Below are 72089 nucleotides of genomic sequence, written 5' to 3'. Positions count from 1 at the left end.
TATAAATATAATAAACAGAATCAACAAAAAAATTTCTTTTTTAACTGCCTCAAATTCTTCCTCGAAATTATACTAAGCTATCATCATCATCAGCCGGAAGAAGTACAGGTCCACTGCTGGACAAAGGTCTTCCCCAAAGATCTCCACGGTGATCGGTTAAAACGCGCTGCCCTCATCCAACGTATTCCGGCGATCTTGACCAGATCGTCGGTCTACGTTACACCAAATAAAATATATTTACATAATACACAACTTCATATTTTAGCTGTGTGGGTTTCTTTTTCCGTTTTCTAATACATCTTAGATTTATTTTTACTGAAAATAAAAAAAAGCAGTAAAAGATATATTATACATACAATCTTAACGTTAAATTTTGATTTTTTCAGACATCTTTGGAAATGGCGCAGAAGAAGAGGAAGTTGAAGAAGAAGACGAAGAAAATGATATAGATGAAGAAGGAGACTCAGAAAAGTCAAAACTCAAGCGCAAAAGGAAGAGGAAAGGAAATCAAAATAAAGGAATTAGGCCCTACTCGAAATACATGATGCCTCTATTGCTGGCGTACAAAATGAAATATTTTGCATTGGTTCCCGTTTTACTTGGAGGTCTTTTACTATTAGTAGGATCGACAGGAATTGCTGGATTCTTTTTTGCATTATTTGCAGCAAGTATGGCCTTACAGAAAGGAGCGTTTTAAATGTAAAAGTCGACGATATCAAAGATGCCATCAGTTAAAATTAATTTTCCTGTCAACGTAGCACTGTTTCTGTGATGTTTTTGCTCGTCTTTTGTATAATTTTTATTTCTTTTGTTGTGTATATTTCCAAAACTGTTCTTTTTTAATTTTTATGAATAGTTGTTAATTTTTGTATTTTTTTATCATCTATGGCAGCAGGCGCTACGTTGTTAAGTTTAAATCTATGTACATTGTTATTGTAAGTTATTTTACTGATATCAGTGATTTTAATGATTCCACTATTGTAAATATTTTGAGTCTGCTCAAGCGTTTAATAGATTATAAGTAATTTATATAATTTATTATTGTTTAGTATTCCATTAGTTTATTTATATAGTTACCATTAAATATTTTTTATGGTTTTCAATTTATTAATTCTTGAGTTAATAAGAAATTTAAAATGCTAGATCTAATCTTATATCTTTAAACGAGCAATTCTTTTAATATCTGAATCTCGGAAACGTCTCCAACGATTTTAATGAAATTTAGTGTACATGTAGTTTTGGGGGCGAGAAATCGATCGAGGTTTCAATTTTAATAAATGTAGTTTTAACAGTGTTTTAATGACAAACTGCTACAATAACATTACAATACAAAGGTAAATTTCGCCACTATATACAAGACTCTAATAACTCAGATGGGACATTAGGTGATCTGGAGTGTAGCAGACCCCGGTTCGAATTCAGATGTCCTATTAGTTTTTTTTCTACAAGTTTTATACCTTCTTAAAAATGTGAGCAAGGCTCGATCGTCCAGGTACTTAAGTACGTTAAAACTGGGCAAAAGTATTTTATAACGCTTTCCGTTACACATGACATTACGTCAAATATACAAATATCACTTTATATAAAACTAGCTAATATACACTGTTCTGTCAATAGAAGTTAAATAAGATGTAGTAAGTATTCGAGACTAATGTACTCTACAGCCATCGTAGTACCAACCATCTGGTAAACTAATTAATCTTATTTAATTAGTTTACCTGTGGGAGGCTCATTTGCACCGGATGCCGTCTAGATTATAGGTACCACAACGGCGCCTACTTCCGCCGTGAAACAGTAATGTGTAAGCATTACTGTGTTTCGGTTTGAAGGGTGCCGTAGCTAGTGAAATTATTGGGCAAATGAGAGTTGACATCGTATGTCTCAAGGTGACGAGCGCAGTTGTAGTGCCGCTCAGAATTTTTGGGATTTTCAATAATTTTGAGCGGCACTGCACTGTAATGGGCAGGGCGTATCAATTACCATCAGCTGAACGTCCTGCTCGTCTCGTCCCTTATTTTCATAAAGAAAAGTTAAAAATGTAACAAAACCGTAATTTATTTGAAATAGTTATTGACAAATTCATAGGATTATCATGATTTCTATTCACTTCGACATATTCAGTCGAGTTAGCTAGCTTACTATGACCTTTTCTGCTATAATATATTATATAATTAGAATGTAGAGTTATATATACAAAATCAAATAAGAAATATTTTATTTCGTAGGTAAATTGCATTACACTTTATATGTCATATAATTCTGATACAGTTCATTCGGAAGACAGATTTCCTCAGAGAAGAACGAGCAAGAAACTCTAAGGTTGCTCTTTTCCAAACAGTGTGATATTACAAGTTCTTATTTTCAAGCATAATTCAAATCATTTCAATTACAATATATGCAAAGTGATGCAACAAAAATACTCAAACGTCAATTACTAAATGCCTTATAAGAGAAAGTAAAAAAAATGTAAATTTATAAGTAAAAACATAGTTATAGTTATTGAGTACATACTTAAAGTAAAATACAGTAGATGTATGAATCCACACATACCGTCAATAAAATAAAGGCATTATGCAATATTTTTATTAGCTATTATAAAAAAATATATAATAACTTTAATCATGATCATCCACGAACCGTTTGGCAGGATAACTTAAGAAACTTTAACAAACGAACTGCGACTTCCGGTTCTATTTGATTTAAATATTATTTCGACTTAGAAATACGTGAACACCGTAAATACTAATACATATGGTATACCAAAGTTTTAAGGTCTATGTTGCTGTGTGATTTGTAGCATATTTTAGGCTAGAGGACATGGATAAATCGTTTCAAGAGTAATTTTGTTTGTCTCATCTTAATAAAATTCAAATAGATTCAATCAAACAAAGAAACAGACTCTTCAAATTCAAATTCAAATCTGTTTATTGCAATTTGATTTCAAGGAAATGCTTTTGCACGTCATACTCCTTTTTTAAAGAAAACTACCTAAATCAAGCATTACAAATATAAAATGTAGGTTATCGTTAGCCTGTTCAAATATTTTTATCATTAAAACAATAACTCTAACGAAAACTCTGCTTTTTGAGCGTGATTACCAGCCTAGCGACACTCTCTAAGAAAAAAGTAATTCACTCGATTGTATGAAACGTGCAGTCATTGATAGATTGACAGATGACGGCTATAATCTTGTAAAAAACGGAGATAGATTCCGGCACTCTAATTCCAAAGGCGTAGTCCCTGACTCATGAAAGTCAGCGCTTGTCCATCCGATCCAAAAAAAAGGAGACAGTTCGAATCCGGCAAACAACAGGCCTATTGCTATTACCTGCCTGCTCTCCAAAATCATGGAAAGCATAATTAGCCGCCAGCTCTTGGTATACCTAGAGGGTCACCAGTTGATCAACGACCGACAATACGGCTTTCACCGTGGTCGGTCGGCAGGTGATCTTCTGGTATACCTAACACATAGATGGGCATCGGCTATGAAAAGCAAGGGGGAAGGCCTGGCAGTTAGCCTGGATATAGCGTAGGCCTTTGATCGTGTATGGCACAAGGCGCTCCTCTCAAAACTTCCATCATTTGGGCTTTCCGAGAGCTTGTGCAAGTAGACCTCCAGCTTCCTCACTGGGCGCAGCGTACAGGTCGTTGTCGACGGATATTGCTCGTACCCGAAGTCCGTGAATGCTGGAGTGCCCCAAGGCTGTGTGCTATCTCCCACGCAGTTTCTTCTGCATATCAATGATATGTTCGACACCTCCAACATACATTGCTATGCAGACGACAGCACTGGTGATGCCGTATACACAGGCCATGCAGGTCTCTCTCAGGAAATCGTTGACCAGTGCCGAGAGAAACTAGTGTCTTCTATCGAGTTCTCTCTTGAGAAGGTCTCGGAATGGGATAAATTTAACCTTGTCCGATTTAACCCCCAGAAGACTCAAGTTTGCGCGTTTACCACTAAAAAAACCCCATTTGTCGTATCACCGCTCTTCGACATCACTTCTCTTAAAGCCTCGCCTAGTATCGGTCTCAAAATCTCAAGCGATTCCCAATTTCATGGTCATCTGGAGCACAAAGCCAAATTGGCTTCGAAGAAACTGGGCGTCATTAATAGAGCACGACAATATTTCAAGCCAGCCCACATACTAGCGCTCTACAAAGCGCAGGTACGGCCACATATGGAGTATTACTGTCATCTCTGGTCTGGCGTACCCCAGTATCAGCTCCATTCATTTGACCGCGGGCAACGTAGAGCAGCTCGAATTGTCGGGGACCTAGTGCTCTGTGAATGGCTGGATCACTTGGCGTTGCGTAGAGATGTTGCATCATTGTGTGTCTTCTACCTCATTTATCACGGGGAGTGTTCCGAAGAGCTGTTTAACCTGATTCCTGCAGCTGAATTCCACCTTCGCACGACACGCCACAAGTTAGGATATCATCCCCACCAACTGGATGTGTGGCAGTCCTTCACAGTGCGGTTTTCAAGGAGGTTTCTTCCACGTACTACAAAGCTGTGGAATGAACTTCCTTGTGCGGTGTTTCCGGGACGATACGACATGGGTACCTTCAAAAAAGCGCGTACACCTTCCTTAAAGGCCGGCAACGCTCCTGTGATTCCTTTGGTGTTGCAAGAGATTGTGGGCGGCGGTGATCACTTAACACCAGGTGACACGTACGCTCGTTTGTCCTCCTAATCCATAAAAAAAGATACCCGAAATCCACTACGCAATAAGCAACTGTTCACTTTCAAACTTAGCCAGATTGTACATCGTGGCCATTCGCAATACTGTAATGACTACTATTTCAAACTTTAGTCAAATCACTGCACATACTAAACTTAATTTCAATTTTTACTTTAAGGAAGTCCCGACTCTTATTACTTAGTACTTACATCCTATTTGGACACAACAATAAGTATATTATACATACTATCGAGCGTTTGGAGATGATGTACGGATAATTATGAAGATATATTCATATTTTGTTGCAGAAGAGGGCTATTCGCGCTATTTATAACCTTGGGTCCTAAAGAGAAAAATTTAAAGAAATAAACATTTTGACCGTTGCATCTCAATATATTCTTGATAATGTTATACATATATATGCACATTGAGGAATTTCACTAGAAACTGTGACAATCATAATGTTAACACGAGGAACAAATATAAACTTGTTATGCCTACTACTCAGTTAAGTCGAGTTAGTAAATCTTTTATTAGGTGATGTATATGCTTCTACAATATGATCCCAGAAAATGTACAAAACAAATGTGTTACGAAATTTAAAAGAATTGTTAAAAAGCGTTTGTGTGGGAAAGGTTACTATAGCATAAACGATTTCCCTAATGATACCACAGACTGGGAATGAAGCGAAAACCCTCAGGCTCTTTAATTATAAATGTTTATAGTATGATATTACTTTGTAATCCATATTTTTATAAAAAAAAGCCCGCTGAGTTTCTTGCACCTGTTCTTCTCAGGTCTCAGGCACTCTATCTTGAATGGGTGATTGTGAGGGAGTGATTTTGAATAAAAAAAATTGAGTTTGATGCTTCGCCCGAGAGACGTATAGAACTGGTTTTGGCAAGGTTTCACATTAACAACCAACCCGGATGTTCAGCCAAGAGTTCAACGGGAGCCAACTCTTCGGCGGAGGATGTGTTAAACTATTTACCGTACTTTGTCTATCCTGCAAGTAGAGTTACAGAACTTAACGGAATTAACACTATCGATATGAATTACTAACATTTAAAATCTCTACTTATAAGAGATACAGTACATTACTATTCGTAACAAAACAAAAGCCAATGATGTGAAAGAGCGTATACTGAGACTGAAGTGGAGATGGGCTGGTGACGTAAAGAGACTTAAAACAAATCCGTGGTCTCAAGTAGTCACAAATTGGGTTCCTCGTGATACAACTGGAAGGGGAGGCCATTTTAGAGATGGGAAGACGACGTGGTAAACGTTGCGAGGAGACATTGGCAGAGAGAAGCCAGGGATAGATACCAATGTAGAAACTTGGAGGAGGCTTTTACCGCCATAGGCGAGTCCTTATACCTAACTTTTTTATAAGTAACTCTGTTCATTGTTTTGCCATATAAATTATTTGTAGAGTTAGACCGTTGTTTGGACATTGCAACATTACTTTATTTTTCTAAAATAAAGATTTTTTCGTAATTAAACGTCAGCTACCTGCCAATTAAAGTCCCGTCAAAATAAGTGCAGCCATTTTAGAGATTAGCCGGAACAAACAAACAGACAGAGAGACAAAATTTTTTGTATCGTTCTAACTTTCTCAGGAGGTAAAAAATAAACAATTATTTATATATACAACAATACAAAGAATAGTTAAAAAAATACTAAAAAGAGCTACCTCATGTGCTACCCGCAATGATGACCAGAGAGAGACAGATCAAGAAAATTGTCGTATTGCTATGTCAGAATTGCGTTCTTATTGAGTGACAATGAAGTACATAGGCTTAGAATGCAACGAGTTCGTGCACATCAAACAGCCATAATATTTACAGTCATTCGAGCTGATAAAACATCTGCCGGTGAACACACAAGGAGGTTTAATTCACCCACCATTGACGAAGTGGCAGTTGTCATTGTGGGAGAAAATTTTGCAAAACGGACATATTTTCTATGAGAGAATCTATTCACGCACAGTTTGACAGTTCTGCTTCTATAAAACACTTTCATTTTAACAACAGGGAGCATATCTTACGTAATAATTTTTGATGTTATGATATATTATCGACAAAATCGAAAAGGATATTATTTTATTTATTATATACAGAACAACGTCTGTCGGGTCAGCTAGTATATAATATAGATAAGGATGTCTCCTTCAAAAGTTTCACTGATGCAATGCAGTTGTAGACGTTGTTACAATTGAGAAGAAATTTGGTGATTTCCAACATACTATGTGCTTAGATTTGTTTTATTTTGAATTTGTAGTTTTTGGAGGAACACGAAAAGATAAGATTCGCCAATGGGAGGCTCCTTTGCACTGGATGCCGGCTAGATAATGGGTATCACAACGACGCCTATTTCTGTCGTGAAGCAGTAATGTGTAAGCATTATCGTGTTTCGGTCTGAATGGTGCCGTAGCTAGTGAAATTACTGGGAAAATAAGACGTAACATGTTATGTCTCAAGGTGACGAGCGCAATTGTAGTGCCGCTTAGAATTTTTAAAAAATCATGAGCGGCACTGCATTGTAATGGGCAGGACTTAAGTATCAATTACCATCAGCTGAACGTCCTGCTCGTCTCGTCCCTTTTTGTATTAACAAAAAAAGATATCTGCATCATTAAATCTTGAGTTTTAGAGAGCAAACATTCTATGCAACATTTGTGCATTGAATATTTAAAAAAGAACTATTTATACGTAATACTTACCTAAACTTTTTAGTAATAGCAATAAGTTTTTTTGAATTGTTGTCGCTGTGTCTCTTTCAAGTATAGTCGGAAATGTAATTCGAGATCAAAAATGTAAACAAAGAACTGTCACTGTCAAAATGACAATTCAGACATTATCAACATTTTTCTAGGTAGTTTAAAAATAAACTTAATTTTAATAATACATAATACACAATTATATATCTATCTATGTATATAAAAATGAATTGCTGTTCGTTATTCTCGCTAAAACTCGAGAACGGCTGGACCGATTTGGCTAATTTTGGTCTTGAATTATTTGTGGAAGTCCAGGGAAGGTTTAAGAGTTGAATAAATATGAAAATGCTGCGAATTAAATAAAACCAACAATTATGTTTTTCCTTCGATGTGTCCCCGTCGTTCAGAAATCAAATTGAAAGATTAGTTTAAAATGAATAACTAATTAGAATTTTTATATATTTGTAACTTTCTCAGGAGGTAAAAAATAAACATAATTTTAGCTTACTATAGATGATGGATTAACTACAGTTGTTAACTATCTATCAGATTATGTTTATGTAGATTGATATATCTTAAGTTTTGTCACAAATTAAATTGCTGAACGCAAACAATACTATTTGACGTACATTCAAAAGTTTAGGTATTTTATTTATCGATTGAGGCAGTACGAAGTCTGCCGGGTCAGCTAGTATAATATATATATATTTTAAACACATATTTTTTTACAAAAGTTTTTATTTGATCTCTCTGATTCGGGGTCTGAAGAGCTTGATATTGACGAATCGGAATTGGTAACTTTTATAATAATTTTTTTTTCTCAGCCAACTTATCCCGAGCAAAAGTTTGATAATAAAAATTTTCTCTTTTTACGATTTCTACTTAATTGGTTTTTAGCTTTGGCAGTATGCCCTTTAACCACTTTTCGGAATGAGCGAATTTTCAGTGTTTTTTTTTGGATTCGAACATAAATAATGCTCCATCTACAAGACTTTCCTCGCTGCCTATATGAGATATAATTTCACCTAAGACGCCTTCCTTTTCTGGTTCTAGCTTTAAAGCCTGTGATAAGGCACTCTAAGAAGGCTTATTTAGGAGTTTTAATTTGAGTATCAAACCAATTGTTTGCACAATAAATTTTCATTTAAATTTTGAATGTATTCTATGCTATATTAGAAAGAGAAAACGTTATGCAATATTTATTAATATTTATATAGACTACACTTATAATTTTAAAATGAAATCTTAGTATATTTCAACACGCACATTGAAAAAGGTATTATTTGCTGGCAGCACCATTGTTTACATTTTTGATCGCGAATTATATTTCCGACGTATAATATCGAAAATTTGATTTTAAATAATACGTAAGTATACATCCCTACTCTGTGATTTAAAAAATAATAATTAATTTAAATCAATATTTGTATACGCTGTCAAGACATTCATCTGATTGTCATTATTTCGCACATGAATATTATAGAAGTTTCTATTATATCCCAATTGCCAATAGATGGCGCTGAAATAAAAAAAAAAGCCTAACATTATTATTAAAAGAATTGGCCACGGGGAGACTTTTACCTATATAAAGTTAATAATAATAATTTAAACAAACAACTTAAGATTGCGATGTGCTCCAGTTGATTCGTTCATTATTTTCTGCGGTTAGATTTTATTGTAGACTTCGCAAAAAAGCAAAAATACTCAGATAGTCATAACTCATAAGGACTCCTGACAGAAGTAAAGACTCAAAACAACAGAAATAACTATGTTGCAATTAAATACCAGTGTTGGAAATATTCGACAGAAAATAATATTTGTATTATAATGTAGTGATAAACGTATAAATATATCAATTAGGTACTTTCTGTTATAACCACAATAATAAAGATGAAATTATAAAAAAAAATATTGTAAAGTGATAACCCTCGCCTATGGGATTAATTATAAAAATTAAATTTGTATCAAAAATTTATGAAAAATGCGGGACTCGAACCCGCGACCTCTCGTGTTCCGTTCGAGCGCTCTTTCCAACTGAGCCAACCGTCGAGTTGGATCGTAAATTTTGGTTCTTCTCTTGTAAGTCTTGTTCAACTCTTGATTGAGCAGGTAATATAGGTATAATAACAATTGTAAAAGTAGATCCTGTAGATGGAGCACATCTGAAAGAGCGCTCCGAAGGAACATGAGAGGTTCGAGTCCCGCATCGTTCATAAGTTTTGGTTACAAATAAAATTTAAGAATGATGCATGCAATTAAATTGGTAAAAATACAGTTTTTGGAGGTACCTACGGGTTACTCTTTTTGTTTGCAATTTTACAACGCAGTGAAGAACAGAATTCTTGAAAGCCTAATTACATACTATTTAGCCTTGAACTTGTCACTCAGAATAATTTCCTGAATTGAGTCCCGAAAATTCAGTTTAGCTATTACCATTTTTCTCTAAATTAATATAACTAGCTGTTTCTACTAAAGTTGCGATATCGTGTTATTTTTTTAATTCTAATAATGACTCCAAGTCCAGCAGGATCCATTTTTTATACACACTGCCAGCCCAGAGCCCACACACACACACACAGCCCAGGTTTGATACGCTAACACATCAAACCAGGGCTATCATCTAGCACCAATCGGTGTTATAGAGCTTGGTATGAAAATAGCTATACCCTGTATTGTCATGTTGGCCATTTCACGAACTACTTTGCGCGGTGTTTCCAGGATGATACATTTTTATACAAGAGATGGTAAGGCTACAGGCTCACGTTATGCAACTTGGTGAGGCAACTGCCCGTATCTGTTCGAGAATATGGTAGTTAGTCATTGATACCACACACTGACAATACTATAATTGTTCCGGGAGAAATTTCTTGCGAATTGATAATCCGACACTGATAATATTCTGGGGTTATATTAAGTTATGGGTTTGAATTTCTGTGAGCAGACTAAATTGTTAGATCAACTTGATTCCTTCACGAGGTCCTGAACGAGACCCTCGACAGACACGCAAATTGACATTAGAGTATCATATAATGGTTACTATTTACTTTTAGAGGTGCGAAATCCTAAAAATAATGGTTTACGTCCAATGATTGACTAATAGTAATGATAAATTGCATTTTATTTCGTTGTGTAATTTTGGGACTGTTTTCATCTCTAACGATTCCAACGATGGTAGAGTGTAAATTGGCTTTGGGGCTAAAACCCAAAGGGTTAAAGGAGTCGGAGAATATCATCCTCACTATCTGGTTTTGAATTGTTCCAGTTTTCAAGCGCAGTGTTTGAAGGATGTAACGATGTGGTTACCATGGTTAACTGGTCACTCCTACCTTAACAAGGTAAAGATAAAACTTGCAGATTTTGCCTAGAGGTTGATGAAACGCCTCTTCATCGCATTTGCGGTTGCGGCCCACTAATGCATAAGCGTAACACCGTAATCCTTGGTGACTATACCCTTCTCCCAGATGCTGTTTGTAGTACAGGCGTCAAGTAGATACTGCGGTTCGTAAATGCGGCAGGGCTTGACGACGAGCTATAACTATGAGTGGCGAACACAATAGTTCAATTCTCGATGCGGTGTTACTAGGAATCACCAGGACTAGTCAAATAGCCACCCTCTTGAAATAAATAAAACACCTATCTAAGAGGCTAGCAACGCTTCTAATTCCTAGGCTGTTGCAATAGTGAACGCTCCTTTGCCCTCCTCTTCCATAAAAGCAGCATATTCGTAAAATATTATATTAGCCATTCATATTGAGTTGTGAAGGACGAGACATGTGAATAAGGGTGTCCCTAAAATTTGTAGCTTCTAGCATTTGCTGGAAAATGTAACAGTAGGTGATCTTAAATATTTTGCAGCATTTTTGGCATTTTTTTAGATGCTGTATAAATTCAAACAAAACTACAAAAAAATCAGGCTTATTTTTAAATCATATATATTACAAATTGTACAGGGTTTAACATATTAAGAGGAGTTTAAATTGGAAATAACTGTTACTTATTATATGGACACAAGTCAAAACATAAATACTTTCCATCATTGTATGATGCATCTGTCTTCGTAGAACTGGGCACTGAATGGATTATCAAGAGCCAAAGTGCTTACAGCAATTTTATCTCGTACTTTATCAGAAACATTGTATATTCCACCGACAAATTTTCTGACTCCTTTCTCTATTGCGAATCGAGGATTGTGACGAATGAAGAATGCTTTCATTTTTCTTTGCCTAAGCATCATCTTTCGCTTAATTGGATGTGGTCTTCTGAATACCGATTTCTTCTTTTTTGGAAAAATTCTTCTTTTCCTTTTTCCCATATTGTATTTTATTGGAATCTCTTAAGAACTATGGATTTTTGCATTTTTTGTAGTTTTGAAATATATATTCTGAAACTGGGTTGTATTATTCTGTTGTATAAATTTACATTTTGCTGTATTTCGTCGTTTTCTGACAGATTTCTACTGACAGAGTTAGGAACGCCATTAGTTTTTATTCTTTTATTTGTTTTTGGTCAGTGTTAATGGCATATACCAACTCTTTGCTTCTTTTACATTGATTTTTAATTTAAGGCAATAAACTCAATACCAGTGGGAGGCTCCTTTGCACAGGATGCCGGCTAGATTATGGGTACCACAATGGCGCCTATTTCTGCCGTGAAGTACTAATGAGTAAGCATTACTGTGTTTCGGTCTGAAGGGCGCCGTAGCTAGTCAAATTACTGGGAAAATGAGACTTAACATGTTATGTCTCAAGGTGACGAGCGCAGTTGTAGTGTCGCTCAGAATTTTTGGGGTTTTTTAAGAATCCTGAGCGGCACTGCATTGTGATGGGCAGGGCGTATCAATTACCATCAGCGGAACATCCTGCTCGTCTCGTCCCTTATTTTCATAAAATAATCATATCATATTGCATAAAAATATTTTAATTTGAATTTTAAACGGAATGAACTGGTAGTGTAGGAGTTAGAGCATACAATTAATAATATATTTCACGTAATATTCGTCAAACAAAACTAATTTATTATTTACCATTTTTAGTTTTAGTAGTTACATATCAAACAACAATCATTTTTATTATACAGTCTGTCAGTTTTCAAGGCTTCACGGGTACTTCAAATAGAAAGTAAAGAAAAGTTCACTGACATGACCTTGAGTCCGGGCATTGATAATGACGTAATAGTAACATTGGTTTACATGACGCCTATTTAGGTAAAACACATTACTGTCCAACAATATTAATATTTCATGTCATTTCTTTGGTATAAGATTTTGTATATTTTGCTGTACATAAATTAACCACATAATCGTAGATTAACGATGAATAAGAAAAGTTAATAAAATATCATAATTAAGATTTTTGCGATTACGTTTCTTATATTATACAAACTCCTTCAAAGTCAAAGTCAAATAAACTTTATTCAATTAAGCTTAAATTAAGCGCTTTTGAATCGTCACTATAAATATTTCATTTAAATTACTGAATCTACCATATTATGTTCGAAAAACAGTTGAGCTCGTTAGAAGAAAGTACAAGAAACTCAACGGTAACTCCTTTCAATCAAATAGAGTCTTTTGCAATGGCTGTAATATACACAACAAATTTGGTTGTAAGGTTGTCATACTATATATTACTCCAACATTTCATTCAACCCCATCAAAGAAAAGATTATAACGTTATTTTTAAATAATAAACGTCGCCATGTAATCCCAACATTATTCAAACGTGTAACAACATCCTTGGCCTATTTTATGCCAGCATATGGTCTACGTCTTTCTAAAATTGCTTTCTTTATTTTAATGGTCTAAATCTCGTCCAGTTCTCCTTATCTTTCTTATATATCTCCCAGTAAAGTTCATGTAACCTTGTAAACGTTCTCTCAAATAAAATGTGTTAAATATTTCATAATATGAACTCTTTTTAAAGTTTAGTTTGTTAAAGTTAAAGTTCTTTATTTGCCAGAAACATTCACAAGTAAAGTTGTTACAAATTTCAAAGTAGGCAGATGTTTCGTCTTGACAGACATGCTAATATTTTGGTGTTTTCGTTTTTTAATATTATAACCTAACACAATGAATAATTTCTTACTGCTACGATTAATTTGACCAAAGTAAAGTAATACCTCAAAGACCCTACAATATACAATTACAGTGATTAATGAAATTTTAAGAGATAATGTGGTAATAATAATCACAAAAAGTTATAATATTAACAATAGTATTGGTACCACTTCGTTTGATAATATTCGTTTATTGAGTAAAAACAATATATTATTAATAGTGTTAATAATTTAAATTTAAATCTATTTAACACTGTTCCCTATCTTATTTATGTTGGTAATTTATTAAATATTTTTACACACATAGCATGACAGTTTTTTTGGTACAAAGTGGTTCTAATGTTGGGTACTCGAAGTCTAGTAGGATCACGCGATGGAAACAAAGAACAGTCGCCCAGCCGAGTGATTAATGGTAATTTTGAAGGTACCCATGTCGTTTCGTCCCGGAAACACCGCACAAGGAAGCTCAATCCACAGCTTTGTAGTACGTGGAAGAAAGCTCTTTGAAAACCGCACTGTGGAGGACCGCCACACATCCAGATTCAGACTCTTCGGAACACTCCCCGTGATAAATGCGGTACATATAGAAGACATACAATGAAGCGACGTCTCTACGCAACGCCAAGTGATTCAGCCGTTCCAGATTTTATTTCTTGCTATTTTCTTTTCTTTCTTTCTTCATCTTATATTGCAGTATTTTTAGCAAATATTTATTAACAGAATTCTTATTTACCTACGTGGTTTAGTTACTGTACCTCTACTCAGCCGCAGGACTGACTTTGATGAAATGTTTGTGTTTTGGGTGGGTCTATGGACTCTGGTTGGCTTAGATGTTTTTTTTTATTCGAAAATTGTTGAAATGAAGACTTCTTTAGCCGCGTTGGGCACTTTTTGGTAGGGAAAAATCTGATGACTTAGCGAGACCGACATGCTCATGATGGGTGCACGCGATAAATAAATAGTAAAAAGAAAAATATAAATATATAGTTAGATACTTTTTTGGTCGGTGAAATCTAGTTAGCTCGCGTCACCAAAATACTTATAGCAGTGTATCTGTAGCTATACAGCGGACGTATTGTGCAACATTAGTGCTGTGTATATCTTAGTATTAATTACTCAAATTAAAATTGGAAAACCAAATTAATGAACGATGCGGGACTCGAACCCGCGACCTCTCGCGTTCTGTGCGAGCGCTCTTCAAACTAAGCCACCGTTCGAGTGACGTATCGTTGATAAATCTTGTATGTCTTGTTCAACTCATCAAGCAAAACTTAAATATTAGCGGTTTTCATGACCTTTATAGGCGATGCGACATGGGACCTTCATAAAAAGAGCGTACACCGTCCTAGGCCACCGGCAACGCTTCCATTATTGCGAGATGATCACCTAACACCAGGTGACCAGTACTCTCGTGAGTCCTACTCTTCCATAAATAAAAAAATGCGTGCGTGTAATCTTTACGTGCGATTGAATTAAAACTTAATAATATTTAACTTTAGGAATAATTTTGCTCGGCGACCATCTTGGATTTCAAAATTAATCCCAAATTCATTCTCTGCGCCCTCGAGAACCTCGGATACGATATTGTTGAAATCATAATTTTGAGCGGCGGCCAAAATAATAGTCTTATAAATAATAGCTGGCAACGGCGCCTTATCGCTTTTTCGTTTCATCTAGTTTCAAATCACAACGATCCTAAAGAAGTTTCACCTTAAAAAATATTCATTTTATATTTTTTATTTGGATGCCAACCACGTACAGGAGGATAAGATGTAGTGTTGGTAGGCCCCCACGAGGTGAACAGATGATCTGGTCAACATTTCAAACCTTATCATTAAAATCCCGCCGTTTATACTTAGATATGATTTTTCTGTACAAAATAATAAACAGTTAAATTGAGTGTCCTGCTCTATTGAGTTTGTTTGACATCAATATTCCCCTTCGACCTCCTCGTAAGGCAACTGCATTGTTTAAAATCCCACTCCGCAGAACGAGGCGTGGAGCCAATTCAACTTTAGTAAGGCTTTCGCGGTCATACAATTATCTATCTTCAAGGATTGAGGGTTTAGACGTTAACCATAATTCTGAAAATGAATTTAAGCGTAGGCTTTGAAATTTTTAAAATAATAATTTAGTTTAAATTTGTTCTTTATGTGTACTTTTCTTTTTATTTGTGAAGAAATAGTTGCAGAATATGTTTTAGATTTATAATATCCGGACGACCGAGCCTTGCTCGGATTTTTAAGAATGTACAAAACTTGAACAAAAAAAAAACTAATAGGACATCTGGATTCGAACCGGGGTCTTCTGCTTTCCGGATCACCCAATGTCCCATCTGAGCTATAATAGTCTTGTATATGGTGGCGAAATTTACCTTTGTATTCTGTTATTGTAGCTGTTTCTCATTCAAACATGGATAAAACCATTTTTTTTTATTTTAAACCTAGCTAGATCGATTTATCACCCCCGAAATCCCCTGCATACTTAATTTTATGAAAATCGTTGGAGCCGTTTCCGAGATTCAGATTATATATATATACAAGAATTGCTCGTTGAAAGATATAAGATAATATGTTATTAGTATCTAGCCGACAATCAACGTCAATAAAATATGTCTTTTTTAATTAGTAATTTAATTTAAATTTGTTCTTATATATTTTTCTTCTTATATGTGTAGAAGTAGTTGTAAAATATTTGTTAGATTTATATAATTCGTTATTATTTTGTAGCCGACAAACAATCGTCATAAAATTATGTTTCATGCATGTCTGATGGCCTGTAAGTAGAATCGCAATTATCATTTTTTTTAAGTATGTTGTAATTTTAGTGGAATGTATGTTGTAGTTTCTGTAGGTATATTGTATGTATAGGCCATATAAATTAATAAAAACAACTGCAATACAAAATACCAAACATATATCATATTAAATTTCATAAAAATCGATCAAGCTGTTTCGGAGGAGTATGTACAACAAACACTGCGACACGAGAATTTTATTTTTTGATATATTATAGATAATGTACCTAAATTTGATTACTTTGTCAATTAATAATAAAAATATTTGTTTTTCGTATTATAAATCTCGCTTTGGTAAAGTTTTCACTTCTGTCTTGTGGTCTTAAGCACACACTGTTGTCTATTTTTATTTTTCGTGGGAAAACAGTAGAGTCATTTAAAAGTTTTGGTTTTAAATATTTGGCTAAGATTGCAACTACCACTACTTTATTTTATAAGAAATATGTTTGGTTATACTTGTGTTCTTAAAAAAAATGTGTGTGTTCTTATGTATGCACGCAACAAGTTATACTTCTTTGGCCTAACGAAGCAAAAATCATTAAAATGGTTTATTCCTCGTGCTAATCTACGTTTTTAGAAAGAACAATTTTTCTTAAAATCTTGCAAAGATGGCTTTGACAATTAATTATTAAATAATGAATACGGCTTGATCCCTTTGCATGTCCTAAGAATGGACGAAGAAACTAAAAAAAAAATGCAATGTCGCAAACGTCAAAAAATTTTAGGAACCAACAATAATTTTAGTTACAGTGATGCGCGCGCATCTTAAAATTTCACTAATATTTTTCATAACGCGCCTAAAGAAGTATAACTTCAAAAATTAATTTACTTTTATATTTTAGTACCCCGTACCGCCTTTTTATAGTATAGAGAGATGTGTATTATCATGTGTGAATGAGCGACTTAGCATTATAGCGCGATTAAACTTCAATGCTACTTTAAATTCCATCAACTTTGTTTCTCATGTGATATTCGAAGTGTTTGATAGGTAAAGTTGCTATTGCCTGAAGGAAAGTGATCACCGCCACCCAGATAAGCGTCGGCATAATAATTGTTTACAATTCGTTTATAAATTTTTCGCTCAATATTCAATATACTTAAAAGTTTTTTAGTATTTTTTCATTAAGAATGTTTATTTTATTTATTTTATTTTAGATGTTCTCATTTGTACATTTTGAGTGTATCTGTAACACTTTGTTAATCGTAGTAACAAATAAAGATCATAATTATCTCTTTATTTATTCTATTTAAGATTACTTCATGTCAAATATCGCATTTTGTTTAAAATACCATGTAGCGCAAATTCAGTTAATTATGTTTAAAAATAAAGGATACTATAGGTTTTTAAGTAATGTTTCATATGAATTGTAAAGAGTTTTATATATATTATATAACTATGTCTATAACTGTTTGTTGTATAACACCTAGGCTACTATACGTAATGTCGTAACTTGAAATGAAGTCCTTTAAGTATCAACAATAGCCGCACGCGCTACACTCGCATCACAAAGATTACCAAACCCTGCGCTGTCGTGTGTATATATAATAGAGACTCATCCTGTTGCTATCATTTCGCCCTCGATCGTCTCCGAAGCCAAGCATAATGAAAGTGTATCTAGTGTTGTTCGTGCTGGGGGTTGCATGTGCGGCGCCAGGCACGAAAGAGGAAAGACTCGAACTGTTTAATGGCGTAGCTATTGAAAAGTGAGTATTTTATTTGCATATTAGCAACTGCCCGTGTTTTTGTACACGTAAAATTAATTAACGGCCACTTTCTATGTTTGAACGTAATGTAAGATTATATAATAGTTAAAAAAAAACTAAAAACACGCTAAAAACACAAAACTCTTTTGGTATTCGAAAATTTCCTAATATTAGATAAATCGGTTAAAAATAATGGTTGAAATGTAATCTTAACATCATTTCCTGACGATAGGTGAAAATTATACAAACTAACAAAAATCATATTTTGCAAATTAAAAAATGTAATAATTTTATCAAATTAATGTATTGTCATCGGTCCTCGATAAATCTAGGAAGTTTTAATGAAATCTGGCTGTTTAAAGTGGGTCAAAATCGGGCCCAAATGAGTCGGTTACAAACAAAAATACATACAGGTGAAGCTAATAAAACGCGTGTAATAAAACACAGGCTTTCATTATGTCATATCTATGGCTATTCTTTATATGCTTTTAATATATTGAAATATTAATAGTTTCCTCCATCTATAGAGAAAAGAAAACGCTTATGCAATTTCCAATTGAAATATTTTATTATATCACTTATTGAAAGTCAAAATGTAAGACAGACCTGAGGAAAAGGGGCGCAAGTATCCCAGCGAGTTTTTTTTTATTATTAAAAATTATGGTTACAATGTATTATTGTACAATAAAACTAATTAATTAGCCTGAGGGTGTTCGCTCCATTCCCAATCTATGGTATCATTAAGAAAGTCATTTATGTTATAGTAACCTTTACCACACAAACGTTTTTTAAAAATTCTTTTGTTTTTCGTAATATATTTGTTTTGAATATTATCTGGGAAAATTTATTGATTTAGGCGTTACTTTGCGGAAATCCATAATTATACAAATGTTTTCTTCAGTAGTAATTCCGCCAATATTTGTTTTTAAAACAATTCGACACGTGTTTCGCCTCTACACGAGGCATCCTCAGGACGTGTTGTCTCGCCAAAATCTGGCACTATTATCTGGGATCTTGTTGTAAAACTATACATCGCCCTACAAAACGCTTACTAACTCAACTTAGCCGAATAATAGGCATTATAAGTTTATGTTTGTTCGGTTTTAACATTAAGGTTATGAAAGTTCTAGCAAATTCACTTATTGTTATATTCGCCTATGTATCTCTCACATTCATACAAACAACAAGAAACAAATACCAATACATTCTCTAAATCGGATTGCCTAAATTGAAATGCCAATTAATGTAGAAAATAAGTTAAAATCTCAGTATCTGTGCACCAATCTACAATTACAATTGAATATAGAAATCGGCTTTTAGACGATCGTGTTTATGGATTTTAGCGCGCTCTAATTCTCTTGAAAAGATGTTATTCCTTGTAATAATCTAATAATCACGAGCTATCGGCCAGTGAAAGTCCCGTCAAATTTGATTCAGCCCGTTTGGAATTTACCCGGAACAAGCAAACAAAGATTTATAAATTTGATTTTCTGGTACAACTATCGTCTAAAGTCTAAACATTCATATATTTTTTTTTAATGAAAGTAAGGGACGAGACGAGCAGGACGTTCAGCTGATGGTAATTGATACGCCCTACCCATTACAATGCAGTGCCATTCAGGATTCTTGTAAAACCCAAAATTCTGAGCGGCACTACAATTGCGCTCGTCACCTTGAGACATAAGATGTTAAGTCTCATTTGCCCAGTAATTTCACTAGCTAAGGCGCCCTTCAAACTGAAATACAGTAATGTTTACATATTACTGATTCACGACAGAAATAGGCGCCGTTGTGGTACCCATAATCTAGCCGGCTTCCTGTGCAAAGGACCCTCCCACTGGTATATGAAATAATATGTTGACATTTTAAGCAGACCCAACTTCTATATTCAAATAGGTAAAGATTTATTTTATATATATATAATTGACTAGCATTGACCCACGACGTCGTCCGCGTAGACGCGTAAAGCAGCTAAAATAATACTTATCACTAATATTAACTGTCTCGACCTCCTGGTAATATTAATGCTAAATTCGAACTAATCTATTTGGTTGTCTGGCAATTTGTCCGGACATACAAACAGACAAACTGACATACAGACCAATAGACAAGAATCTATAAAATACTTTTTTATCTTCGATAGAAGGGCGCCGTTGCTGACGAGCGCAATTGTAGTGCCGCTCAGAATTTTTGGGTTTTTCAAGAATCCTGAGGAGCACTGCTTGTAATGGGCATGGAGTAACAATAACCATCAGTCTAACGTCCTGCTCGTCTCGTCTGTTATCTTCATAAAACAAAATATACACTAACTAAGCAACCTTGTACTTTTTACAAATATACGGAACCAAGTCAAGAATTTATTAGTTATGGTGCATTGTTCCGCAAGTAACTACAAAACAAACAACACATTATAATGTCATATCACCAAATAATACGCTTGTAAGCTTTCACAAAATTATCAGTCCTTGAAAACTTTACACAAATGATATATAATTGCCTAATTTTCTTTGATATGAAAATTGGCATAACTATTTTCATCACTACATATCATAAAACAAAGTGCTCCGCCGCGTCTGTCTGTCTGTCTGTTCGCGATAAACTCAAAAACTACTACACCGATTTTCATGCTGTTTTCTCCAATGGATAGCGTGGTTGTTAAGGAAGGTTTACGTGTATAATTTGTTAAGTTTGTGTATACATTTTTGTATAAATTGACGATATTTTGTTGGAGATGTCGGAAAAAGATTAGCCGTCTGGGAGCTTTTAACGAGAACACTGTCTAAACCCTTTGAGATATAACAAAATAATGTACTGTGGTATTGTGTATTTTATATAGATCCAGAGAATAGTATGCAATGGCATATGTCTATCTCTTAAGGATAACATACTATTCCCATATACTTAAATCATTTTTTTTTTATGGACAGAACATTGTCTGTCTGGTCTAACTTACCAGTTAATGATAATTGTTGTACATGTTCAATGTAATATATGAATACATAGATTTTCTTTATATTTTCCAGAGACGAAACGGGGGTGGATAAATTGAAAGTAAACTTTGCACCCGGAGAACTAAGAGATGCTGCTAGAACATTTGAAGAAGGTAAGAATGGGATTATTATCATTAATTGTCTTATACATAAAAAAGTGTGTGTTATACATTGGCGTAACAAAGCAAAAATCATTAAAATTATTTATTCCTCGTGCTATTCTACGTTTTATAGAAAGAACAATATTGTAAAAATCTTGCAACGATGGCTTTGACAATTAATTATTAAATAACGAATACGGCTGTACTGGCTTGAACCCTTTGCCTATGGACGAAGAAAACATAAAAAAAATAACGAATGTCGCAAACGTCAGAAAATTTTAGGAACCAACTTCACCCTGTTACTTTTGTGTTACAGTGATGCGCGCGCATCTTAAAATTTCACCCTCATATTTTTTTCATAACGCGCCTTAAGAATTTATAACTTCAAAAAAAAACAAATTTAATCAGTATATTTACAATACTATGATTACATTCAATTAAAACTATCATTACGGGGAATTGTACCAAGAATAACAAATACCGATAGCTGTTCCACGTTGGATAGGTAGGCTGATCCGTTGACCGAAATAGATGCCAGCACTTGGGTTTCCAGTAGTCCGTGTACATTCTCTGCGCCTCTTGGCCCCACTTTGACATATTTGTGACGCCTGCTATCATCGGCAGTCGAAGCAGCAGCCCCAGCACGATATAAATAAAAACGATGCGGGACTCGAACCCGCGACCTCTCGCATTCCGTGCGAACGCTCTGCCAACTTAGACAATCGTTCGAGTGACGTATTGTTGATAAATCTTGTATGCTTTGTTCAACTCTCAGGTTGTGACTGCAAGAGCGACATCTCAAATCAATTTCCTAATATGCAAATATTGGGGTTGAGCAGGTTATCAACTGTAAAATAGATCCTGTAGATGAAGCCACAACCTGAGAGTTGAACTAAGCATACATGATTTTATGACAATACGTCACTCGAACGGTTAGCTCAGTTGGTTAGAGCACCGGCACGGAACGCCGGAGGTCGGGGGTTCGAGTCCCGCATCGTTCATAAAATTTTGTTTTTCAAATTTTATTTGTGTATTAATCCTAGAAGTGAGGGTTATCACTTTAAAAACATAACAAATCACTTCGCTAGTTTATGGTAAAGAAGGTAGACAGCGATTTTCTTCCGATTTACATTAGAAATATTTAGCAAAGACGAAGTCTTATGCGACTAAGAGCCTATAATCTATAACAGCTCGTTATTAATTTATATTTATTCAAATCCTATAAATAGATCAAACAAACAAATAAACCAAGAATAATTTCTTTATAATATTAGTAAAGTTGCATTATGTCCTATTCATATCTTTCTGAAAATCCATTCAACGCAACATTATTTTACGATTGCTAATATATGGTTGAATGTTCAAATATACTTTCATCTGCAAATGTAATTAATAATTCATTAGTATGAAATAATTATAAAAGTGAAAAATGAATTTTCTAACGAGACATGCGACGTTATGCACATAATATTGAATGAGATATTTAATAATTTCTTTAAGACCATGCGAGAGATGCATGACTAGATGCTAACAATTTCTATAGGGCTGCCACCCCATTAATAAATTTTAAATATTAAAATATTTTAAATATCTATTACTCTTTTACTGATAATTCCACAAATTAACCATCTTTACGTAGTCTGCCAATTTGGATAATAGATTTAGCTTCTTCTACTCATTTGTATTGTATCATATTTCATGGCCATATGAAAGAACTACAACATTTCTTTTTAAATAAATAAAAATATTAAAAATCACTTATTTAGTTATAAGAACCTTTATATCTTGTCAGAGTACATCATATATATTATAAGCATTATATTTGTATCTCCAAAAATTGACGACCATTTCTCACTGGCCCAAATAAATAAATACCAAATTAAATACATGTCATTTTAATTAAACAAATTAATCTCAGAAGTGAGGGTTATTACTTTAAAAAAAAAAACAATTAATTTAATATTACTTAAATAAAAAAATATCCTGGGTAATTTCAGGGTCTCTTTTGAACACAAGATAAAGTTAGCTCAAATTGATCAAGGAAAAAATTCTTAGTTATGTCACAATTAAATAATGAGTAACTAATTATGTGTTAATATAAATAATTCCTAAGTGTCAGCCCTAGGTAAGATGAAAGCTTGAGTCAATGGTAACTGGTTACGAAGGCGTTACGCGCGAGAACGTAACGCAATGTCAAGGTCATTGCAATACTTACGCACTTTACTCTAAAGCAGTGTTTCCCAACCTTTTTTAGGCCATAATATTTCTAAAATGTTTATGCCCCCCCTACATCACTTTTAACCTTTTAAAGTTGTTACCCCCTTATTCATAATAGTCTGCTAACTTAAAGCATTGCTAATTCTCACTCTGTCTTCTTCTATTGACCTAAGTCAGAATGAGAAAATACACTACTTAGCGGCTGTTTTAAGTTAGCGGACCATTCTGAATAAGGGGGTTAGAGTTTTAGGAAGAAATCAATATTAAATTGTTATCAAAACATCGTAAGTAAAATTTCAAAATCTTATTAAAAACTGAAATTTAAAATAATTTTAATATTGATTTTTCTACATTCATTTAGTGCGTCCTAACGTTTGATGCTTGCTGAACAGAGATTTTATATTAGGTTCCAATTTACTTAGCTTTGATTTGAGATCACTCTGAGTCGTTGTGTTATATCAAGTCGATTTATTTTTTTATCAGTAAATCATTTACAGCACTAAATCCATATTCAGCAAAATATGAATATGGAAACGGTTGTTTATTGAATTTACCTTTTTTAACCGACTACAAAAAGTAGGAGGTTCTCAATTCGATCGGTATTTTTTTATGTATGTACACCGATTACCCTGAGATTTATGATCCGATTTAAGGAATTCTTCTTTAGTTCGATGCGGAATAGACGCCATTTGGTCCCATAAATTTTACATAGTTTGGCCCAGTAGTTTTCATTTTATGAACTATTTTTATGATTTTTTTTGTCTACGTGGATGATAAAATTGTTTTTTGTGTACGGCTTTTTTAGGAGTTTTCATTCAAGTTGATTATATATTATTATTATTACCTCACACTAAAAAGTAAAAAAAATTAATAAAACTACGCTTAAAAAACCGACCTCGAAAAGTATTCAAACCTTACCTTTAATATTGTGTGCTACGTAGTTTTTTTTTTGTTAAATTTGTCACCGAAATCTATGTCGAGTCCTTTTTTAAATTGACCCCCGGCCCTGTGGGGCGTGGGCCCACGTTGAAAAACACTGCTCTAAAGTCTAAGTGACTATTTTATTAGATAGATTCAAAAATTATGTTATGGTCAAAGTTTAAGTAAACTAATTTATCCGTTCACCATCACTTGGGAAAATATAAGCATGAATTTTAATAAAAACTTATATAAAGTTTAACAGTTTTAATAGCGATTTACTTTTATATGCCAAATGACAGAATCATGATAATACAAATTTTGAAAGGATAAACTTATTTTTGACAATTTTCTGAGGCGATAGTGCTTTATTTGGCATCAAAAATATTTTCAAAGTAATAAATGTTGCGCAAAATAAATGATTTTTAAGCTTTTTATACCTTTTATACCTCCACCAGTGGGAGGCTCTTTCGCACAGGAAGCCGGCTAGATTATGGGTACCACAACGGCGCCTATTTCTGCCGTGAAGCAGTAATATGTAAACATTATTGTGTTTAGGTCTGAAGGGCGCCGTAGCTAGTGAAATTACTGGGCAAATGAGGCTTAACATCTTATGTCTCAAGGTGACGAGCACAATTGTAGTGCCGCTCAGAATTTTTGGGTTTTTCGGGAATCCTGAGCGGCACTGCGTTGTAATGGGCATGACGTATCAATTACCATCAGCTGAACGTCCTGCTCGTCTCGTCCCTCATTATCATAAAAAAAAAAAAATTTAGGGCTATATTTCACTGTGTCCGTAAGCTTCCAAACAAGGCACCATACACCATTTGCCAGTGGAAGGCTTCTTTACTTAGGAGCCGGCTAGATTATGGGTACCAACGGCACGTATTTCTGCCGTGAACAGTAATGTTTGCTAACTAAGCATTATTGTGTTACGGTCCGAAGGGTGCCGTAGCTAGTGAAATTACTGGACAAATAAGATTTAACATCTTATCTCTCAAGGTGACGAGCCCAATTGTAGTATCCCCTCATTAGTTTTGGTTTTTTCAAGAATCCTGAGCGGCATTGCATTGTAATAGGTAAGGCGTCTCAATTTTTATCAGTTGAACGTCCTGCTCGTCTCGTCCCTTATTTTCATAAAAAAGTCATGCAGACACCAGAGTCATGACGCGTACGAGTTGGTCGCGTCACCAAATTGGATGCGCAACCAAACGGAGACCAGGTACTCTTTACTTTTCTTTTTAGGATTCCGTATCCAAATGGCAAAAAACGGAACCCTTAGGGATTCGTCATGTCTGTCTGTCTGTCCGTGTATGTCATCAACCGTACGTGTGGGGCATCTATGGATAGGTCATCAAAAATGATATTGAGGTTCCTAATATCATTTTTTTCTAAACTGAATAGTTTGCGCGAGAGATTCTTCTTAAGTGGAAAAATGTGTCCCCCCCCCCCCCTTTAAAACAAGAGAACGATCAAAAGAAAAAAATATATGATGTACATTACCATGCCAACTTCCACCGAAAATTGGTATGAACGAGATCTAGTAAGTAGTTTTTTAAATACGTATAAATGATGAGAGCTCATTTCCTGTGTATAATTTTGAGAAATTATTTTTTGCCTTTTCCATTTAAATAATTTCATATCATTTTCCTTTCTATATAACTTTTATATTATGTTACTTGCTGCTACGGGACCCTTCATGGGCGAGAGCTGTATAAATGACATGTTTGTGTGTAAAAGTGTACTACTATTTCAGTGGCTAACTATATTTTTTTTAATTAGCTTAAGTAGGTAAATGTGCGGCAGTCATTACGTAACCTACATCAAATCAAAACGTTTAATGAACTCATAACACTGATAAACAATGGCTTAAGTATAGTCATACACTTAATTTCATAACAATAAATAAACAATATCAAACAGATAAAATTAATATCAAATGAATCAAATAAAATAAAAAAACATGTGTGTAACATATATATGAATTGTAGAAAACTATAGATTACTACTAGATATCTACTATTTTAACATTTTCACTCAGTAAATAAAATAATTAAAAATAAGAAAGGTTAGATTATTTATTGCCACATATCAATATGACGTTGTTATTGAATATTAACGAATATGGCTGTATGGGCTGGAACCTTTGCCTGTGATTTTTGGTAACAAGATCATCCTGCCACCACAAGTAGTAAATAAATTTACGTTTTGATTTGTTACAACACTGTTATGCTTTGACTCTGTATACCTACACATATAAATATCGTGTAACGATCCTAAATCTGACGCTCTCGTGTAGTACAAAAAAAAGTGTGTGTGTACTTATGCATGCACGCAAGAAGTTAAACTTCTTCGGCCTACCGAAGCGAAAATCATTAAAATGATTTATTCCTCATGCTATTCTACGTTTTTAGAAAGATCAATTTTGTAAAAATCTTGCAAAGATGGCTTTGCCAATTAATCATTAAATAATGAATACGGCTGTATGGGCCTGAATCCTTTGCCTGTCTTAATAATGCAGAAACCAAAAAAAAAAACGAATGTCGCAAACGTCAGAAAAGTTTAGGAACCAACTTCAACCTGTTACTTTTGTGTTACAGTGATGCGCGCGCATTTTAAAATTCCACTCTTGTCATTTTTGCTTACGCGCCTAAAGTAATATAACTTCAAAAATCTGACGCTGAGTACGGATAAAAGCTCGCTTCAACAAGAATAGTTCACACTATGAAAGCATAAGTCGTGTAACAAGTATAACTGACCATTGCTTACGTAAAGAGAAAGTGGGGTCATTGATCTATTGAGTAACTGTTCACGGTCAAGGCTGCCTCCAGACGACGATCTGCTCTTTAAGTAACTTCTAGACGATCAAGTGATATAACAATCAATCATATGTTGACAGTAATAAAAATTTATTCAAGTTAATCACAATATTACTCATTTATGCTTATTATAAATTATTTTCTACTTTTTAGTTTCGTTTCCTTAAAAGCGTGTTTATTATTTTTTTTTCTGACTAATCTTATATATAAAATTCTCGTGTCACAATGTTCGTTCCCGTACTCCTCCGAAACAGCTTGACCGATTCTCATGAAATTTTGTGGTCTGAGAATCGGCCAACATCTATTTTTCATACCCCTAAGTAATAAGGGTTGTTCACCCTTAAATTTTTTTTTTTAATTTTTGGACGAAATTTTTTGTTTTTATTTTTTTATAATGTGGCATTAAAAAATACATACAACTTCAAATTTTCACCCATCTACAATCAACAGTTACTTTTGTATCGCGATTTTAATATCGGCAATACAACGTTTGCTGGGTCAGCTAGTATATATTATATCTTTGAGTCGATGTCAGCCAAGATAGGATTGTAACTACATACATAGTTATAGGTGAGATGTGCTTGTGTCGCAAGCGCGGCGAGAGGAGGCGGGAGGTCACCGATTCTAAAAATAACAACAATTGTATTTATTATTAAGTTGTATAAGAATACGTAATAATTTTCTTTACTTTAAGTGCATATTATATTATTTTGGAATAGTTGTTTTTAAGTCTGTTGTTTTTTTGTTAATTTTTTTTTATTTGTTACGTTTTTATGCCTTGACTTCTCTATTGGTCTTCACCAAATTCTCTTTGCGACGTTGCCAGCGGTACAGAAAATAGCAAAGACTAATTTTTGTTCCTAATTTTGTAGATATTACTATTTTTGTTGCATTAAGTTTTAATTTGCATAATTATTAAAAGTTGTGAGTTTTTCTTGAAAAAAAAAATTGGAAACATGAATCGCCTCAACATGGCATCTTCACGAGATATTGTCTCGCTGAATTCAGTTTCGTTTCAGAATAATTGAAGTAATATTTTTAACTTATTTAACACAAAGACAGAGTAACGTGCAGTGGCTAGTTTCAACCGCTGAGATTGGCTCCTTGTTGCATAACATCATTACAAAATAGAAAGCAGTCAAGGACCTTAAGAATCAAAGTTTTATTTGGTCAAGGCTACACGTACATATAATTATTTTATCTCCTTATCTCTTTACTTTAACTTACTATTGAATAGTATTGTAATTATTGCGAAACTGAAGTGACTGTGGGCAGAGCACATAGTTCGATGGACGGATGGCCAGTTGGGCAGAAGTCCTTTAATAGCGACCACGTACCGGAAAATGCAGTGTTGGTAAGCCCCCCCCCCACAAGATGGACCGACGATCTGGTCAAGATCGCCGGAATACGTTGGATGTGGGCAGCGCAAGACTGATGGTCGTGGAGATCTTTGGGGGAGGCCGTTGTCCAGTAGTAGACGTCTTCCGGTTAAAATGACAGTTCATACTAACATAAATATATATAAATACTTAAATATCCATGATTCAGAAACAAAATACATTTTCATCAGATACATCAAATATATCATCATCCTCTAGTTCAGTAGGCAGAATCACTAACTACTGGTTTGTATGGGTCGTCAAAGTATATGTTCGCATCAATACAATAAAAAAAGTATTTTTTTCCTGGCAGCTATTTCGGTCAACGGCTCAGCCTAGATATCCAAGGCGGAAATGCTGCCAGTTTTCTTGGTACACTTCCTCGTAACGATACTATTAATGTAATGTAATAAGTTTGTTTGTATAAACTTATTATGTCTACAAAACAGTAAATCTGTTATTGAGGTGAAACTTTTTCATCGACGCATGAGAGAAATTTTATAGCAAATCGTCACGATTTTCGGTTAGGCGCCATTTTGTTTTTGTTGTCAATATGACATTGTTGGCAGCTGTCAGGTGAAGTTGGCAGATACAATACCAACGTTTGTCATATCTTTTCATTTCGTTAATTTAAAAGTACGAAAAATGATTTATATCTATTACTTTTCTAGCCCGTGGTAAGCTCAAGAAGTACGCCCCACTTTTGGCGGGTATTGGCGTGAAGGTCATCGCTGTGGTTGGTATTCTGTTTGGCGCATTGACTCTCCTGGTCACCAAGGCACTGGTTGTGGCTAAGTTGGCTTTGATGGCTGCCGCGGCATTGGGACTCCATAAAATATTTAGCGAAGGAGGCTTCAACGGAATCAGTGGAAAGGTATGCCAAGAACATTTTCCTCATTTATGTTATTTTATGGAAGACAGAAGGCAAAAGATCGCGCTGTCATTATCTGACATTAGACCGACCAAATTGAAGACTCGTTATCCAAATTCTTCAGGATGCCGGCTAGATTATGGGAACTAGCATCTAGGAACTGGGCGACTATTTCTGCCGTGAAGCAGTAATGTGTAAGCATTATTGTGTTTCGGTCTGAAGGGCGCGCTAGCTAGTAAAATTACTGGAAAAATAACACTTAACCACTTATGTCTCATGGTGACGAGCGCAATTGTAGTGCCACTCAGAAGTATGGCGGTTTTTCAAGAATCCTGAGCGGTATTGCATTGTAAAGCGCAGGGCGTTTTATTAACCATCAGCTGAACGTTCTGCTCGTCTTGTCCCTTAGTTACATAAAAAAGGACGTACTGGATAGACCCCGATACAGCCTGATCATCTGCTCTAGATGCAACCCAAATGCAGACCATGATCATAAAATTAAAATTTAGTTTAGTATGAAACGTGCAGTCATTGGACATTTGTATGAAATAGTAGTAATTACAGTATGGCAATTGGCCACGAAGTATAATCCAGCTAAGTTTGAAAGCGAACAATTGCTTAAAATGCTGTTCCGCTTTTTACAAGATTTTAGTCGTAAACTGTTAATCTGTTAATGACTTCTCATTTCGTACAATCGAGTAAATTGCTTTTTACTTAGAAAGTTTGGCTAGGCTGGACATAAGGAACCAGAGAGAGATGGAATTCCATCTGCATCACGTTCATTAAAAACCGTTTGGATCGCACGGTCACTTTGTGGAGTCAACTGCTGTATTCCCAAACCATAACAGCCTATAAACCTTCAAGTCTAGATCTTACTCCCACTTCAAAGACCGTCAGCCATCGATTGACATCTCTTAATGCTGTTGTCCACAGGGAGCAAGTTTGTATATTTTCCATCAGATAAGCTCCTTGCCCTATTGCCCCACCTACAAAAAACTCTGGTCAACTGGTAACAGATTAACACAAACAGTTTGCAACACTAGAGGAATCACAGGAGCACTTTACATAAGTTCCTTTATGATGACGTAAAATTGATTTAAAAAAAATATAGTTGCAATTTATATCAGAAAATGATATTGTATTAAAATTTAATGCAAGTAATTGCGGCCAATTTTTTATAAAAAGGCACGGAACGCGAGAGGCAACGTTTCGCTAATATTTGGCTTACCCCCTCAATGTTCATTTAAAACTTGTTTTATCAGTTTTATCTTTCATATGGTTTTATAAAAATAAAACAATATCTACAATATTGAGCAGTGGAATCTTATTATGACAACATACTGTCTAATAATTTCGATTTGTTGCAATAAAATCCGTTTAGTAGTTTTGTGTTTGTAGTTATCAGATAGAAAGACGTAGCGCTGCATTTTGTATTATAATACAGAATTCTAATGTTAATTTCAGATCGCAGGACTTCAATCTGGCCCTCAGGCCTGGTCATCACCAAGCGCCCCAGCAGGTAACTACCCCTACGCAAGATCAGTGAACCCCGAAGAAGCGAACGACTTAGCATATAAGTCACAACTACCCTCATAATAATGATTATGATGCTAATTGTACAAGTGCCTAAATGCAACATCGAGCGAACAATTTTGTTGAAACCAAGAAACTTATAATAAGTGGAGACAATTGCTAGGGAATTCTGAACTTTATCGACATTACAATAACAATGACTTGTTCTTCTGTCAAGCAGTAGTATACAAGCACAATGTGTATTTCAGTTTGAAAGGCGCCGTAGATAATGAAATAACTGGTCTAATAAGACTCTACATCATATGCATCCAAATAAAATTTGAAAACAAAATTTCATGAACGATGCGGGACTCGAACCCACCACCTCTCGCGTTCCGTGCGAGTGCTCTTCCAACTGAGCTAACCGTTCGAATGACGTATTGTCATAAAATCTTGTATGCTTTGTTCAACTCTCAGGTTGTGGCTTCATCTACAACATCTACTTTTGAGTTGATAACCTGCTCAACCCCAATATTTGCACTATAGGGAATTGACTTGAGATTTCGCTCTTGTCATATGTATCAAAATGACGCTTGAAGTTGCAATATCTCTCGAGATTTCTGTATTTTTGAGGAATCCTGAGCAGCACTGCATTGTAATAGGTGATCACTTATCATCAGGAAGGTCTTATTATTATAAGACACCCTGTATTCAGTATGTATATAGTCTCATACTATGGCACAATACAGTAATATAACAGTACTTTAAATTCACACTAGAGCGTTCGAATCGACGCACGCACACATACACATGATTTACACGCCCGCTAAGCAATCTTGGGAAGACAAAACCATTGAGTGTCACGCCGTACGCCGCCGAGACTGGTCGCTGTCCGAGTTAAATTAGCTAGCGCTCCGCAAAGACGTAGTTATTAATTTCAAGGAGACCGCTGAGTTACGCTACTGTGCTATTACTTGTACTGTGACTGTGGTTAGCAGATGGCGCCTTTCAACATCGACGGATCATTTCCTCTGTATATTACTTACTCACATGTAAAAATAAGCCAGCTAGCTTATTAATAATTATTAACGAAGACAAAGCTAACATGCGATTTGTATTTGTTCCAACTTTAAAGCTTCTTGGTTTAAACGAATCGATATTATAAAACTCAGGCCATTAAGTAGTTACATTTGTAATATTTATATATAAATGCAATATTATTCAGTACACCTTATCAGAATTAAGCGAATAATTCAATTTTATTTTCATTCTGCGTATTAATAGAAACATGTATTGTAAATGCTTTGTAAAATCACTGTAGGTGACTTGTATTAAATATATATATATATATAGATTCATGTGGTTTCCAAATTATAGTATTATGTTCACTCACAGGAATTTAACTAATGATATGATATGAATGGAAATATAAAATTTGGATCATAATTAAAATTATATTTAGAAGATTTCAGTTGAATTATTGTATAATTTATTCAGTAAAGTTTTATATTTATCTGAAATCTGTACATTAATGTAAGTTTTAGTTATACTCAATGATCTTAAACTATTAATTAGTGAAACTTATGATTATTATGATGAGCTATTCTATGTTCTGATTTTTCAATCGTCGTTAAACTTTTACGTAAGGAGAACAATAATTTGCCAAATGTTCGCTCTGAAGTTGAAACTGTTTGCGCAGATATATCCGAGGTTACTGCGCAATATGTAGCAACGTCAGAGTGAATTAGAAGTTTAGCGAGGGGTTTAATAACAGACTGCCATGTTGATGGGATAATGGGATGGGAATGGGACAATGCTATGCAATGGGAGTTTGAGTGTTACAAATGAGATGGCAAAGTCAATTCTATGATCTGATACCATCTGTAAATTAAAAGGTGGTAATGCTGAAGTTTAATCCCTGCCACGTAACAATGTGTTGTCAATTTTAGAATTCGTATAGTAGGTTTATTCCATGATCTTACGGTGTAAAATAACATGAGAAAAGACACCTTTGAAAAATTTAGAAGTTTTGTTTCAAATATCTCATCTCAAACTGGTCTCTAAGTCTTAAGCCCAAATTAGACACAGAGTTACGTCGAGTAAATACAAGTTTTACTCAAGTACTTAAGCGATCGACGGTTGAAAGGTTAATTTTTAATTTATTTAAGTTAATATTGTGCTTTAAATTTTTTAATTATTGTGAAAAAAAAGCTGAATTAATGGTGCGTTGATTATAGATTTTAATTTATTGAAATTATTAAATTATTTTATGTACAAATGACATGAATGGATTAGACAGGGTATGTGCTGATGTTTCTGTAACTTTTATAAACCTACCTCATCTTTTGTATTTCTCTCATACGGGTAAAAGATTCTTTGGCCTTAAACTAGCCTTAAACTATTCTGTGTAATAAAAGACTGTAATAGTAGAGTTAAGTTTTAGTGATAATAAATATTAAATAAAATATGGTCGTATTATTTATATCGACGTTATTTTTAGTAATTGCTCGACTTATGAATATGATGATGAGATTTCTGGGTCAGGCATAACAAGAGACCAGGCTCCATAAATCCGTCTTGAGGGGAAATATAAGAAGCCTTTCCTTTTGTAGCTCATGTCTGGCGTGAGTGCCTCCCATTTCAGAAGGTTGGAGTGCAATAACGACTAAGTTTAGATAGTGACCCAGTCCCGTGGTGTACAACCCGAAACCCATACTCAGAGATAAGGGAAGAGCGCGAATCAGGCGGAAGGTCATGCCTAACAGTGAGCCAACTCTACAAACTGAGGTTCTAAGGGTCAGTATAAAAGAGTCGCTCACAGTAGGTACTAAGCCGGATAAGCCTCAGGTGCCAACCGGCCGCAAAACATGAAAGCCTGAAACAAAAGAATGAGTACGTATGTAGTCTTCGTACTTCTTAAGCGACGGCCGAGGCAATATTGAAGCTGAGGCATCTCCCGCAAACGCAACTTCTCATCATTTGCTTAGGGTAATATTAGGGAGCTTAAACAAAGCCAGAGCCTATAGGGCCATAAATCTTAGTACTTCAGGTTCTCCCAAACGGGACGTAATATCTCAGTGTCTTTCATATTTCCATGTTATTAGTTTTTTGTTTGAGCCCAGACAAAGGGAAAGGGCTACCCTCTAAGGTACACTCACTAAACACCACCTGAGGTTGGCTTTGGGCAAGTGCCTCTGTCTTCATCGAAGGCGACCTTCTCTTGGGGAGAGAGAACCGCTATTTATTTATTATTTTTCTCTGGTCTGGTGCACCCCAGTATCAGCTCGATCCATTTGACTGCGTGCAACGCAGAGCAGCTCGAATTGTCGGGGACCCAGTGCTCTGTGAACGGCTGGATCACCTGGCGTTTCGTAGAGACGTCGCTTCATTGTGTGTCTTCTACCACATTTATCACGGGGAGTCATCTGAAGAGCTGTTTAACCTGATTCCTGCCGCCGAATTCCACCTTCGCACGACACGCCACAAGTTAGGATATCATCCCCACCATCTGGATGTGTGGCGGTCCTCCACAGTGCGGTTTATAGAAGCTTTCTTCGAGCTTTGGGCGGCGGTGATCACTTAACACCAGGTGACCCGTACCTCGTTTATTCTCCTATTCCATAAAAAAAAGACACAGGAAAATTATTATATAGGAAAGCCTAAGCATAAAAATATGACGATAGAGCAGACTTGCTCAGATAACTCACAGCGCCATCTCTTGGAGTTTTATAGTGAACTTACCCATAATATTTTTAATTTAATACTTGAGTACTAAGTAAGCTACAGCTGACTTTAGCTTTGATTAAATTTACTTACAAATTTAAAGATCGTCATACAACTGATAAAGGAACTAAGAAAGAGACAAATAGAGAATGTAATTCCTGTTTTAGGAAATTTCCTGCAAGTGCAATGAGGAGTATTTCCTGATCTGGCATATGATTCCAGGTCGACCTGATATAATTAATAATATGTTATAGTTAATAAATCATTGTATTTGTTGGATACAATTACTAATTATGACAGTAATCACGACCATCATGTTCACGAAACATCCCTACACAGACAATGAATTCAAGCTCTTAAGGTTGATACATTATACGATAATTTATATCTATACAGTTAATTCTTTATTACTTTTTATGAAATACTTTATATTATTTAAGCACGACTACTACTTCATACATTGGATGCATCGCTTTAAAAAGTAATTTATTATGTTTATTACAGTGTAAAATGCTCTATTGATTGAAAAGAGTGGCTGTCTATTTTCTTGTGTGTTCTTCTCACGAGCTAAACATTTTCCGAACATAATAATGGTAGATTCAGTTATTTAAAAGAAATATTTATAGTGACATTTCGAAAGCACTTAATTTATGCCCAATTGATTAAAGATATCATAAGCATTCATACCTGAACGCCTATGACGGCTTTAACAGGAAACATTTTTAGCCATTCGGTGCCGTTTTTCTAAGCTTATTAATTTTAAGTTTTCCTAGCTATTTACATTATTGTTGTAAATTTGTTATTTGATTCTTTTTCAAACTAATTTGAAGTGATATACTTAAAGATGATTGGTATGAAAAGATCTTGACGCTAACATATGATAAGGCCAGTAGCGCCATCTATTGAATAGCACTGTAAAGTCTATGTTCTATAATAATATTTAACCAGTACATCTAGAGTATTTCAATACCTCCATAATATCCATTTTTAATAAAAAATAGAAGAATTGTAACAAAAGAACTACGGTTTGATAAAATAGTCAATCAGCAAAGACAGAAACTAATTTTTTATCTGAATCAAGATGAAAATATATGCTTTTAATAATATTAAGTTTATGAATAAATATGACAATTATTATCTATAAACAAAGGTATAATATGTTATTGAATAAGGAAACAGGACATACACCGAAAAAAATAATTTAACCCTAAAAAACTATAAATAATAGAGAAACAACTATTTAAGTAAGGTATATAGGGTCTGTGGATCTATTATATAGTTTAAATAATTTTTTTTAATTAAACTTTAAAAATACACAAGTAAGCACCAAACAAAAAATACTATTATTATTCAATTTCAACAATTGAAAATGATATAATAAATTAATATCAATATAATAAAAATATAAGTAACACAATAATTAAAATAAATTCTTTAATTAATAATAATTTTGAATATATATATGATATAATATTATTAGTACTTTTTCAATATAATATATTATCTACAATATCAACTGTCACGAATTATTACGGCTCTTACTATAGACAAAAGAAATAAAAAAATAATTATAAAAATGATTAACCCATTATTTGAATTATTATTAAAGAATTATTGTGTTCCATGGATCAAATATGATGGTCTAATAATATTTGAAATTATCTGAAATTCATAAAATTTTACAGCAAGTACTCTCTACGTAACATTAGAAACTAATGTAGCGACATGATGAAACCCACTTTTATACTGGTTTTCAATTGATTCTCGGAAAAAAAGTCACGATACAAACTTTTCACTGACACAGAGACAAGCCTCGTAGCTACGCTTGTGTATTTACATGCCTTTCATTTACGCACACTACTGAGTTGTTTTGAGAACAAATCTGGCATGGAGTCGGTATTCATTTTAATTTCCTAGTACAATAATATCTATTTTATAAATTTAGCAATATTTTATATTAGTCATCATTCATGTCAAAAAATAACGATAATTATATATGATAATAGATAAGAATAGTTTTAGCTAATAAACCTTAAAATGATTAGCTAAGAAGCTGTATAATTATGTTTATATAAAAATATAATATATTTATATTAAGATAGTACAGGTTGCACTCCGAGATGCCGGCAGAAGTGAAAATTTAACATTAACGTTGTGCATTTTGAATATTTTGGAATGGTTAGGGAATAATTTCTTTATTTATGTAAAAACCATAATAAGGAAACCACATAAATGCTAGTACTATAAAAGTACTAGCATTTATGTGGTTAAATACAATATTCATTTATTGCGGCATCGTATACAAAAAGAGTTAATTTATATTACATTTAAATGTTTATCTGAAAAATCAATTTTAATCCAAATTTCAACGACTGTCTTACAAATTTTCGATCAAGTCACGTGTCGTGGTACGAGTTTAATATTTTATGCCCATCCCAAGAAAAGTTCTCGATACCGCTAAAGAAGTTTTTACTTCAAAAAATAATTACTTGAAAAAAAAATTAATTTTAGCTTCATTTCTTTACAAATATTTCATAGTCGACTTAAATGACAGTACGTAAGAACTATTTTTATTTTATTCAATAAGCTAATTTTGTTATTTATATATCTGATTTTGTTTTTTGAATTACGGATTACTTGAAAGTTCCAAAGAACATAAAATAGTACAACTTCAACCAAATAATTATTTGTACGAAAAGAAATTCAATAGCAATGAAATGTAAGTAATCCATAAATAATATGATTTAAAAATTTATATGTTCAATACCAAGAACGAAATTATTTTTTTCGTGAAGCGTCTCCACAGTTTTTCATTTCTGCATTCCAAAGACAAGAAACTTTCTCGACTACTACACGTATAATTAATTGTATGTGTGGGTGCCACTTTCACTCGGTAAAGTTTGTATTTATTTTTTCTATAGTTTAGAGATTCAATATACAACCTTTCTTTTTTAATGGAAGTGTATATGTTACAATAAGTTATATGTTACATTTAGAAATATAGCGCGTACGATAACAGACAAAATATAGTGTATTTTTATTTATTTAATTAATTCGTGTTTGAATCAATAAACCAATTTAAGTAATTTGGCTTAATGTTTATGTCTGGTCCCTAATTATTATAATATTCTATAAAGCGCACATAATTATTATCATTCCATATATTATATTATTGGATCGAAGTTGCAGAATCATCCATCTGACATCCCTCTACTAAAACTATGGAATGAGCTTCCTCCAGCAGTGTTTCCAAGACGATATAACATGGGTAACATTAAAAAGCCGACAACACTCGTGTGATTCATCTGGCGTTGCAGGAGAATGTGGGCGGCGGTAATCACCTAATTAATATAAGGTGACAGTTTTCATTTTTTCTTTATAGTGATTTCTCTATTTGATCTGGAGATATTCGTGAATAGCTTTCAATGCGAACATGTAATAGACCGAATCTAGAAATCACAATCATTCAAGGCACCCTAGCAGAAGACGGGATACTCATTCTAAATAAATCAAAAGTTCATAAATATAAGTTAAGCATGGCATGCAGGAATCCTTTAAAGTCTTAAGTCATTTGAAATAAGAATGAAATTATTTAAGCCATGGAGACGCTTTACGTGAAAAATATTTTTGTTTCAATACATAAATTTTTAAAACCATCTCTTCTATGGATTACTTACACTGCGCAGTAGTAAAATTATTTTCGTAATAAAATCTAATGTGTTTCTTTTCGTACAAATAATTTTAATTTCTTAAAGATAAATCAAAACCAACGAACGAGAGGTATTCCGTAAATAGTTAATGAAATGTAAAATTAGATTAAACTTTTACTGAAAAATAACTTTAATCTTAAGAATTTTTTGTTCTTTAATATATAATTGCTTAATTACCAGGACATTTATTAATACAGTTTTAAGTATACTTGTACAAATAAGGTATTTTACTGACAAATAAGTTTCTATCACATTTCTTATAGCAATGAAATCATCGTTAAATCTTTTACTATTTGAAGACATAGTAATCTCTTCAATAGGAATTCGGGCCCTTGTTCGGATAACAGCTTTCTCTTAGCTTTCACTTCAAATCAAACAAACATTAAAACATCGCATTGTATACGAAAGCTACCATAGCTACATAGTATAACATACTATATACTGGGTGGCCAAGAAGTTGACGTCCAAACCTAAAATTTGAAAGCCTCATGGTGATGAGTATCCGAATCATCCCTATGTATGTTCTATGATTTTGCGTAGTTTAGGAGATAATAATTTTTTTCCCCTTTTTACCGCTTTTTTCACCTAATTGTGGTTTAGGACTTTTTTCTATTTTTTATAACACTAAGTTAATTTTATTGTTGATAATTATTACCGACAGTTGCAATAACCACATAAGAAACTATGAATAGTTTAGACAATGCGGAACTAGTTTAGAATTAAGTCGTAAGTTCAAGATAACTGCTCCAGCTAAATTCATGAAAATATTCAAGGTATCAAAAAAAAATGGGGAACCTATGCCTTCTAACTATTTTTAAAAACTTCCCAATACATTGGCCAATAAAAAGAGGCAAATTCAAATTTTAGCTTTGGACGTCAACTTCTCGGCCACCCAGTAAGCCGTTTTGAAACAAGAACAGTTGGTTTTCTTTTTTAACCGACTTCGAAAAGGAGGAGGAACTCAAATACATTGGTAGTTTTTTATGTATGTACACCGATTACGCTGAGATTAATTGAATATTTTTGTTTACGTGGATGATGTTATAATAGTTTATCTACTGATTTTTTTGGAGTTTTCATTTAGATTGATTATATATTATTAACCCGTTTGCCGATAAGTGGTTCTTAGGCTACCTGTCATTCATAACTAACAAACGTTCTTCACTATATTTCAGTGTCGCACAAGATCGTGAAATAGAGGATCTATAATATTAATAATCTATATAACTTTATACGAATCGGCTTAGACATTATTGAAGTCGCCATTAATTAATGAACTGATTCTGATGTATGTTTGTAAACTTAGATAGTTTATAAGTCTAGATAGAATCTCTTGCTGTCAGACAACCGATATAAACAGGCCAGGAATATTATTTTAGTGTGCATGACAAGTTACGTCTTACACTCGCGATTTGTATGACACTTTGTTTTAGTGTGCTCAAATAGAGGTTGACAGTCAACCTCAATTATTTGCGAGGTTTTCACAGCTGCCACAGTATATCTAAACGTAAAAATGATCTAAGTTTGTAAAAAAATTAAGGTAAGCAGGTAAGCATTTAGGATTCGTTGACAATGCTCTAAGTGGTAAAATATTGATTTATTGTTTAATAATAACCAAATACTTTGTCTATTAAATTGTTCATTTATTTAAATCCAGTATCCTGATGTTTGTTTCCAGTGAATTCCTAAACTAATGAATGGATTTTAATGGGGATTACTTCATGGAGTGCCGCTTAGTCCAACTTGAGAGATTGGATTGCTTTTATTTCGATTTGGGACCCATCATAAATTTTATTTCCGATATTTGTAAGGACATATTTTCTAAGAGAGAATATATTGACGCACGGTTTGACAATCTGCTGTGAAACAATTTCACTGTAACAACAGGAAGCATATTTTAGGAAATAATTCTTAATATTATGAAATATTATTGACAAATTCATAAAAAAAGTGTGTGTGTACTTATGTACGCACGTAAGAAGTTATACTTGTTTGGCCTTACGAAGCAAAAATCATTAAAATTATTTATTCCTCGTTCTTTTCTACCTTTTTAGAAAGAACAATTTTGTAAAAATCTTGCAAAGATGGCTTTGACAATTCATTATTATATAATGAATACGGCTGTGTGGGCTTGAACCCTTTGCCCGGTCTAATAACGGACAAAGAAAACAAAAAACAAAAATCGAATGCCCTGTTACTTTTGTGTTACAGTGATGCGCGCGAATTTTAATATTTTACTCTCATCATTTTTTCATAACACGCCTGAAGAAGTATAACTTCAAAACCAGTATTTTATTTATTATGTACAGAACAACGTCTGTCGGGTCAGTTAGTTGTTTATAAATAGACCAATATTGATTTTAATTTTGACATTCATTGCTAGTGGTAGTTCAAAATGACGTCTTTCATTTGAGAAATCAAGTGGTCGACAATTAAACGACAATTCTTAGAAATGGAACCGTTTCGCCCAGTGCATCGCATTTTGCAAGCGGATGTGTGAGCGAAAGTAGAAAGTGGAAAGTGATTGTGACTCACAACAGGTTTTGCCCTTAAAAAACTTTATTAAGAGAATCTTTTGGATATGGAAGACGCCATATTCGATTGCAACACAAATAAAATTGAGTTTGTTTCTCATTTTTGAAGTTATAAGTCACGCATATTCGACACCCTGATGTTAGTTGATCAACTAGACCATTTGTATCATACTTCAGCTACCAAGCCTCTTGTAACTCATAAGTCTAATGAACCAATGGACGAGAATTAAACAAAAAAAAAACTCTCTAATTGTATAAAAATAATTTAATAATATTTTATTACACTTATTGTCATATGTGATGAAATATCATTGACTGAATTATTGTTATTATAGTTTTTGTTTTAATGAAAATAAGGGACGAAACGAGCAAGACGCTCAGCTGATCGTAATTGATACGCCCTACTCATTATAACGCAGTGCCGCTCAGGATTCTTGAAAAACCCAAAAATTATGAGCGGCACAATAATTGCGCTCGTCACATTGAGACATAAGATGTTAAGTCTCATTTGCCCAGTAATTTCACTACCTAAGGCGCCCTTCACACCGAAACAGTAATGTTTACACATTACTGTTTCACGGCATTAAATGGCGCCATTGAGGTACCCATAATCTAGCCGGCTTCCTGTGCAAAGGAACCTCCCTCATAATAAAATATATAAAAATTGATCAAGCCGTTTCGGAGGGGTATATGGCAACAAACATTGTGACACTAGAATTTATATACAATATAAAAAGACATGAAAGGCATTTATTTTCTCAAAATTAATTTTTTTAGAATTATTTTTCATGTTATTTCAAATATACTACATACTACTACCACTTTGGAAACAAATGGCGCTCTGAGAGAGAAGAAGCGGCGGAAGAAACTATCCCAGTATACTTTTTATGCGCTCATAATTTAGTCCCAGGCTGTCCGATCACTTAGATATTCAGCTGTGGATTAGTATCACGTAGTATTTACGACAGAGCCAATTTTTGAATAAAACATTTAAATTTATTTATAGATAATGCCTGAACAGTGGCTAGGCTTAATTATAAAAGTGTATACATTTACCCTTAAAGCTATAATATATCCTATGAAGCCTACTAGAATCAGTTACAAGAAATCCCTTATTTCTATTCTTATAACAATGAAAATTACTATTTAGAACATAGATACAGATATATGTATTTAGTTAAAATGTAATCCCTTCATTCATGAGAATCGAACAAGGCCACTCAGTAAATACACTTGTACGTACAAGACAGCTTTCTTTCTGTGACGAGAAATGTTACATCATTTCGAAAGTCAGTCATTGAACCCGGAGCCATACACCGGCACCTCGCCTTATACAACCAGCGGATGAGATTTCTAGGTCTCGCAAGCCGTGGCAATGAGATTTTTACTATTTTTACTTGGTTAAAATATTAATTTGCTTAATATAAGGTACAAAATAGCTTTGAGGGTAAATGTATACACTTTTATGATAAAGTCCCAGCCACTTTTCAGGCATTATCTATAAATAAATTTAAATGTTTTATAAAAAAATGGCTCTGTCGTAAATCTTACTACTCCACAGTATACAGATCGGACAGCTTGGGATGATATTATGATTATTTAATAATAATAACAATGACAGAACAATATTTTATTCAAAAGAGCGCAAAAGAGAATGGTGGGAGAGTTTCTTGCGCCGATTCTTCCCTCACAGAGCGCCATTTGTTTTTGAAGCGATAGTAATGTTAGAAGTGACATCAAAAACAATTCTAAAGTACTAAATTTTCACAAAATAAGTGCCTTTGTTGCTTTTTTATAAGTTTTACTAATTGTTTTTTGTTTATTTTTTATTACGTGACGTCATAAGCAAGATGTTCACAATCAAATCAAATAGTATTTTCTTTGATTGACGCGAATGTTGCACATTTTCAAGAATTAAAACTCTTAATCTTACATTAGTTTTAGCATAAAACTTACATTATTATACTTATTTATTAAAATTATACTAATACTTTTTATTATTTATTTATTTACACACAAATAAAGTATTTTACAATATTACTTACTTAAATTTAAGTACAAACATAAACCCATTCGGTTTTTACCGTGTACTACACTCGTCGCATGTTATAAATAAATAATTAAGGGAAAACTTAAAATATAATAAATGACATAGTATCACTACTTAAAAATAATTACAAGATGACTTCAAAAATTTATTACAATTATTAACATTAGACACTTTTTACAAACTTATTATATAAAATTACAAAAGGCATTTATTTTCTCAAAATTGATACCTTTAGAATTATTTTTGATGTCATTTCTAATAACTACTAGATACTACTACCGCTTCGGAAACAAATGGCACTCTGAGAGAGAAGAAGCGGCGCAAGAAACTCTCCCAGCATTCTTATTTGCGATGTTTTCAATAATAATATTCAATATTGTACAATCATTTCTATCGCTATAAAATAATCATAATCTACTCCCAGGCTGTCCGACCACTTAGATATTCAGCTGTGGAGTAATAGGATTTACGACAGAGCCATTTCTTATAAAACATTTAAATTTATTTATAGATACTACTAGAATTAGTTACAAGCAAACCCTTATTTCTAGTGTTATAATAATGAAAATCACTATTAATTGCAAAAAGGTGACGATTTTTGTAACTTATATTAAATTTTCAGTAATGTACTGACAATGAACAGTCATAATATTTATTTGTTTATTTTTTTACAAACAAATAAACCTAGTTCTTACAACATACTTATTTACATGTACCCTTCTATTCATTACTTCAAATTATGTTTCATTTTACATTGTTATATTTTGTCGAGGAATCACAGACTCATACAGTTTTAGTGGTCCACCCTTTTGATATCACTGCAAAAGCCTTTTAGAATGTTATTACAATTAACAATATTGTAAATAATTAACTAGTAATATATTAAAATCAGTGAGTGTAAAGAAATTAAATACTATATTTGTATTCAACCCAATGTAGGACCTATGCACGATCACGTTTTCAGTGGGGCTGGATTTTTTTAAATTTTGTAATAAATAAATTAATTTCCATTTTTATCTCTTTATTAATTTATTTATCTTAATGATTCATCAACAGTACACACATATTACATAAGATAGTATTACAAGAAATTAAATTACTAATGTGAGTACCAATAACAGATGTACACAACATTCATAGTTGCTGCTGTGACAATAATTAACTATTACATACTTATTATAACTAACTATTAACTAATAACATAATATAAACTAAGATGCCTTGCTAAAATTATGGGCATTTCTAAACTTGGTTTTGCTTTTCATTTCTTCTTGTTTTATTCTGTCCTTTAATCGAATACCTACTTCTTTCTAAACTCTTTTAACACACTCTTGTCTTCCCAAATATACTTCCTGTCTAATTCCCGCCCAACAGGTGCATTCCAGAAACTCATAGAACAACTTTCTCGAATGTTATAACACTTTAGTAATGAACTTCAAACGATCGAAACTCACACTTTCTTTTTATGATACTAATATACAGTACGTATTATCAGAGGCATAGAGTTGATAATTGATGTGTTTATATGCGTTAGTATATAAATATGTATTTGGGATGTGCAGTGGAATATGAGACCTACTAGCCTTATTAATATAAGATTTATAGTTTTATTATAATATAAAATGCTCGCATAATGCCTTTATTTTATTAACGGTATGTGTGCATTGATAAATCTACTGTATTTTACTTTAAGTATGTACTCAATAACTATAACTATGTTTATACTTATAAATTTACATTTTTTTTACTTTCTCTTGTAAGGTATTTAGGAACTGACGTTTGAGTATTTTTGTTGCATCACTTTGCATATATCGAAATTAATATGATTTATAAAATTAATTGAAAATAAGAACGTGTATTATCATTCTGTTTTGAAAAGTGCATCCTTAAAGTTTCTTGCTCGTTCTTCTCTAAGGAAAGCTGCCTTCCGAACTAAATATTTAAGAAAAAAATAATTATACTGTTTTCATTATTTATTTATTATAACATAGGATGATTTTTAATTTATTTTTTATTAATTAAACGTATGCAGGCTTCTATTCAAAATTTGTCAATTAATAGAATAAAAAAATTAAGTTTAAAGTAAATTGAGTTGTAATGCCTGTTATAGTTCAAAAGGCTTCATTGTAAGGCTGCTTGGCGGTGAAATAGTCATTTATATTGAGTCTCTGTTCAAATATGTCACCATAAAAATCAACAATGAGTTTATTGTGGCTTCGCAGCTATTGCTATAGGCATTAACATAAGCATAAATTAAGAATCTAAGCCTTAAGCCAAGATTCAACATTAATCCTAATGGATAAAGAAATTTTGGATTTTTTCAATATTGAATTTTTGTATTTTGAATATAAGTATGTAAGTAAAGCATTTTTAAAGGATTAAAACGCGTGTTATTTTACTGTGCCGTGCTGTAATTTTACCAGGAGGAGGTCCTTTGCACAGGATGCCGTCTTAATTATGGGAACTACAACGGCGGCTATTTCTTCCGTGAAGCGGTAATGTGTAAGCATTATTGTGTTTCGTTCTGAAGGGCGTCGTAGCTAGTGAAATTAGTGGGCTAATGAGACTTAATAGCTTATGTCTCTAGGTGACGAGCGCAATTGTATTGTCGCTCAGAATTTTAGGAGTTCTTCAAGAATCGTGAGCGGCACTGCATTGTAATCGGCAGCCGGCAGGACGTATCAATTACCATCAGCTGAACGTCCTACTCGTCTCTTCTCTTATTTTGATTAAAAAAAAATCGTTTTCAGGGGGACTACAGATGAAATGAGTCATAGTTGTCATTATGAAGTTCAGCGCCATTCATTTTGAATATTTGAATTTTGAATTTTGGTGCAACTAATGTAGAAAGCCACAAATGAAATTGAAAATATTTTTATTTAATAAAAAGCTATATATAACGGGCTTAGCCAACACATTCAAACAGTAGAATGTCTGACTGTGAAAGAAGCAATGATTCGAGAAATGTCTTGAGAGAAATCACATAATATTTAAGCACTGACTTTCACCACTCTCATTTTCAAGTACTTGTTACAAGCGTTTCGGAGTGACTGCGCTACTTATTTTGTTATTCTAAAATAAACTTTACTATACGTTCATAAAGCAGATTTTAAAGTATCGATTGACAATCTCTCAAATTCTTTTGAGTTGCGTAACTTTTGTAACTTTTTTGAGGTGTGACGCAACCTTAAATGATATTTTATTTGAGAGTATTAGAAAAATTAAAAACGCTTATATTTCAGATTGATACTTTTTAATGTATTAAGTACTTACACAGATTAATGCTTAAAGGGTTTCGTAGTATTTAGTTACAGTATAAGTTTTTTGTTTTGAACAATAAAAGAAAAAAAAAATGTCGTGAAAGTAACTCAACTTTTAAAAAAGAACATACTGACGAATTGAGAACCTCCTCCCTTTTTGAATTCGGTTTAAAAGAAAATTATACAAATATGATAGGCGTATTATTTGAAAACAAAAACACTACAAACATAAGTGATTAAAGTAAGTTAATATTTTATATTATATTATTGTAATAAATTGACTGCATTTTAATTATTATTAGCGGCGTTAAAAAAAAAACCGGAGGCTGTTATGCGAACCTTTATGTGATATTATGTTGATGACTTTAATATAAAAACATGTTAAAGGCACGGACGAGAAAAAAAATAAGGACTCCGTGTCACCTTACATAACAGTGAGGCACCAAAACAAGCCGCTAAACGTTTTACACGTTACATACATAGCCACGCATACACTTACACTAATACAAGCCGATCGGCCGCCGTTATGAGATTTGCCATCGTCTGTGACAGATCAGTTTGCGTCGCAATAAAATATTTTAAAAATGACGTCTTGCGTTGTGTCAAATTGTAAAAACAATAATATAAAAGTACTTGTGGATATAATATGATTGTTTAAGAGAGAAAAAATTGTGTAACTGATATACCCCGTAACCGCGCACACACTAGCATAAAGGTGCATCACTGGCTAATATCACGGCGCGGAGTCCTTATTTTTTTACTAGTCCGTGGTTAAAGGTTTCCAAAAAAACATAAAAGTAACCTTTATAACAAAAACCAAAATAACTAAAATGTACATACATAATTATATTTTCATCTCGGGGAATATTGTCAATCAATTATGACTTCTATATCTTAATTTTATAATCTTTTGCACAGTTATAATTCTGGTAATCAAACAGCATACAATATTAATTAATTATTCATTCACTTATTATTAAGAATAAAAGACGATAATACTACATGTCTCGCAACCTAGCAGATTTTCTTGTAAGCTAATGTGTTTGAATCAGCGCCATCTGTTGGGGTTGGTGTTTTCGATACTGATCTACCTACGCATATCCGTCATCTTGTGCAAGAGGTAATCATTGACAAAAGGAATAGTAAAATGAAGCTTCCATTAGACGGTAGAGTGCGCTTTTTTGTTCTTTTTGCTAAATGAAAGTGCGAATGAAGATTGTTATTATTTCGTTTCATTTTATTACATTCTTAGATTTTAGATTTACTTTTCTAACTGTCTTCAAAATGGCGTGGGATGAGTTGTAATTTTGCTTACATTATACAATAGTAAATATTATGGGTGATGGCTAACATTTGAATTAATTTAAAACTGGTTGCACTCCGGGAGTCCCGGCAGTAGTGAAAACTTGAACATTAACGTTGTGCATTTTTTAATATTTTGGAACCTAAAAATGACAATTTTTCACTACATAGTGTAAATTATAAAACAAAGTCGCTTTCTCTGTCCTTATATCCCTATGTATGCTTAAATCTTCAAAACTACGCAACGGATTTTGATGCGGTTTGAAGAAGAAGGTTTATATGTATAATAACATATATTAAATAGTGGAAAAATACTGTTATTTTTGAGGTTTCTAATGTAATGTCGTAAATAATTACATTTTTTCCGCTTACATTGCAAACGCAGGCTAAACCCTTTGAGATTTATCAAAATAATGTAAGTATTGTACACTTTGAAAAGGTCTACAGGAAACTCCACTGTGGTATATGTGTATCTCTTATGGATATCCCACAATAACATTTTTTGTCATTTACTTTTTACGACAAATTATGGCTAATTTTCGAAGCGATTATAACCAATACAGCATTAATCCTTAAGAACAATAGCTTTTTGTTACGGTAACTTTATATTTGTAGTGTGTATTGGCTATTTGTTGCTTGTGTGTGTGGCATCTTGATACTAAATGATATCCTTCAATTTTTGTAACATAAGTTTCGTGATGATGTGTGACCCCAGTGTGTTATTTCTTGTAGTACTATTTTTTCAAAGTTTTACTTCGCAGCCCGGCATTTTAGTGTCTATTATTAGCAAAGTTTAATAGAACATGTGGCACGCCGACGTCATACATTGTTCGGACTTGGGCGTAGTAGTAGTTGCCGCACTTTGCGACTACGCCTGCGGTATCTAGTTGGAGCGCAGCGGAGACCAATCCTTAATCTAAGACTGACAGTTATTTTTTCCTCTCCTTAGAATATTGTGGAAAGTGATATTGTGTATGAGGCGTGCAGTTTTGGATTTTCCAAACATTTTAATAATGTACAGTACGGTAAGACGTAGTGAGATAAGAACTGATACAAAGGCCAAGACGATAGTAAATCCGAGATAAAAAATAAAAGTCTTTGATAAGAATGGTTTGAGAAAGTGGTCTGTGTAAACAGCGGTTATGTAAGAATACTTAGGGCTTACAGAAAGGATTGGTCTTCGCTGCGCTCCAACTAGATGCGGATGTGGATTAAGTAACGCACGGGGTGGGTTGCTTCAACCGGCCGACTCGCTCGGTAGTCGGTCACTTAATTTAACTAAACTAAATTAATAAATTAATCATTCAATTAAGTTGTGGCAGAAAGCTGGAGCTACATGGAACGAATCGGCGGAATCATTTGCACATGCAAAAGGTGTGCGCGCGCTAGATCCGAAAAATGCTTACCCCACTGCACAAGAATTGTCGAGGACAACTTTGCTGGATTTTTGGACATATTTTTAAGACATTTGTGTTTGTCAGTTAAAGAGTTGTTTATGAGTGGTGAACACAATAGTCACTAGGACCCAATCAGGACTAGCCATATAGCCACCCTCTGCAAATAATTATAATAATAGAGAGCCGTGTGTTAATTTAATTTCGCCACTAAAACACCAGGCTGTATATTCCACATCCCTCGCTGACCCCGTTTTCTGCCACCGCGCAACTACTCGCAGCAACGTCAGAGGGTCAAAATCAGGGAGCAGCTTTTGAGTTACCCGACCGGAACACGCAAGATCTGGTTGCTGTCGAAAGCTGCACTTGGTAACTTCAACCAGCCGTCCGTGCCGCCGTTGCACATGAGGAATGACACCCTGGCCCATACGGCAAAAGAGAAAGTCAACCTTCTGTGCGCTCTTTTTGCCTCCAACTCGACTCTTGACAACAACGGAAAAATACCGCTGACCATCCGTGTCAGAGCTCTATGCCTGAAGTACAGTTAAGACAGAAAACTGTTAGGCGAGCTCTGTTTTCATTGGACGTCAGGAAGTCGAGCGGGCCGGATGGCATTTCTCCAATCGTGCAAAATGTGTGCCCCTGAGTTGACGCCGGTGCTAACGCGTTTATTTCGGCACTCATATACAAAAGGCGTAGTCCCTGACTGATGCAAGTCAGCCCTTGTCCATCCGATCCAAAAAAAAGGAGACAGCTCGGATCCGGCAAACGACAGGCCTATAGCTATTACCTCCCTGCTTTCCAAAATCATGGAGAGCATAATTAACCGCCAGCTTTTGGTATACCTAGAGGGTCACCAATTGATCAACGACCGACAGTACGGCTTTCGCCATGGTAGATCGGCAGAAGATCACCATCTTCTGGTATACCTAACACATAGATGGGCGGCGGCTATCAAAAGCAATGGGGAAGGCCTGGCAGTTAGCCTGGATATAGCGAAGGCCTTTGATCGTGTATGGCACAAGGCGCTTTCCCAAAACTTGGAGGTGTCCAACATATTATTTATATGCAGAAGACAGCACGGGCGATGCCGTATACACGGGCCATGTAGGTCTCTCTAGGGAAATCGACGACTAGTGCCGGGAGAAACTTGTGTCATCTATCGAGTCCTCTCTTGAGAAGGTCACGGAATGGAGTAAATAGAACCTTGTCTTATGTAACCCCAGAAGACTCAAGCTTGCGCGTTTACCACTTAAGAAAACCCCGATTTTCGTATCACTGCTCTTCGACATCACTTCCCTTACAACCTCGCCTGGTATCGGAATACTGGGTCTTGATATCTCGAGCGATTGCCAATTCTGCGGCCATCTGAAGAGCAAAGCCAAATTGGCTTCGAAGAAAGTGCTCGTCATAAATAGAGCACGGCTATACTTCAGGACGGCCCGCATTCTAGCGCTGTCCAAAGCGCATGTCCGGCCTCATATGGAGTAATTCTGTCATAAAATTGCTGGCGCACCCCAGTATCAGCTCGATCCATTTGACCGCGTGCCTCAGCCGAGCATCAGCTCGAATTTTCGGGGACCCAGTGCTCTGTGAACGGCTGGATCACTTGGCGTTCAAATTCAAATTCAAATTCAAATATTTTTATTCAAAATAGGATTTATAATCACTTATTGAACGTCAAAATCTACCCCCCATTCAAAAGAGACTCAGACCTGAGAAGAATGGGCGCAAGAAACTCAGCGGGCTTTTTTTTATATAAAATATGGATTACAATGTAATATCGTACAATAAACATTTATAATTAAAGAGCCTGAGGGTGGTCGCTTTAATCCCAGTCCGTGGTGTCATTAAGAAAATCGTTTATGCTATAATAACCTTTCCCACACAATCGTCTTTTAACAATTCTTTTAAATTTCGTAACACATTTGTTTTGTACATTTTCTGGGATCATATTGTAGAAGCATATACATCGCCCAACAAAAGACTTACTAACTCGACCCAACCGAGTAGTAGGCATAACAAGTTTATGTTTGTTCCTCGTGTTAACATTATGAATGTCACAGTTTCTAGAAAATTCCTCAATGTACTTATGAACATACAAAACATTATCAAAAATGTATTGAGAAGCAACAGTCAAAATGTTTATTTCTTTAAATTTTTCTCTTAATGATTCTTTAAGACCTAGATTATAAGTCGCGCGAATAGCCCTCTTCTGCAGCACAAAGATAGTATTAATATCGGCCGCACTGCCCCATAACAATATACCATAGGACATAATACTATGAAAATAACTAAAGTATACTAATCTCGCCGTATCTATGTCAGTTAACCGTCTGATTTTCTTAACCGCATATGCTGCAGAACTAAGCCTATTCGCCAATCCTTCAATATGGGGGCCCCACTGCAATTTGGAATCAAGAGTAATGCCAAGAAATATAGCAGATTCCGCTGGTTTTACCACCTCTCCATTTAATAAAATATTCGCATCTACATTTTTGACATTTGGCGCGGTGAATTTAATATATTTGGTTTTATGATTATTTAAAAATAAGTTAGTGGCGCTAAACCAATACACGATGTCAGATAGAGCATTGTTTACTTCGTCATATAAAACTTGGCTTCGTTTCACTTTGAATATAAGTGAAGTGTCATCCGCAAACAATACCACCTTGTGTTTTTTTTCTACAAGGTTAGGTAGATCATTTATATAAATTAGGAAGATGAAGGGTCCAAGAATAGACCCTTGTGGTACCCCCATACCGAGAGGAGTCCCAGGAGATCTCCTGCCATTCACCTCGACCCTCTGGATCCTATTATTTAAATATGAGATTAGAAGATCGAGTGCAGATCCTCTTATACCATAGTGGCATAGCTTCCTGACCAGCGTTGAATGTTGAACACAATCAAAAGCCTTAGATAAATCACAGAAGATATCAAGTGCATTCTGTGATTCCTCCCAGGCCTCAAAAATATTCCTGATGAGTTCAACACCTGCATCCGTAGTCGAGCGTCCCCTAGTAAAGCCAAATTGTTTTATATGAAGTAACTTATAAGTGTTAAAGTGAGTAAGCATTTGGCTTAAAATATTTTTTTCAAAAATTTTACTAAGGGTTGGCAACACCGAAACAGGGCGATAGTTATTCGGGTCAGAAGTGAGTCCCGATTCAAATATTGGTGTAATTTTACTATACTTCAGAAGGTCAGGAAATACGCCATGTTCAATACAGCTATTAAAAACTAGTGCTAGATATGGTGCTATGACGTCAATAACAGAACTTATTATTTTTACAGATATATATCAGCAGTTTTTTTCATTTCTAAGGATCTGAAAGTTTTAATTATTTCTGCTGGGCTAACAACACTGAATTTGAAATTTTGTTTACATTCCTTAACATTTTCCAAAAGAAGTGACTCGGAGATGGAAACTGGAATGTCAGAAAAAAAAATCTCAAAAGCAGAAGCTACTTCCTGCCCAGAGTGAATTTTTGTATTGTTTGTTATTAGATTATATTCAAACTTAGTCTTTCGCTCTTCCAGATTCCCAGTTAATAACTTTCCAACTCATTTTTATTTTATTTGAAGCATTTTTAATTATTTATCTAATATGCATTAACTTAGCAATAGTACATACTTTCTTAAATAATTTTGAATATTTTTTCACATATACAAGGAAAGATGCATCATGATTACATGATGATCTCTCACTATATAGTTCATATAACCGTTGTCTGCTCCTATGAATACCAGCTGTTGCCCAGTTGTTAAATGACAAGAGACCACCCGAGTTGACTGTCTTTGAAGTAAATATAGAAGCAAACTCTGTTTTAATTATTTTAAATAACTTACCATACATCTCATTTGGAGTACTGTTATAATTCAAATACAAGTTTGAGAGTTATTGCCTATTGTTTACCGGAACAAACATAAACATTTTAGTTGAAGTACTTTTGTTTCCTTCAATATTAAAAGAGGCTAATTGACCAAAGTGGTCTGAGCTCAGTTTACTAATTATTGATTGAGAAATAGGTTTATAATTAGTAAAAATATTATCAATACAGCTTTTAGAGGTGCTGGTTACTCTAGTAGTTGCATAGAGACATCGCTTCATTGTGTGTCCTCTACCGCATTTATCATGGGGAGTGTTTCGAAGAGCTGTTTCTGTTCCTGATTCCTGCCGCCGAATTCCACCTTCGCACGACACGCCACAAGTTAGGATATCATCATCATCATAATAAAAAATCCCCACCATCTAGATGTGTGGCGGTCCTCCACAATGCGGTTTTCAAGGAGCTTTCTTCCACGTTCTACAAAACTGTGGAATGAACTTCCTTGTGAGGTGTTTCAAAGACGATACGACATGGGTACCTTCAAAAAAAGCTCAGGTGTTTCCTCTGGTGTTGCAAGAGAATGTGGGTGGCAGTTATCACTTAACACCAGGTGACCCGTGCGTTCGTTTGTCCTCCTTTTTCATAAAAATAAAAAAGAGGGAACTACATGTTTGTCGTGTGATATAGAAAACAATAATATTAATAACCTATATTAATATCTTTTATTGAAAATGAGAATAGTTCACCGGTTCACGCTTCTAGTAATAAACATTAGAAAGGCAGTATTTAATACAGAAAAAAATGCTTTACACGGATAATGTGGTTAGTCATGAATTGCGGTTTCTTGTTGAAAGGAACACAATAATTAGAAGTCCCAATATATATTTATTATTTATTATATTTATATCTAAATATACGTTTAATTTTCAGTTGAAAATAGTTCTTAGCAGACATACAATACATTTAGTAGCATTATTTTAATTTTTATTTATCTTGCTGTGTTAAGCTTTTTGAGAACAAACTTAAGTTCGATTGAGCTCAAATTTAGTTTGCCTGCGTACCTTTTGTATTACTCAATAACATGTGCCGAATAATTGGACGATAGCCTCGGTAACTCCAATACTGAACAAGAAAACAGCCTAGCGACACTCTCTAAGAAAAAAACGATTCACTCGATTGAATGAAACGTGCAGTCATTGATAGATTGACAGATATAATCTTGTAAAAAACGGAAATTAACGACATCTATTTCGATTTAAGCAACTGTTCGCTTTCAAACTTAGCCGGATTATACTGCGTCGTCAATCGCGATACTGCAATTACTACTATTTCAAACTTATGTCAAATCACTGCACTTTTCATACTGAACTAAAATTATAACATAGTATTCACATCCTCTTTACAAGATAAACCCTTAGATCATTTATCTTCTAGATCTTATAATATAGACTTTGAAAACTGTGAAATCGTCGAAAAAAATTGAGTTTAGAATTAATCTCTATTTGAGCAATTCACGCAGACAAACCCAAAGTATCATATGTGTCATAGTAAGAAGTAGTTTGTCAGGCACACTAAAGTATTAAATCTGGCCTGTTTTTATCGGTTGTCTAGCAACAAGAGACTCTGTCTAGACGTATAAATTATCTACGCATAAACCAATCGATTATGGGTTTTGTTTGGCCCAATGCTGTATCCAGTGTCAAATGATGGAACTGAAAGGTGGACATGGGAACTGCAAGGCCCCATAGTTGAGCATGTCGTCTTATATTTGTGCCATAAGGTTTTTGCTTCTGGAGAAGCCTATCTCGTCCCTTACTTCTCCTCATTGAAGGATTAGATAGTTTGAAATTCACATGAAAAAATATTTGGAAAAGTGGCACATTATTATATTACTAGAAATATTCATATTATCTGTACTAATAATTGGAGATATGTTTTTTGGTTACAACTGAATCGGTCAGATTAATACTTACACAATGGGATGTGTAAGTTAAGTGTGAGTTTGCGTGTGATGTCGCACCAGAATAGGACCACCTCATCTCCTCCCGGGGGGTCGTAAGAGGCGACTAAGGGATACAAACAACGGAGAGTGGGCAGCAGCATCTTTCGTTAAAAACACGCTACTTACTGCCATCGCCACCCGTCTGCCTGCATGGCGATTATGGCAAAAAAAAACCCCCAAAATATGACAGACAATATAAGGCCCCGGCCCCCAGTCCCCGGCGGTTCCACTCCTGGTGGCTACGGTACATAACCGACGGGACAGGGCTAGCCGAGAATCCCCGGGTGCGGCAGCGCTACTACAAACGAAGACCATTGACTCTGGCAACATACAATGTCAAGACGTTGGAGGAACTGGAGGAAGCTGTGAGCAGATTACGATGGGATGTCGTGGGGTTATCTGAGGTCCGAAGACAGGGTGAGGACTCGATAATCCTAAATTCCGGAAATATGATCTACTTCCGGGAGGACAAACAACTGTCCCAGGGTGGTGTCGGGTTCCTCGTTCACAAGTCTCTTCAACAACGTAACTGAGGTGGGGAGCGTGTCGACTAGGGTACACTATACCTACTACTCAGAATTACTGAACGGTATACGTTGAAGGTCATTCAGGTTTACGCTCCGACTTCAACACACTCAGACGACGAGGTGGAGGCCATGTATGAGGACATCTCAACAGCCATTCACACTCCGAAGACCCACTTCAACGTTGTCAAGGCAACTTCAATGCAACTTCAATGCAAAACTGATCAAACGTAACGTCGATAAGTTGAGAGTGGGGCAATTTGGTTATGGAAATCGGAACACCTGAGGCCTGATGCTGGCTGACTTTATGAAGTAGGAGGATCTCTATATGATGAACTCCTTCTTCATGAAGCCTGGACAACGTAAATGGACTTGGATCAGCCCCGATAGTGCCACCAAACATGAGATCGACTTCATTATGTCGACCAAAAGACATACATTCAATGATGTCCGTGATCAACTCAGTGAAAACTGGGAATCATCACCGCATAAAAAGAGTCACATTGAATATCAATCCAAAACTGGAGTGGTCTCGACTGGTGAAGTCTACGCTCCGACCCGCACACAGCCAGATCCAAAACCCTGAAAACTTTCAACTCGAATTGCAAAACCGCTTCGAATGCCTCGGTGACTGCGTAGACGTGGACGAGTATAACAACAGGTCCGTGGCAACTGTCCAAACGGCGTTATTCAAGGCCAGCCGATCAAAAAGAACCGGAAAAATGTCAGACTACACCCTCAAATTGATGGATGTAAGACCCCAAATAACTCTTCAGTCCCCGGACGATGCTTCCCTGTATAGGCAGCTAAATAGACAGATTTTCAAGTCATTGACTCGTTTTATATGCCGCCACAATACAGATTGTGTGAAGGCGGTCCGTCGCCAGGATCAGATCTCGAAGCCTATCCGACTGCAGCGGGGAGTCCGACAAGGCGATGTCATATCGCCCAAGCTGTTGGAAGATGTCTTTAAGCTTCTGGAGTGGAACAGACTGGGCATCAACATCAACGGCGAATACATCACTCACCTTCGATTCGCAGACGATATCGTAATCATGGTAGAGACCATGGAAGACTTAAGCCCTTAAGCTCGATGGCCTCAATACAACCTGTAGGTAAACCAAGGAGTAGGTCTCAAAACGAACATGGACAAGACGAAGATCATGTCAAATGTCCATGTCGCACCTACTCCCATAACAATTGGGAACTGTACTCTCGAAATTGTCGACGAGTACCTCGGACAAACAATCCAGTTAGGTAGGTCCAATTTCGAGAAAGAGGTCACTCGTCGAATCCAACTGGGATGAGCAGCGTTCGGGAAGCTCCGTAAATAAATATAATTACTTAGTGATGATTAATAATACCTCAGTGTCTGAAGACGAAGGTTTTCAACCACTGTGTTTTGCCAGTGATGACTTACGGTACGCAGACGTGGTCGCTAACTATGGGCCTTATGAGAAAGCTCATGGTCGCTCAGAGGGCTATGCTCGGAGTTTCCCTGCGAGATCGAATCAGAAATGAGGAGATCCGTAGGAGAACCAAAGTAGCTGACATAGTCCAAATGATTGCGAAACTGAAGTGGCAGTGGGCAGGGCTCATAGTTCGACGGACAGATGGCCGTTGGGGCAGAAAAGTCCTCGAATGGCGACCTCCGACCAGTAAACGCAGTGTTGATAGGCCCCCCGCAAGATGGACCGACGATGTGGTCAAGATCGCCGGAATACGTTGGATGAGGGCAGCGCGGGACCGGTCGTCGTGGAAATCTTTAGGGAGGCCTTTGTCCAGCAGTGGACGTCTTCCGGCTGATGATGATGATGAATGGGAAGCAGCGTATTAGGAGAAGGTTTTATGTAACTAATACAAATAATTCATTCAATGACATTTCATTACATATGACAATTGATACAATGATTGATGATGATAATGAAAAAATAGTTTAGTTCAAAATTAGAAAGCTAAAACCACTACTCAAAACCCTCACCCAAGCCTTTAACAAGAAGACTGCGCATGAGTCTCTACTGCTAAGTAGGGAAAACTTACGCATTATAACCATTACACCTCTTAATCTTAGATCTCATAGATTGCAGAGCGTGTAGATTCTGTAATACTGAAGATGAAATACCGATACACATAATCCTGAATGTGGTCCTTTAATGTGTAAACGTGGCATCTCTTTAGGAAGACCAATTCTTCAACCACTTGAGATTCCTCAGCTTACTGCAAAAGATATAATGAAATTCATTAAAAGAATCGTTAACAATAGATAACAGTGGTCGCAGTGAAACATGGCTGCACTGAACTGTACTATAGCCACTTTACAAACCTTAACCATAGATGTACTTCTAACGTACGCGGTACGACTGGGTTCAAATTTGTTATAGTTCATGTAATGGCATGCGTTACTTTGGTGGAAATGCTTCAGAAATAGGTACGCTGATTTCGTACCGATCCACTCACTGAAGACTATCAAAATCTCTTTGTAATGTAAATATTATAACTTTTCATTTATTATAGTTGAGTAGTTAAGGCGTGAAAATGTATCAAGAAACTAATAGAAAAACAAACAAACTCACGCTCGCAAATTCAATATTAATTAGGTTTAACATGTAAACTTAGATTAAGGATTGGTCTCCGCTACGCTCCAACTGGATACCGCACTACCTAAGAACAATAGCTTTTTTATTACTGCTAACAATTTTATGCTAACAACAATCCTTCAACTGTACAACAGCTTGGTTCGTAGTAAGCTAGAATATTGTTGTCTAGTGTGGTCCACCGGGTACAAAAATCATTTTTACAGAATCGAACGTGTTCATGAGACTCATTAAACACTTAACCTTCCGATATAAGATCTCAAGTTGTAGAGAGTGCTACAAAAACAAGCTCGATTACTTTAGGATGAAACCACTAGCCGTTCGTAGATCTCTTCAAGATATGAAACTTCTCTATAAATTTTTTAATGGAAACATAGATGACAATGAACTGTTGCGTAGATTCAATATAAACGTACCTCGGAGACCTCCTCGCAACCCATGTCCTTTCTTTAAAAATAATAACGCTCTAACGAAACTTGGACAGGACGCTCCTACAGCACGTATGTCACACGTATACAACGAATGTGTAAGAAACATACAACATTTGGTTGTGATAGGCTCCCACTTTTTCTGAAAAAATGTAGCGACGCTCTGGCCAATTAATTAGTGTTTAACATTTTATTATATACAATATTTGTTCATGTTCAGAAAACCATATTCTTCCAATTAATACTTATTATACAACTTATTTTTAAGATACTTAAGTAGTTTTTAGTCACCTTAAATACACATTAGAATCACTGTTATTCTTATGGAATGATGTATTCTCCTATAATTGGTAGTTCATACTAATGTTTAGATATAAGGCATGTGTTAGATTTAAGTTAATATGTACAACTGTTGGAGATCCATACAAATAAATAAATATGATTATTGATGCTTATAGATCATGAACATTCGAAAATGATCAAAGGATAGCAGTGTTACAATTAAAACTTATAGTGATTTCATTAATCAGCTCAATTTTTAAATAAAATAAACAGCGCGTGCTAATTTAGAATAATTGGTAAATCATGTTTGTTTTTAATTATAATAATTGCATCAAGTCGAAATTCAAAATTCTGTCTCGACAATAACCTAGATAATTTCAAAAGCTTTCTATAAGTTCAAAATTTTTTAAAATCGGTCCTGAAATGGCCGAGTAACAATTTAACACAGAAATCAATTGGAGTCCCGGTGGGAGCTCCGTTTAGCTTCGCTCAATAAATTTTTTTCTGTCCCCTGGGTTACACAGTTACGTAGATAATTATCTATTTCAGTTTAAAGAGTTTATTTCTCAAAAAGAACAAAATTAACTTACATGAGAACAATGATTCTACATAAATATAAAAGAAAACATAAATTTTATAGTTTTATAGTTTCGGTGACTTTAAAATTAAACAATAATATATTTGCTATGTTCTATCTATAGTGATTGACAGTGCTTTTTTAATTTAGCTTTAAGTTTTGGATAAGATATTTCCTCAAATATATCTTTCGGCAAGTCAAACTGTATAGTTTTCGTACCATAATTTGTCCTAGCTTTAGTTAATTGTAGTTTATGTTTGTTTCGGGTACCATGTTTATGTGATTTTGTCATAAAAGTGATTTGGGTATGTACGGAATTTAACAGTATTTTCCTAACTAGTATGCATACTTTGTATTTGTATAACTGACATATTGATAGTTGATCAGTTTTCTTATATAGTTCTCTAGTCGGGAAGTGATAATCGAGTTGGAACAAAACATTTAACAGTTTGTTTTGAGATATTTGAAGTTCTTTTAAATTACTTTTATATGCACATCCACAAATCTCTATTAAGTATTCCAGCAAAGGTTTGTCTAATGAGTTATAAATACTTCAGTTAACTCAGCTATTACTTCTTTTTCAGTTTTATTTTCTTTCTTGAAATGCCTCACAAAAGTATTTTGATAAAATGAAAACTACTTCGCGGTTCATAATGGTCATTGGTCACACAATGGTTGCTAATTACTTTTTTATCACAAAAAGTTACGAGATTTAGCATTATGATTTTATTTATTTGATGCGATCATTAATTGTGACTCAGTCACGTGTGTGATCACTTACACAAACAATGAATTCAAGCTCTTAAGATGCATTCTTCATACTTCTTGATGCATTCAATTTAAGATAATTTATATTCATACAGTTAATTTTTTGTTACGTTCTATGAATATAAGATATGATATTTAAAACGCTTTTTAACTTTGAACATGATTCATATATTAGATGTAGCACCTCTCAAACTAATTTGTTTTGTATATTACAGCTATTGTAAAATACTCTATTTTATTTGGAAGAGTGGCCGTTGAGTTCCTTATATGTTTTTCTCACTAGCTCTTATTTTTCCGAACATAATATCGTAGAGTCAGTAATTAAAATTAAATATTTATAGTGACGATTCAAAAGCGCTATTTTATTTGAATAAAGTATAGAAGTTTTAGAATTAGAAGCACAATAATGTTTACACGTTATTGTTTCACGGCAGGAATAGGCGCCGTTGTGGTACCCATAATCTAGCCGGCATCCTGTGCAAAGGAGCCACTGGTAAAGTATTGCGATTTTTATACAGCGTGGACTTGCAACAGATTCAGGATGCTGGGATGTGGAAGGGCACACTGGAAATATAAGAGGGAATAGGGAAATGTTAATGCCGTGTTTAACCCTTTAAAATTTAAATCACTTTTTATATTATATTATTTTACTACCTCTTATATATAAAATTCTCGTGTCCCGGTATTTGTTACCAAACTCCGCCGAAACGTCTGAACCGATTTGTATGACATTTTGTGATTTATCGGGTAGGTCTGAGAATCGGCCAACATCTATTTTTCATACCCCTAAATAATAAGGGTGACCCAACCCTAAATATTTGTTTTTATTTATTTTTTGTCATTTTTTTTTTATTTTTATTGTGATTTAGCATTAAAAATACACACAACTTCATTTTCACCCGTCTACGATCAACACCTATTTTTGTAACGCGATTTTGATATTATTCTGTTCCATCCACAGATACGCAATAGAGTTGCAAGATGGCAATCGAATATAATAATTTTTTTTTATTACTTTATAACGTTTACAATGTTTGCTGGGTCAGCTAGTATTATATATTAATCTATTCTGATAAAAGATTTGTTACTTTTTCTTTCGCATTATATTGAAAGATCTACCATTAAAATGTTACTTTTCTTATTAAGTCATAATAATGTAAATAAGGAAAGCAAGTAATGTCACCAGTATCTATACTATAATATATATACTACTATATATATAATACTAGCTGATATCCGCGACTTCGTCCGCATAGATTGATAGAGGTTTTAAAAAATAATATGCAAGTTTGGAATTGATGATTATATCATGTCCTATTCCTGTTCCGGTTTCCGTTTTCGCTCCCATTCCCAACATATTATATGAATCTTATTTCGGAGAAGATTGCTATTGCAAACTTAACCTACTATTGCTATAGTAATAGCTTATCGATGTGAATTTCAGCTTTTCCCAAATCCCACGAGGACTATTCTTTTTCCGGGAAAAATGTAGCCCATGTCCGTTCCCAAGATCTAGTCTATCGCTGTACCAAATTTCATCAAAATCAGTTCAGTAGCTCTGACGTTAAAGCGTAACAAACAAACTTACATTCACATTTATAATATTTAGTAGGGATATCCCCATAAATCTGCAAAAAATCAAAAACGAAAGTAAGTCGTGAACACAAATCAATTATATTTATTTTAATAAAAATATGAATCTCAAAAACGAGCTCTATCAAATTCTACAACGCTGACTGCTTCCGATAATGAGTTAAAACCTCACACAAGCCTCAAACAATAACAACCTCTATACCGTTACGCATAAAAAGCACACTTGTATGCATTAATATTGTCTTTTTGCAATCAACCTTCTATGAAAATATAATGGTTTACTCCGTACTAATAATACTATGTGAGATATATAAAGGAGAGACCATTCTATTCTGTTACCAAAGTCTCACCGCATTTGTACCACTACGGACGTAAAAATGTATCGTCTATATATGATTACGTATCTAGCAAGTGTACTAGCCTTGCCAAATCCAGAACTACCAATTGCCGAAACATTTGAAGCCGCAAGAACATTAGCAAAGGATTGTACAAACGGAATATTCAGTGCGAAATGTTTGAAAATCGAAGCGATTTCGCTTCTAGAAAAGTTGAACTCTAAGGATGAACTACAGTTACTGCCTGGAATTAGTGTTGTTAAAGAAGATATGGAAAACAATAGTAAGGCTAATGAGTTCGCCGCTGAACTGGCGAGAGCTCTGCCTTCGAAGCCTGATGAGAGATTAGATAAATATTTGCTGTACCGGCTTGGAACCTATCTGGATTCACATTCTGTGAAGCTACGCCTGTTGGATGACGGTGCTAGTGAAGAGGCCAGGGCCTTAATGAATGAAGGACGAGGAAAAGGCGGTCTTGGCGGTGGTAAAAAGGGCGGCATGGGCGGACTTCTAGCAGCCGGGCTGATGATGAAAGGTAAAAGATTTTTATCGAGCATGTTAATGTTGATTGCTGTAAAGTCCCCTATTTGCTCTTAATAGTGATTTTCATTATTATAACACTAGAAATAAGGGATTGCTTGTAACTTATTCTAGTAGGCTTCATAAAACACATAAAAGCTTTAAGGGTAAATGTATACACGTTTATAATAAAGTCCCAGCCACTGTTCAGGCACTATGCAAAGCAAGGTAAACAATTTTGGGAGAGTTTCTTGGGTCGCTTCTTCTCTCTCAGAGCGCCATTTGTTTCCGAAGCGGTAGTAGTAATATACTATATATTAGAAATGACATCAAAAGTAATTCTAAAGGAATCAATTTAAAAAAAAATGCCTTCAATGCCTTTCACGAATTCTATTATCTATATAAAATCACAATGTAAATTAAATTTAAAAGGCTTTTTAAGAGATTTTTATATAATATATTAAAACCGGTTTCAAAAGGCGATAAAGAGAATTTAAAATAAATATTCCAAATATTCTTAAAAGTGTTAATTTTTACATTTTTTTTATGAAAATAAGGGACGAGACGAGCAGGACGTTCAGCTGATGGTAATTGAAACAGGCAACCAACAGCTTTTACATTGACGCTTTATAACTGTCAATTTTTTAAGTATTAACATGGATATAATATGTTATTCTTAATAGATAGACATATGCCATCGCAGACTTTTCTGTAGACCTATATAAGATAATCAATTCCATCATACATTATTTTGTTATATCTCAAAGGGTTTATAGACAGCGTTTTCGTTGAAAGCTTCCAGACGGCTTACTTTTTTCCGACACCTCCAAAAAATATCGTTAATGTATACAAATATGTGTACAAAAACTTAAAAAAATACGAACTAAAACCTTACTCGAGAATCACGCTATCCATTGGTGAAAACAGCATGAAAACTGCAGTAGTTAGTAGACAAACAGACGTGGCGGAGGACATTGTTTTATAATATGTAAGTGATAAGTACACTGTATAAATATATATTATCCTATTTTAGATGCATCAACCTTTAGAGCTTGAATTCATTGTTTGTGTAAGGATGTTTTATGAAAATGATAGTCGTGATTATTGTCATAATTATTAATCGCATCCAGTAGTAGTATATTAGTGCATAGGTGATCATAGCTGACATCTCGATAGTGCATGACCACAGAGCCGCTTCTTCTCTCTCGGAGCGCCATTTGTTTCCGAAGCGGTAGTAGTATCTAGTATATTAGAAATGACACCAAAAACCAGTGGGAGGCACCTTTGTACAGGATGCCGGCTAGATTATATAGCCGAATGGTGACTCTGGCTACTAAGCTAGAGGTACCGGGTTTGAGTCCCGGTTCGTGCAATCATTTGTATGATGAATATGGATGTTTGTTTCTGAGTCATGGATGTTTATATGTATTTATGTATATTTAAGTAAGTATATTGTATTGAATATATCGTTGTCTTGTATCCATAGTACAGGCTATGCCTAGTTTGGGGCAAGATAATATGTGTAAGTGTGTCAATATTATATTATATATTATTATCAATATATGATGAGTTCCACAACGGGCGCCTATTTCTGCCGTGAAACAGTATTGTGTTTCGGTCTGAAGGGCGCCGTAGCTGGTGAAATTACTAGACAAATGAGACTTAACATCTTACGTCTCAAGGTGACGAGCGCAATTGTAGTGCCACTCAGAATTTTTGGGTTTTTCAAGAATCCTGAGCGGCACTGCATTGTAATGGGCAGGGCGTATCAATTACCATCAGCGGAACGTTCTGCTCGTCTCGCCTCTTGTTATCATAAAAAAACAAAGAATTCTAAAGGAATATATTTTGAGAAAATAAATGTCTTTTGTTCTGTGCGCGAAATGAATTTTAATTTGTCAATTTAATGGGTGTGGCGGTGAGCTCTTAAAATCCAGTGACCCGTACGCTCAATTACCTCGTCTTCCATTAAAAATAAAAGTAGGAGAATATAAAGAGCTGGAAAGCGGAATCTAATCTTATCAGATTTATCAATCTTTCAATGTATTGTAGTTTGTAGACCGTTCACCGTTCAATAGATATTAGAAAAGAGTTTCGTTGTCAGAACATTCAAGTAATTAGTTATTTGAACTGCACAGTTTGTTTTACATAATAGAACACAAAATGCAATCAATTCATTATTTGTTTTATTTTGTATGCGATGGGGCTGAGGCACACATGAACATTTGCAGTAGTAAAATCCCTGACTAATACCAAAGTATCTGTGTGGGGTGAAAAGTTTTTCGCATATCGCGCGTTTATAGAATGCTATAAAGAATATAGAATTTTACATTTTATCTAAACCCATGCTTTAAATCCTCTATTAAAGATTCTAAAACAGTTAGCTTATTGTCAACATTAAAACACCCAATGTCCTAATAACCATTTCATCATCCAAACGAGTGTTGTAATGAAATTCAGAACAACATTACATCATTCATTTTCATAATAACACTCCTTTGTATGATATTATGGTTACTAGGACTGGCTTGTTTAATGTTAGTAGTAAGCTAACTGTTTCAGAATCTATTATAGAGGATTCATATTGTGGGTGTAGATAAAGTCTTGATAATTAGGTATTCAAACACTCTTCTGATAATATTATCCACATATACCCACATTCGTGTTTTAATACCCCTTATTGCACAAACAGTTGCATAAATAACTATTAACATATTGTCTGTTGGTAAAATTTAGCTGCAAGTATTAACCCTATCGGCTCTTCTGAACACTATTTGTGATGGCAGAAGATTCAGAAATATCCCCAAACGTCTCCATGACGTCACAGATTCAAGTCGAGCGGGGATGACTTGATTGTTGATCCTTCGAGCCGCTCTTCAGTAAGAATATAATATACACTGTTATGCGGTCAAATGTATCTTTTTTCCCATGGAGTCTATGGGCGGCTGGTTTACTTTACATTAGTTGAGCCAATTACCAGTTTGCCTCCTCAAATAAAAAAAAAAACAGAATCAGTTAAAATCAAAAGAGCCACCGGTAACGCTCCTCATGATACAGGCAGGAAACAGGACGCTAAACTATAAAAAACGAAACATAAATAACAATTTTGGCATACTTATAATATCCGAATCCAACGGAATTATCTCCAAACATATCACATTTCGGAATAAAAAATAAAATTTATTTATACCCGATTATTTATATATCTATGATCATCAGAAGTGCAGAAGATTGGGCACAATGGCTTGCATCAGAAGAATTTTACGTCTAGCAGTATACTGTTAGAGCCTGATTACGATGATGAGCTATATATATGTATATATATGTCATCTGATGGAAGATAAGGCTGCGGAAAGCAGCCTTCTCAAAATGCTGGCGTTAACCGTGATGGATGTTGGATAATTTTTGCCCATTCTGGGCCATGCCGTGCTGTGGCATTTCTTTTGCCTCCATGCATATCTGTCACGTCATTAGACTTACTATGATCACACTTATGGTGATTAGATGCATATCTGAGGGACAATGGTCGTTAAAATGATATGCCAAGTTTTATTTCCAGTAAAATTTGATCAGGCAGATTTTTAAAAGTAGCTTGTTTAAAATATCTTTATGTGTAAATTTCATATACTTGCTATGATTTATCTATGATCTTTGTCCAGTTAATCTACTTCTTGCTACAATCGTGACAAAGACATAAGATAGAAAGAAGCAATCATATGCAATTATGTTCATCAAGAAAGCCACATAGTGTACAAGATTTACAGATAAATTCAACCAAGTCACCATACATAATAATTTAAAAATTGAAACCGTCACACTTTGTTCAATTTAATGATGGCTTAATATGAAGCAGAGCGGAAAATAATAAAATGTCGTTTGATTTTTCTAATGCAATTCGAAAACATGGCCAAATGGTTTCCAACCTTTCACATAATATCACTTAATCTGTGACATCTGTCAAGTTCATTTGTCTGTCTAAAACAGTAATTGGCTACAGGTTCGATCGGGAACACAGCAAATTGCTCCACGAGAAAATCTATGGTTACAAATTCAAATTCAAATATTTTTATTTAAAATTAGATTCAAATTTACTTATTGAAAAAGTATTGGTAAAGCCGCTTTAGTAACAGTTTCAGGGTAGCCCTGCAATCAATGTGATCTTCTTTTTAATCAAAATAAGGGACGAGACGAGCAGGACGTTCAGCTGATGATAATTGATACACACTGCCCATTACAATACAGTGCCGCTCAGGATTCTTGAAAAATCCAAATATTCTGAGCGGCACTACAATCCTGCTGGTCACCTTGAGATATAAGATGTTAAGTCTCATTTGCCCAGTAATTTCATTAGCTACGGCGCCCTTCAGATTGAAACACAGTAATCTATACTAATATTATAAAGCTGCAGTGTTTGTTTGTTTGATTGAACGCGCTAATCTCTGGTACTACTGGTCCGATTTGAATGATTCTTTCAGTTGGGTAGTCCATTTATCGGCTATGTTTTTTTTTTCAAAATTAGAGATCCGTAATAAAATTGCTATTTTGTAACACAAGGTGTAAAATCGAAAACCTATTTTGGCGTGCGCTGCAAAAACTATTGACAATAGAACAAAATGATGTACAGGCTATAATATAGGCAATATTTTATTACTTATAAAACTATCGCGTGAATTATACTTTATATGACAAAACAACGTTTGCCGGGTCAGCTAGTGTTTACATATTACTGCTTCACCGGAGAAATAGGCGTTGTCGTGGTACCCATAATATAGCCGGCATCCTGTGCAAAGGAGCCTCCCACTGGTAAAAGCCACAATTAATTATAGCTCACTGATTCTTTTAATGAATCTTATAATAGGGGTTAAAGTATGAAATTGTCGTTTTATTTTAATAGGTACTACAATATAGGTAAAATGTGGAACATTTGATTATCGACTTACAGTTGTATTTTTATTCAGCTTTGACAAGAGATATGGATACTTAGAAAATTCGAGTGAATTTTGAACACGTATTCAAAGTATTCGTATTTTTAATTTAAAAAAAAAAGTTATTAGAATTTTTCAGACAAATCGGTAATTTCATATTTTAACCCCTAATCTATCTCAAGTGGTTCAAGTATTGGTCTTCGTAAAGAGAACAAGTGGGAGGCTCCTTTGCACAGAATGCCGGCTAGATTATGGGTACCACTACGGCGCCTATTTCTGCCATGTAGCAGTAATGTAAACATTATTGCGTGTCGGTCTGAAGGGCACAAAAAACCTGAGCGTCGCTGTATTGTAATTGGGCATGGAGTATCAATTACCATCAGCTGAACGTCCTACCCGTCTCGTCCGTTATGTTCATAAAAAAAAGAGATCGCTCCTTTTACGGATTAAAAGACCACATTCAAAGAAAATGTGTAACGGGATTTTATCTATTCTTTTTGTGAATCTTATTATATCTTTTGAGTTGACATATATATTATGGTCACATAAGTGAATTTGCTAGAAACTCATAAACATTATGTTAACAACAGGAACAGACATCAGGATTAGACTTATAATGCCTACTAATCGGATGAATCGAGTTAGTAAGTCTTTTGTGGGGCTTATATACTTATATACTTTTAAAACAAGATCCCAGAAAATGTTCAAAGCAAAAATATTACGATATTCATAAGAATTCTTTAAGTACGTTTTTGTGGTAAAGGCTAGTATAACATAAATGACTCTCTTAATGATAACACAGATTGGGAATGTAGCGACCGCCCTCAGGCTATCAAAATAACAAGATTAATTGTACGATATTACTTTTTAACCATACTTTTTATGAAAAAAAAGCCCGCTGAGTTTGTTGCGCCCGTTCTTCTCAGGTCTGAGGCATTATTTTTGCAATGGGTTTGACTATCAATAAGTGATGTCACATCCCATTCTGAATAAAATTATTTGAATTTGAATATATATTAACAAGTTTAGAATTGGTCTTCCCAAAGAGATGCTACGCATTAAAAGGACCACTTTCAGAGAGGATGTTTCATCTGCACTATTACAGAATCTACACGCTCTGCAATCTCTGAGACCTAAGATTGAGAGGCGTTTGTTTAATCTGCATTGCCCCGTTATTGTCCTGGTTAGAATGCGTAATAATTCTCTACTTTATGTTGTCATAATGAAATTGTTTCACAGCTGAACTTTCAAACCGTGCGTCAATAAATTATCTCATAGAAAATATCTCCAAACAAAACAAATATTGGAAATTAAAATAATTTCTGAGAAAATATATTGAGGTAGGCGTTACTTTGCGGAAATCCATAATTATACTAATAATTTCACGTTTCATTAGTGTTAATTCCGCCAATATTTGTCTTTAACGCCTCTACACGAGGCATCCTCAGGACGTGTTGTCTCGCCAAAATCTGGCACGAGACTAATTACTCAGACAATTAATGCCTCGTGTAGAGGCGTTAAAGACAAATATTGGCGGAATTAACACTAAAGAAACCTCAAATCATTTGTATAATTACTGAGTCCCAAATCGAGATATAAACTATCCTATCCGTCAAGTTGAACTACACTGCACTCCATGAAGTAATCCCCATTAAATCCATTCATTGGTGTAGGAGTTCACTTCAAACATTGGATTTTTATAAATTACTATAATATTTGTACCACATAGTACAGTACTCTACATAACGTGATTGTTTTGAAGAGCTATGTTAACTTTGTTTGTTCGTTACACATCCATACGATCTAGGGAAATACTTAGAAAAATATCGAATTTTATAATATCGGGAACATTCTTGGACTATTATTTTATAGTTGCCGTATTACTTACCAACTAGCAAAATACTCAAAGTAAAGTGATTGTTTTAAAGAACTGAAAAAAGAATTAATTGAACCTATAGCCGATAGATTGTAGGATCACACAACACGCCACAAAATTAAATATAATTCAGGACGTGTTCCCCCACAGTCCTGAAGGGTAGCAATGGGAGTTATTTTCAAAGGATATCGGCTAGTTGGGTATTACAGTGCCGCTCAGGACTCTTCAAAAACCCAAAAAAATCTGAGCGGCACTACAAATGAGTCACCTTCAGACATAAGATGTTAAGTCTTATTTGCCTAGTAATTTCCTAATTTTTATCGTTACTCCTAATTTAATTTAATTTAACTTCAAACTTATGTAACAATCACGGACGATTTAGAAAAAGAAGGACTCCGCGCCGTGATATTGAGCACCCAAGTGAAGCACCTTTATGCTAGTGTGTGTGCGGTTACGGGAGATACCAGTTACAGTTTTTTTCCTCTTAAATAATCATATATGGCCACAAATACTGTTATAGTATTGTTTTTACACTTTTTCACAACGCACGGCATTTTTTTATTGCGACGCAAACTGATCTGTCACAGACGATGGCAAATCTCATAATAACGGCCGATCGGCTTGTATTAGTGTAAGTGTGTGCGTGGGGCTATGTATTTACATGTTTACCGGCTTGTTTTGGTGCTTCACTAGTATGTAAGGTGACACGGAGTCCTTCTTTTTTTACTTGTCCGTGGTAACAATATGTATAATACAAATAGTTATTTCTGTGAATTTTTGCGATTGTGACTATGTACCATTTTGAATTTTCTTTTATCTATCATTGTATCTGTGAAACATGTGTTAGGACGTATCTATATTAATATTTTGTATCTCGTGATATTTTTGCTATAGTAGCGATCGTATTCAAATTAAAAGTAGAATGGAGAAGTAATAGGACTGGAGACATCTGGATTCGAACCGGTGTCTTCTGCTTTCCGGATCACCCAATATCCCATCTGACCTATTACAGCCTTGTATATAGTGGCGAAATTTACCTTTGTATCCTAATGTTATTTAGCAGTTTTTCATTAAAATACGGATAAAGCAACATATTTTGAAATTGAAACCTAGCTAGAACGATTTCTTGCCCCCGAAACTACCTGTATATCTACTAAATTTCATTAAAATCGTTTGAGCCGTTTCCGAGGTTCAGATCATGTATATTTATACAAAATTTACTAATTTATAGGTAAAATAATAATTATATTTTTTTTATCCACAGGTACAATGATGTCTATGGCACTTGGCGGCTTGGCCCTTCTTGCTGGCAAAGCCCTGATGACAGCCCTCATGTCTCTCGTCCTGTCTGCAGTCATCGGCATCAAGTCACTCTCTTCCGGGGGCAAATCGACAACTTACGAAATAGTTTCTAAGCCGGTCTATACTCACTCTCATTCTCATTCCACCGCCCACGAAGACGTTGGAGGCTATGGCCATTCGGGGTATGGAAGGAGCGTTTAGTGATTTAAGGCTTTTTTGTAAGAGTAACGTAATATTTACCATGATTAGAAAGTTTTTGAGTATTCAGCTTAGGCAATGTAAACAACTAGATAGAGTTTCTTGCTACTAGACAACCCATAAATACAGGCCAGGATTATAACTTTAGTGTGCGTGACAAGCTACGTCTTACACTCGCGATTTGTATGTCACTTTGTGTTACTAAGCGGGCATTGCACCAGTGGCTCCTTTGCACAGGATGCCAGCTATATTATGGGTCTATTTCTGCCGTAAAGCAGTAATGTTTAAATATTATTGTGTTTCGGTCTGAAGGGCGCCGTAGCTAGTGAAATTACTGGGCAAATGAGACTTAACATCTTATGTCTCAAGGTGACGAGTGCAATTGTAGTGCCGCTCAGAATTTTTGGGTTTTTCAAGTATACTGACCGGCACTGCATTGTAATAGGCAGGACAAATCAATTACCATCAGCTGAACGTCCTGCTCGTCTCATCCCTTATTTTCATTAAAAAAAACCTGACAGCCGGTGCGTGATCAATTTTGATTTAGAGTGGTTTAATAACCAAAATGTTATAGAAATAATTCTTAGCATGGCAGACATTTTACGACTTGTCAATTAAAATCGGTTACAGTAACAATAGATATGCTAACCTAACAATTGATAGCTATTTTCACTTGTTTCTTATTTCCCTATTTTCTATATGTAGGTTTATTAATACCGTTATTAATAGGTTTTAAGAATATTCCAGACGGTAGAAAACCGTCTTCCTAGCTTAAACTCCTTTGCCTTTGATAATAATTAACCGCATCCTTTAAAATTCTCTAATCATAGTAAATATTATATTATTGTTCATAGTTTTTAAGTTATTTATATTTAGAAGTTATTAAGCTTATTTATTAAAAGCATTTATTTATTTAGATGATTGAAATTCCAACAGCGAAGGTGGCGAAGATATTGAGGGAATATAAAAAAAAAATACTCTCAATAAACAGTTTTAGTTTAAATTACTCTAAAACGACAGATATCTACATTTAGATATTATTGAAATAAAAAGTCAGTCTAAAAACAGATTATTTCTATTATTAAAAACGTATTAATGATATAAAATTAATTATTTAAAATTAATAATTTATAATTGTTATTTATGTGTGACTGTGTTTTTATTCTGTAAAATGAATGTACAATAACTTTTCTTATTATTTTCTGTAGTTGAGATCTATATGGCCCAGTAGTTAGTGACTCAATAAACTAGGGGTCTCGGTTTCCAATACCGCTAGGTTTAAATATGTAAATTGTATGATGAATTTGAATTATTTAAATATATACACAAGCATCAGCTAATAATTGCCGTAATAAAAAAGCTATTGTTCTTGGATAGTGCGGTATCTAGTTGGAGCACAGTGGACATCAATCCTTCATAGGTTTTTCAAATATTTATTTATTTATATTATATTATATTGATAACAGACTGTTTGAATGTTTCAACTAAATATAGACTAAGAGACCTACATTGCACGTATGTATGTATGTAAAGTTGCAGAGGATAGTTTGTAGGTACTTACGTATTTATTATATATTTATTTATAGACAATGTTGTGTGA

At 34.6% G+C, this 72089-nt stretch overlaps 3 protein-coding genes across 3 annotated transcripts in view; all 3 read left to right on the top strand.

Moving 5' to 3' along the window:
- Window positions 1-772, top strand: part of LOC126979802 (uncharacterized) — a 9152-nt gene extending 8380 nt beyond the window's left edge. Inside the window, exon 2 of the mRNA XM_050829346.1 lies at window positions 387-772. Within this exon, the coding sequence (XP_050685303.1) occupies window positions 387-697 (311 nt within the window). The 3' untranslated portion in view covers window positions 698-772. The remainder of the gene's footprint in view (window positions 1-386) is intronic.
- A 17081-nt stretch (window positions 773-17853) lies between these two features.
- Window positions 17854-30847, top strand: LOC126979834 (uncharacterized). The gene is made up of 4 exons (XM_050829397.1): window positions 17854-17956; window positions 20980-21059; window positions 29052-29254; window positions 30716-30847. Exons 1-4 carry the CDS (start codon window positions 17856-17858, stop codon window positions 30845-30847), a joined length of 516 nt encoding a protein of 171 aa, XP_050685354.1. The 5' UTR covers window positions 17854-17855.
- Window positions 30848-61711: 30864 nt separating this feature from the next.
- Window positions 61712-70492, top strand: LOC126980052 (uncharacterized). The gene is made up of 2 exons (XM_050829674.1): window positions 61712-62204; window positions 70254-70492. The coding sequence occupies exons 1-2, from the start codon at window positions 61712-61714 to the stop codon at window positions 70490-70492; spliced, it is 732 nt and encodes a 243-aa protein (XP_050685631.1).
- Window positions 70493-72089: the final 1597 nt, after the last annotated feature.

The sequence above is a fragment of the Leptidea sinapis genome, chromosome 4, assembly GCF_905404315.1.
Source record: "Leptidea sinapis chromosome 4, ilLepSina1.1, whole genome shotgun sequence".
In the NCBI taxonomy this organism is placed as follows: domain Eukaryota; kingdom Metazoa; phylum Arthropoda; class Insecta; order Lepidoptera; family Pieridae; genus Leptidea; species Leptidea sinapis.
Note: the sequence above shows the minus strand (reverse complement) of the source record. Positions and strands in the feature narration are given on the sequence as shown.

What these genes read in the sequence shown, in the direction of transcription:
- LOC126979834 (XM_050829397.1), top strand. Translation starts at nt 17,856, where the DNA reads ATGAAAGTGTATCTAGTGTTGTTCGTGCTGGGGGTTGCATGTGCGGCG. An exon ending in TGCTAGAACATTTGAAGAAG is followed by an intron (nt 21,060 to 29,051) that starts GTAAGAATGGGA and finishes TTACTTTTCTAG; the next exon opens with CCCGTGGTAAGCTCAAGAAG. An exon ending in TCAACGGAATCAGTGGAAAG is followed by an intron (nt 29,255 to 30,715) that starts GTATGCCAAGAA and finishes TGTTAATTTCAG; the next exon opens with ATCGCAGGACTTCAATCTGG.
- LOC126980052 (XM_050829674.1), top strand. Translation starts at nt 61,712, where the DNA reads ATGTATCGTCTATATATGATTACGTATCTAGCAAGTGTACTAGCCTTG. An exon ending in AGCCGGGCTGATGATGAAAG is followed by an intron (nt 62,205 to 70,253) that starts GTAAAAGATTTT and finishes TTTTATCCACAG; the next exon opens with GTACAATGATGTCTATGGCA.